This window comes from Rhinopithecus bieti, unplaced genomic scaffold (assembly GCF_001698545.2).
Source record: "Rhinopithecus bieti isolate Rb0 unplaced genomic scaffold, ASM169854v2 scaffold_17971, whole genome shotgun sequence".
In the NCBI taxonomy this organism is placed as follows: Eukaryota; Metazoa; Chordata; class Mammalia; order Primates; family Cercopithecidae; genus Rhinopithecus; species Rhinopithecus bieti.
In genome coordinates, this window is record NW_016809834.1 from 1,917,900 (window position 1) to 1,976,642 (window position 58,743).

Here is a 58,743-nt window from a genome sequence, read left to right on the forward strand (position 1 = left end):
CAGTATTGGGGTGGGAGTTACCCAATTTTCCAGGTGTTCTGTGTCTCAGTTCCCCTGGCTAGGAAAAGGGATTCCCTTCCCCCTTGCGCTTCCCACGTGAGGCAATTCCTTGCCCTGCTTCAGCTCTCGCTGGTTGGGCTGCAACAGCTGACCAGCACCGATTGTCTGGCACTCCCTAGTGAGATGACCCCAGTACCTCAGTTGAAAATGCAGAAATCACCGGTCTTCTGTGTCGCTTGCGCTGGGAGTTGGAGACTGGAGCTGTTCTTATTCGGCCATCTTGCTCCGCCCCTCTGAGAGAGCATTTACAAAAGAACTTTAAAGATGTTTAGTAAACCCTTATTAAATTGCATGTGAGAGTAATACATATCTACTTTAGTCGAAAATTTAATTAAAAGAAGATACGAGAGAAGAGTGGTTGAGAGCACAGACTTTGGAATTTGAGTAACTTAGGTTCAAATCCCAGCTCTGCTTTTTACCTGCTGTGTGACCTTGGGAACACCAATGGCCTCTCTGGGCCTCAGCTGCACTTCTCTGTAAAATGAGAATGCTAACATGTCTTATTAAATTGTAATCAGCTTTCAATGAGAAAATTCAAGACTAGACATTTAGTCTAGTGTATTTTTTCCATGCAAACATACTTTTTTCAAACATATTTTTATGTCCACTTGGGCTAATAAAACATTGCCAGGAGGGATCCTTAGATGACTTGCAACGGTGACTTCAAAGTATTTGAAAGTGTTTGATATGTCCTTTCCTTGAATAATTGTAATAGTTTATCTAGGAGTTCTATTTGTCAAGTTTGGGCTAAGTAACTTACATACATTATCTTTGACTTCTTGCAGGGGTTACAAAGACGTTATTCTTACTCCTATTTTATGGATAAGCAAGAGTGAGGCCAGCATGTTTAGTATTTTGTCTAAAGCTACAGCTCATGAGAGGTAACTAGGCAAGAACCTCTATGACTCTAAGCACGCTTTATCATGAGATAAAACTTTTTCTTTTTTGAGCTATTTCTGGGATGCAATGTTAGAAGAATTACATTTGTTAATCACCTGTAACATATGTCCCAGAACTGTGGAGTGGTCACTGCCCTCAAGGATTGTACATTCTAGTGGGGGAAGAGGACTTGTTTGAAAAGAGGCAACTGGATTGGCCTAATCTGATACTCTTCTTTTTGGGTGTTTAATAGCATTGCAGGACCACTATTCTCTTTCTTAGACTCAGTAACCCTGAGTGCATTATTTCTGAAGTGCCTTCTCAGACCTTATAAAGAAAAGAGTGTTATAGATCCAGGACCCAAATTGCCCCAATTCTCGTGTGTGAGAACATCGGCATTCTTGACAGTCTGCAGAGTCATAGGTATTTGAGAAGAGACCTGTGGAAAGAGCCAAGAGGGCATAGGCCCTGGTGCATAGGAAGCATCATCCATCAGTGTGGCAGTGAAGTCGAGAGCTACAAACCAGACGGATGCTGGAGTGGAGGGGAAGCAGGCTGGAGAGAGAGGGCAGTTTCTGTGGGAAACCTGCCTGTTGCATGCAGTGGCCCCGTATTGACATTTGAGCAAGTTTGTATCAGGATACAGCGTTGGGATAGGTAACAAATGATGAAAATATGATATATCTGTTAGGATAGCTTTTAGTTAGCTGCACGTAGAAAAATCAGCAAACAGACTGAAACAAGTAGGAGTTCTCCTTCTCCACTCACAGTCAGTATATGACAAGCCAAACCCACTCTGCTTCTCCATTTGTGCCTTTTGCTGACCCTTAAGGAGGGAACACATGTAATGGGGGCCAGGGATCTGCTCCGAGTGTTGGGAATGATGATCACTTCCCATCTTGTTCCCTGAGACTGGCCAGGACTCTTTGGTTGTCAGTATCAGAAACTCAACTCAAACTAATTTATAGATGTAAACAAGATTATATTGAATCACATAACAGAAACACCCATGGTCTAACGTGCTTTAAGCACAGTGAAACCCAGGTGGTTGGGCAAGGTCATCAGGCATCTGTCTTTCCTCTTCTGTAAACTCTGCTCTTCCCATGATTCATTCTCATGTGGCCTCTCCCAACATTGCAACAGAGTGGCCACTGCCAGCTCTAGGCTTGCAGGTAGTTTCAGCTCTGCTTGCTGAAACTTTAGATGAAAAAGAGGGCCTTTTTCTCAGTAGTCTCAGTACAATCCCCAGAGCAGCCTTTAATAGACCTGGCTTGAACCATGTGTGCATCTCCAAAATGAACTAACCACTGCCCTCTGGCTGGTGAGCCCAGGGGAATGGGCCACCGTCTACAGTGATAGGGTAGAATCTGTTTCATCCAAAGCTCACTAGTAGAGAGTTGGTGGATCCGCAAAACCAATGAAAAGGAGAAATTAATACTGGGCACGCAAAATCTACCCATGTGATAATCATGGTGCCTCCCTCACAGCTCACTTGTGGTAAGGATTGAATGGGAGAATGCACACAAAAAAGAGCTCTATGTACATCAGCTATTGTCTCCAGGAAACTCAGATTCAATGTATCCTCTCTCACCGTGTCCTCTTTCGTTCATCCCTAAATTCAGCCTACTTGAGTCATAATGTATTTTGAGTTTTTTATAATTGTTTGGTAACATATAATAAATAGTACTTTCTCATTAAAAAAATCAACATTTCTGGCTGTTCTTGAAAAGTTGAAACATCTGTCAATTATCAACTTCACCAAAGCAGAGTTGCCCACACTGCCCAGTCTGCACCCAACTGCCCAGTCTGCCCCCAACCTGACCCCAGGTGGCTTCTGAGATCCTCTTCCCAACTTTGTAGCCTCAGACTTAACTGCTCTTCTCTGGGATCCTCCTGCTTCCTGCCTGTTGTCTTCACTTCTGTGCCTTTGCCCAAAGATTTTCTTCCTCCCTATCAATCTCAATCTTATCCATGCCTTAGGACTAATTAAAATGCTAGGACTCCCTCAAGCCTTCTCTAAGCACCCTAGCTCTCTGAGAGCCCTTTCCTCTCCTCTGCTCTTCTAGATAAACACATCCCTTGGCAACCAGGACTGCACAGACTGTGAGTCCCCCAAATGGCTGTGAGTGCACGAGAGAGCCAACTGCACTGTAAAACAAACAGGGATATACAGAAAAAGGGCAGAGGCAGGCAGATTGTGCCACCCCTGCTATGAGAGAAGATAGATAGGAATTGACCTGGCAAAAAAAAAATTATTGAAAATGTATTTGTCATCTGTTTAGATATAAACTCTTACACTTTATTTATAATTCAAAATACAGGAACACACAAATGTGCTTTCTTACTTTAACAAGCCTTTAAAGAATTATATGAATAGCATTGTCTAGTTTCAAAAATAAAAATGTCAAGGTAGTGTGTAATTTACTCTGTGGCCACAAAGGAGACTTGTGAGCAGGAATTATGATACATCTACGAGAAGAAGGCTGAAAGTGATTCATTATGATTGAGAGATGAGGTGCTTCTACGTTTTATTTTAGTTCCCTCTTACAGTAAAATAGCATCTGGAGATGGTATTAAGACAGCTTAATATTGGAACAATTTAATCTTTGAAGGTCATGTTGTAGGAATGGCCAAGGGAAGTAAATAACATGTGATGTAAACACTTTTCTATGATACAGAGAGTAACATAGCATAGCTCCATCACTAAAAAACAGTGTAGCAATTTTGGGTAATAGCCTGGTGTGACATGAGGGCCCTGTCATTTTTTAACCCCAAATGCTAATTTAAAGACTCGTCCAGCTTATCTAGTCCTTAAAACTGTAATTATGAAGGACAAGTAGTAACGAGAAATATATATATCATATTATGGCATGTTTTAAAAATAATAAGGTCGTGTAATACATTGTTTTTACATATGTGGATGTCTATAAAGTAAATATTACAAAATAAAATAACTCCTGTATTAAGAAAGTCAGTGGATGTATAGATGTTTTAAATACATATTTTAAAAGTACTTAATATTATCACCTTATAAATTAAAAAAAGGATATCCATTAACTAGGAAGAAAATAATATTGTCTTCTTAATACCTGACTTAAGGAGAACTGGTATGCCTATTTCCAAATTCCATAAAACCAGGAGGGAGAAGAGGATGTTTTAAGTGCAAATTCCTTTGCAAACCTCTCATCTCAGCTTTGCCCAATGTTACTTGGTTCTTTACAGGTGTCACTCTGCCCTCTGGTGTTCAACAAGCTAAAATGTAATATCTCAAATGGTCACTATATTTTGTTTTTATATTTTCTGAGTAATGAAGACGATTTAAAGGGGGGAATAAAAAAGACAGTGTAGAATACCGCAAAGTCCTAGAAAGTTGTGGGTGTTCTATGGGTTGTCAACATTTTCTAATTTTTAAACTGCCTTTAAAATGTTACACATTTTGAGCTTTTGATGGGCAGGTTTAGAGACTTGAGGCACCTGCAAGCAGCAGAACTTGTTAGCTGGGCTCTGGGATACCCCAAGCAACTCGGAGGATCTGAAAATCACCGACAGCTTCCTTAAGTTCACTCTTCACTGATATGACGGGTCCTGAAGAAGCAACAGGAGCACCAAACTCAGGCGGGCAATCTTACAGGACGCCCTTCCCATTCTGCTTCAAATCTTTAAGCCAAAGAAAAACAGAAATAGAAATGCACTTTGAGCAAGATTTCACAATAAAACAGTGACCAAGTATAATTCAAATTTGGGCCAGATTCTGCTTTAGTGGGGCTTGAAGTATGTATAATCTGAAAAGTCCTTAAAAAAAAAAACACTCTAAAATACCTTATTTTACAATTCTATACAAATCATGAAGAGCCCCTCATCAGGGTCTTGGAATAGGCTCCTGGCCTTTAAGGAAGAACCCCTAAAAGCTTAAGTTTCCTAGCTTCAGGGAATTGACCACTGATCCAAAAGTATTGTTTTCACTACAGTTTCTGGACTTTTCCTTGAGCATTATAATTCTCAGACCTTTAATAAATTAGGGAAACATACAAATTCGATAATGTGGTAGCATTTTTGTGTTATTTATATCCTGTGACCATTGAGAATTGATAATGATCTTTGAACTATTCCAGTCAAATGAAAATAAATCAGTTTGTTTATTCAGAAACAACTTTAATGACTTAGGTTGTGCGTGGAAGAATTACAGAAGATCAGATGCTTCCAGGAGTTTAGAAAAGATAGTGATGGAAATAATACAGCTATCTTAAACTACTTTAAAAGGCTGAATCCTAACAACTGGTCTGCATGTACTGCTGACTCCCAGAAGAGGTTAGATTGTGTTCAGTGACCCCCTATGAAAACCTAGATGTTAATCTCAAAGATCAGAAGCCAGTCTGATGTGGTTTGGCTCTGTGTCCCTACCCAAATCTCACCTTGAATTGTAATGATCCCCACATGTCAAGGGTGTGACCAGATGTAGATAATTGAATCATGGGGGCAATTTCCTCCATGCCGTTCTGTTGATAGTGAGTTCTCAGGAGGTCTGGTGGTTTTACAAAGGGCTTCCCCCTTTACTCAGCACTCATTCTCTCTCCTGCCACTCTGTGAAGAGGTGCCTCCTACCATGATTGTAAGTTTCCTGAGGCCTCCCCAGCCATGCAGAACTGTGAGTCAATTAAACCTCTTTTCTTTATAAATTACCCAGTCTCAGGTATTTCTTCATAGCAACATGAAAACGGGCTAATACACAGTCTGTCCATGGGGGAGTCAGTTAGCTTATACTAAGAAGAGGTTTCTATTATCCTAAGCAGAAGATAATTTATTTCTTCTGATACTAATCACAGAAAATAACTTCCTTAGGTGAAACCTGAAATAGCTGCCTGATCACATGACATTAATTCTCTGGGTAGTACATAACACTTGAATAATCTTTGTCCATTTCTTTCTTTATAATCTTTGTCCTTTTTCTATTCCCTTCCACAGTATATAAAACCCATGGTGCGGTGCTTTCGCCTGCCTTGTGCCCCACATCAGGGCCACTGCATTTGGCCATGCAGACTGCGTGGCACATCACTGACACCCTTCACCTTGCGGTCATGCAAAGGATAGCTCTGGAGCTGTGCACGGCAGAGTCCCTGTTCAGAGTCTATGGCTGACCCTGGCACAGAATGGCCCCTCAGAAATCACACACTGAGTGAATGCAGAAGTAGTAGTCAGCCTATTTATTATTCTCATTTAAAATATAAGATGAAAAATTGAAAGAGTTTTGTGTCTCATAAATCAAAGTACATTTACTTGTGCGAATTAGTTTGTTTTGACCATTGAATTTTATTATTAAGTTGACTCTTTTAAGCCAGTTGAGTGCAGTCAAGTCTGTGAAAGTCAAACCAGTAAGGCAGGGAGACAGTCTCAGTGGCCGAATTGAAGTTAAAGTTCAGGTCTCTTGGTTAACTACATCACATGCTGTGTGTTCTACTTCCCTTGTCACCAAAGCCAATTCCTTCAGACTCCTTGTGAATTTCTGAGTCTGTGGGCTATGATCCAGCAGTAATCATGTGTGTGCTGTTTTGTTTTGTTTCAGCATTCAGCGAGCATGGCGAGAGTACCTGCAGCGGCAGGAGCCCCTGGAGAAGAGGAGCCCGTCCCCACCCTCCCTCTCCTCAGAGAAGCTGAGCAGCTCTGTCAGCATGAACACCTTCTCCGACAGCAGCACACCCGTGAGTGTCATGTTTCTTTTTCTATGTCCTGATTTGACATTCAACTGAAAGCCTAGACTTTGGTTCTAAGAGAGAAATCTTGGGATGTGAGCAGGTGCTTTGTGACAGTGAGGATCTACGTTGCTTATTTGCTACACAGGAACCCATGGTGAGAGTTTTGTCACCTCAGAATGAAGACACAATTCATAAGCACAAAGTGAACTTTATCAAGTCTGGAGAAAATAGATTGCATTTATGTGTTCTTCTTTCTCTATTACGGAGGTGTGTTTTTTCCTTTTCTTTATAATAGCATATTTCTTTTGGTATGTGCTGTGTGTTTCTTTTATTGTGTGGTGCTAATATGATATAAGATGAGATTGGTTATAAGGAGTAGAAAGAGAACTTTTACAGGAAGAATCGAAAGTGGTCACACACTCAGGGGTTGCAACTCAAATGCCTCCAGGGACCAGGTAAGTCACCCTCATGACTGAGGTGGCTGACCTGTGCCCCTGGCTACAGGGAGAACATAGGCCTCACCCAAAGGGCAGCGCACTTGGCTCCTGAGAATGTGTCATCCTGTGACAATACAGGCAAGCATGGCCAAATGTGATTTTCTTTCTTTAGTAGATGTCAGAAATCTGTATTTTTTAAGTGTTAGCATCCAGTAATAAAATTTAAAAGGTAAAGCAACCCTGCCTACAGACCACAATTGACCTACAGGCCACCAGTTTAAGAAATCTGAGATAGAGAGTTAAGGAATAAGGGAAACTGCTGGAAGTATTTATTTTCTAAAAACTCCAAAAGTGGGAAGAAATCAGTGATGAGGGATTTATTAACCAGGGTTTTGTGGATTTAAGCATTGTGATCATTTGTAACCAGTCACTGAAATGCTGACGAGTTAGAGAAATGAAGTAATTACACAAGTATATTACTTCCAAAATTTTCCTTTACTATTGGTTATCATGTTTATTATGTGGTAAAAGGTTTCCCAACACTCAAAACAATGTATTCTTTTTGGGATCAGGTAAAAGTTACTGTATTTGAAATGTTTTCAGATGATTGCATTGCATATTCTTTAGTAAATGGTTTTGCTTAGATATGGATTTAAAGAGAGAGAATAAGTTGAGTTTATAGCAATGCAAATAAAAGTGGCAGAAGATCTATTTTTAATTGACAGCAGAAATTGAACATTTAGTGAATCCTCACTTTTTAAAACAATTATTTGGGGGAATGGCTGATCCTAACTGACCTCACTATCACTAGAGGGCACTCGTGAACCACACTGGAAAACGCCAGGGCTTCTCGTTTGTGTCTAACTCATGGTTTGTGAATAAAAAATAAAGTGAGAATTGAGTGTTCAGGATGTCTTTGCTGTGAATGCCAATAGAAAGTGCAAATTAGATGACTTTAGGATTTTATTTGAATGATGGAAACTCAATATTAGAAATCACTTTGTGAGTTAAATGTTTGGATTCACTATTTTTGTACCTTCTCACAGACTAATTCAAGACAATTCTCAGTTGCTGCTGAATCCAGTGATATCTAAAAGTTTTAGTGTTGCTTTAGGGTGCTTAACCTTTTGGTTTTATTGGACTTCTATGAGAATATATGTTTGTTTTATATTTGTACTGCTGTACCGCTTCGATTCTAGCATAAGTGTTTTGTGTATAAATGCATGTTCTTCCCTGTTCATGAGTCATCAAGTTCATTTATATCTCTGCACAGCTTCACTAACAGTTCTACCTTATTTAATTTGGCTTAGCCTCCTGGTTCCTTGTTGGTTTTTAGTAGAAGATATTTCCTCCCTCAAATATTCCCAGCAATTTGGTCTCCCATAAGGTATATCAGACAGACTTGAGAGTACATCCTGTAGCCCCACCATATCATCATCCTTTAGCTCTGTGCTCATGGGATAAGGACGACTATATTCAGTGAATGGCAGTCTGGCTCACCCATGGCTGCCTATAAAAAGTGAGAATCAATGCCTGTAATCCTAGCACTTTGGGAGGCCGAGGTGGGAAGATCGCTTGAGGTCAGGAGTTTGAGACCAGCCTGTCTAACATAGTGAAACCCTGTCTCTACTAAAAATACAAAAATTAGCTGGGTGTGCTGGTGCGCACCTGTAATCCCACTTACTTGGAAGACTGAGGCAGGAGAATGAATGGCTTGAACCCAGGAGGCAGAGGTTGCAGTGAGCCGAGATCACACCACTGCACTCCAGCCTGGGTGACAGAGGGAAACTCCTTCTCAAAAAAAAAAAAAAAAAAAAAAGTTAGAATCAGAACAGATTTTCAAAAAGAATTAGCTGTCAGAAAGCAAGCAGGCCCTGCCCAGAATACAAATAGAAGTTATTGATTATAACAAATGACTTAAATATTGATAATGTCAGTGATGTGACACTAAATGTAAAAAATAAAATATGAAAATATAAGATGTTGGGATGTTTCCAAGTCTCTAGTTTGTCACTTAGGTAAAATATCCAAGTCATAATTTAAAAGAAAACTTTATGTGTAGCTGTTTGGAGTTTAGTGAGCTAAGCTTGTTTTATCTGCCATGATCATCAGTTTGCCAGGGACCTTTTTGGGAAGATTCATCCTTAGGTCTCTTGGGGGTTGCAGTTACCCGCGGACAAGTTGCCTGGTGGAAGGAAGGTGATTCTGCTCTACCTTGACCAGCCTGCCAGACCCACTGGGTTCATACACACTCTCAGGGAGCCCCAGATAGGAAGACTTGGTTTTCTCACCCTCCAGTGAATTGACCTCAAGTTTATGGAGGGAATAGGATGACCCCTGGCCTACACTGACTAAGCCTGTCATCAAGAAATGAGCTTCCTCTAACATCCATGAGTCCATTTGGAACTTCTGTGTTAAAAGCCTTCAGTCCAAGTCAAATGTTGTCAGTGAGCTGTGTTCCTGGGGAGTTCTTCAGGCCCTGCCTCTTGCTTGATCTTTTCCAGGTTATTGAACCTCAGTTCTCTTTCTCTGGGTTTAATCTATTGCTGTTGCTGCCTAGACAATTTTCTATCTTCTCAAATCTGATCAACTGCCTGTATTGTCCCAAGTCCCTGCCTTCCTGCTACTAACCTCTAGCACAACCTTAATGGAGGCCAACATGCCCTTACCTAACTTCTGGACGTTACCAGCTGTAATATACTGCATGAGGCTGCAGTGCAGAGGTTGCAGTAAGCCGATAATAAACTGCAATTATTGCCTATCTCAACTGTCTTACCCAGGCATGTACTACATGGGAAATCAGCTCACTAATCTGGTTGAGTTCCTGTGTGCAGCTGAAAACGATGCTTCTGCATGCTTCTGCTCTGATTGTTCTGGCTAAGCATAGTGTTTAATATAGTTCTTAGAACATTTCTGCCTTAAAATATATAACAACAGTAATGTTTAAGTATGAGTGCTCAAATTCATTATCTTAATAAGAGCTGAGCACTTGTTATGTGCCAGGCACTCTGCTATTATCTTGTTTAATCCTCTCAATGATCATACAAAGAAAGGCACTATTATTATCTCCATTTTACAGATGATGAAAATGAGACTTAAAGAGATAACTACCTTTTCTTGGGCCACCCACTGGGCTGGAGCTCCATGTTTTATTCTTCCACTATATTATTTTAAAAGAAGGCTGCATTTAGACATGGTCAAGCTGTAGGGGTAGCAATCAGTTCATGCATTTCTAAGACTGTTTTACAATTTGGTAGTCATAAACAGTGAATGAAACAATATTTTTAAAATCCTCATTTGATTTTATAAATTGCTTCATTCAATGCTCCTTGATTAAAACCTCAAACCTCAGCTGTTCAATGCCAAATTAAAGAGCAACAGGAGGGAAGATAATAGTAAGTTATGTTAGCAATTTGTGTATTAAGTGCCCTTATACCACAATGTATCATGTGGTAACAGAAAAATTTGTTTTAGAAATAGGAATTTTGAATAGCAACTGTTAGGGAATGGAGCTTGTGGATATCAAAATGATTTTTAAAAAGAGTAATCTTTTCTCCTTAAAAAATGTTAGTTATTGCACAAAGGACAACAGTAAGAAATGCCTTGTGTATTTTTTATTAATCAATTTCATATCATAAAATATTTACTGCTTTTCGTTTCCAGCTCCCAGAGATCTGTAGCTTGTCTAATAGGATTATCATGGAAAGAAACTACAGTATGGTATTTTCTAAACTCCGAGATTGATAACCTTTTCAGAAATTATTAGCATGCCCTTACAAATAAGTCCAGAAAAATCTTTGGGATTATTTAGAGACATTCTCAATCTCTTTTGGCTTAGAATTGTCTCCTCCTGCGTGGGCCTTGCTTTGTGGTCACGCCTACTCTCTCCCATTGGTTCCCATATTATTATGATCTGGCCTATAGGGGGCACTGTGGCTCATGGAATGAGGCGCTGCCTGGGTAAGAGGATGTGACTTAAAATAGCAGCTCTGCCACTATTTCGATGTGTCCAAGATATATCATTTGAGAGGACATTCTTCATCTGCAACTGGAAATAATATTCACCTCAGAAATGGATTGGGATGGCTGTGAAGGTTAAACGGCACTACGCGTGTAAACTACAGCACAGAACCTAGAACTCTGAAGGCTCTCACTAAATGTTAGTTGATTTTGAATCTGCTCTTGAAAACATTCAGTGAGTTTATTCAAAATGCTGTGGAAAAATTGTGGAGAGCAGAGATGGAATTTTTAACTTGACACTGATTGAGGGGCACAGTACTTGTTTGTGATTCCCCAAGTGAATCCATGAGAATCAACTCATGTCCCAGAATGAATAGGAATATATATATTGGAACTGTACATTACAAAGGTAATAAATTAAGCATTTATTTTAGTGCTGCTCTTACTAAAGATTGATTTTCCAGTTCTGAAAATGAACTGGGTCTTTTTGCATCTAAATGAGTAGACCTCCTCTGAGAGACCACCCCTACACTCAGAGTAAAAGCAAGCACAGACCGCTCTCCTTCCTTCCAAGACCCGATGAATAAGGAACAGGCAGATTCTTAGGACACTGGGGAAAGCAGAATTACGTGCCATTCCTGCAGCTGCCCAACTTCTACCAGCAGACCTTGCCTCACTCCTGGTCAAGAGGAATTATAGTCCTGAGCAGGGTCAAAACCAGCAATTTGGACCATCTGAAGACTCTGTTACCTCAAGTGTTCTAGAGTGAAGGCTGTGGGATGCACAGGTTAACAGCACTGCTTAAGTGTCCCGACTTTTAGCAAGAGTGTGGATATTCAACAGATGACCCACCAAACCTTTCCAAATATACTTCTAAAAGTCAGTCTTACCCTTGCTGTTGAACACAGCATATTCACCAACATTCGGACTGCTTCATTACCCTCAAGCTTTACTGCCTTTTTCAGATTTACAACCTCCAGGCTTTAAATACATCGAGAAAACTCTGGTGACTAATTAGGGAGAACGTCCTGTTACAAAGTCACACTTGGTTGGGGGAAAACTCAGCCCTAAAAGAGGATTTTTGGGACCCCTTCTAATACAATTTTGAGAGATTTAAAACTAGAGAATATAGGCCAGGCACGGTGGCTCATGCCTGTAATCCCAGCACTTTGGGAGGCCGAGTTGGGCAGATCACCTGAGGTCAGGAGGTCGAGACCAGCCTGACCAACGTAGTGAAACCCCATCTCTACTAAAAATACATAAATTAGCAGGGCGTGATGGTGTGCACCTGTAATCCCAGCTACCCAGGAGGCTGAGGCAGGAGAATCGCTGAAACCTGGGAGGCAGAGGCTGCAGTGAGCTGAGATTGTGCCACTGCACTCCAGCCTGGGTGACAGAGCAAGACTCTGTCTCAAAAACAACAACAAAAACAACAACAACACAAAACTATAGAGAATATAAGCTTTGTGCTACTTAACAATTTAATAACCTAGATTTTCCAGATCAGGGACAGGTTACAGTATTAAGCTCAGCTGTTATAAATTTAGGTCCCATGAATTCTAATGTTCTAGTATCCAAACATTATCTTTCATCCTTCCTTTCAGACCCCTAAATAGCACAAATTCTTTGTCTATTTGTTCCAAATTTTGGTTCTAAGAATATATTAACCATATATAAAAAGAGAAGTCTACTTAGTATTAGAAGTAGATACATTTCTCATTTTTCAAACCAGAGCGTGAGAGAGTATTTCATTTTCCAAAGTTTTATAAATTATATAATATATAAACATATATGACAGTATGCATATATTTTTATGTAAAATAGTATATTTATACCACAAACATCAACTCCCTTTTATGTCTCTAAATATTGACTGATAATAGAGATTCCTTTTCCCAAATTATTTTTTAACATTATGATTTGAGGGTAATTTTTCTTGATAGGTTTAAAAGTAAACATGTTGTTTTGATTTGGGGTTTAAATATTTTCAGAAGGACTGCTAATATTAAACATTGCGTGAGTTCAGAATGATATGCAAAATTGACAGTGAATTGATCACTGATTCATTCATCCATAGTAACATAATAAATCTTCCTTAGCAGTCTCCACACTTAATGACCTATGAGTATAGACGCAAAAACCTAGATGTCAAGTATGTCACCTTTGATAAAGATAGTTGAGAAATAACTTGTTTTCTTTGTAGTTTACCTCAAGTCCACTCTTGGCATTTGTCCTCACATAAACTCTGTCTTTATTCTACAGCTTAGGCGAGATAAATTGTTAGATCTCTAATTTAGACTCAGAGTGCACCTACATAATAAATCCAGTTTTATTATTACAAATAAACATTCCAAAGCACAGAAAGACAAGCATTGCATGTTCTCACATATTTGTGGAATCTAAAAATCTAAAACAATTGAACTAATGGGAAGAGAGAACAGAAGGATGGTTCCTAGAGCCTGGGAAAGGGAGTGGGAGCCTGGAGTGGGGCAACTGGGAATGGTTAATGTAATGGGTACAAAAAAAAGAATGAATGAATGAATAAGACATACTCTTTGATAGCACAACAGGGTGACTATAGTCAGTAATAACTTAATTGTACATTTTAAAATAACTGTAAGTATAATTGAATTGTTTGTAACACAAGGATAAATGCTTGGATGGATACCCCATTCTCCATGATTACTTAATGGATAATAATGTGATTATTTTACATCACATACCTGTATCAAAACATCTCATGTACCCCATAAATATATGCACCTAATATATAAAATATTAACAACAAACCAACATTCCACTCATTGAATGGGTATAAAAGATGGTTTAGGGTCCAAGGAGAAATTAGATGTGGTGAAACTGGAGTGTGATATATCATTGTGTTTCATTTCTTCTGGAAAGCTCATTAGCCTAAGGGTCTTTTGTAAATAAGACATCTTTGTGGATGGGGGATAATTATTCACATCCCTGGATTAGGTCTACATTCATTCACTCATTCCACAACTATTTGAATGTCTACTGTGTGCCAGACCTTTGCCAAGTACTGGGAATACAATGATCACCAAAAGAAACACAACCTCTGCCCTTGCAGAATTTATAAATTCCTCAGTCATGGTTGACAATTCTTGTGACAGAGCTGATAACTTACAGGCAATAATAACTATTAATTGATTAATTATATAGAAGGTTTAGGTGCTATTATTAACAAAAATCTTACTGCTGAAACATCTTCTAGAGCAGAATTTCTCTGAATGTGGCGCCTGAAATATTATTTTTATAGGACATTGGCAAATGTTAATTGGAAGAGAGGTAAAATGAGTCAATTTATTTACTTTACGACTTCTTTGAGACTTTTGAAGTTTATACACATTTTGATTCTGCAGGAAGGCTGTATTGTTTTCACATTTTCTATGCTTCTTTGAGCATGTAACCTGAAATGAGTCACATCTTACTGGACTTAACGGATCCATGGAACACATTTTGGGAAACATTATCCTAGAGTTACTAGGTGTTAAAGAAAAATTCCAATAACTCGAATTTTCCTCTAAGTGGCTCAATAATTCAATTAATGAGTTGAAGAATGCATTTCATAAAACTTCCAATGAAAGTTTTACACACAACATGTCCTTTTTGTAGGTCTGTATCTATACAGCTGTATTATGCAAATGAAAATTTTATTAAGTTAGTTCACAGATAAAACTTGTTGCATTAACTGGCTCATAGGGTTTATATAAAAAACAAATCTAGTCAACAAAACAATAGTACTAGAAGATGGAGTTTTAGAAAGTCAATAAATAACTCAGTTTCCCTTCTTGATTTAGAAATTTATTTTCAGAAATAAGAGATTTAGGTAGAGGGAGATCAAAATCTCAACTTTATTTCCTGTCAAAGCTGGATTTGAGGGTGTAACTCTGACTGTGGCAACATTTGACCTCTTGCTGTTGAACTTTGGAATGAGAGAAACTTAACCAGTCTCACCTACAGGGCAAGCCAGAGTGAATCCTTTGCAGGGAGCTGGATCCCACACAGAGACGGAGGGAGGATGATCCTGAGCTGTAGAAACCCAGTTCCTTTGCCTAATCCTCCAATCAGTGTAACTCCTTCCACCTTTGTAGAGAGGAGAAAAGGATGGAAATCAGAGGCTGGGAGTCTTTAGGAAAATGCTTTCTTACAGAAACCTGAGAAAATGAGAAGGGGGTGCCCAACACTGGATACTTCAGGGAGAAAAAATTGGGCTTTTTTTTTTTTTTATCATTTTAAGAATCACAAATACTTTTTATTCAGTTTGATTTTATATGATTTTATATATTCTAATATATTAATTAGTGTTTTCCAAATAATAATTACTTTTGGAACTTTTTTTTAAAGAAATGCAGATTCCAGAACCACAACAGATCTATCGTGTCAGAATATCTGAGAAGCAGCCTGGGACTTTTATTTATTTATTTTTTTTGAGACAGAGTCTCACTCTGTTGCCCAGACTGTAGTGTAGTGGTGTGATCTCAGCTCACTGCAACCTCCGCTTCCCGGGTTCAAGCGATTCTTCTGCCTCAGCTTCCTGAGAAGCTGGGATTACAGGCNTTTTTATATGATTTTATATATTATAATATATTAATTAGTGTTTTCCAAATAATAATTACTTTTGGAACTTTTTTTTAAAGAAATGCAGATTCCAGAACCACAACAGATCTATCGTGTCAGAATATCTGAGAAGCAGCCTGGGACTTTTATTTATTTATTTTTTTTGAGACAGAGTCTCACTCTGTTGCCCAGACTGTAGTGTAGTGGTGTGATCTCAGCTCACTGCAACCTCCGCTTCCCGGGTTCAAGCGATTCTTCTGCCTCAGCTTCCTGAGAAGCTGGGATTACAGGCACCCACCATCACGCCTGGCTAATTTTTGTATTATTAGTAGAGACAGGGTTTCACCATCTTGGCCAGGCTGGTCTTGAACTCCTGACCTCGTGATCCACCTGCCTTGGCCTCCCAAAGTGCTGGGATGACAGGGACTTTTAATTTTTAAAAATGCCCCAGATAATCTTCATCATTATTAAAGTGTAGAAAACACTAAGCTGTAGAAATTGAACAAAATTATCTAATTTATTTAGGAAACCTAAGTGGATCAGAACATTTAGGTAATCCATTTTTTTTTCTCAATTTTTATTTGGATATTTTAGCATTATATAGATATGCTGTGAGAAGCTGGTGAGACAATATTTTCCTGATGAGATGCCAGAACAATCACCGTTGCTTTAATAGAATTTGTTCAGTGGCACTGGTTGTGTGGAAAATTGTTTTCTCCTCAGATTTATGGTTCTTTCTCAAAAATATTACAGAATACTATGCTCTTCAAGGAAAGCTGCTTTTGTTTGATCTACTTGGCCTTAAGGGAAGAATACATTTAATAAGCACTGATTAGATTAGTTTCAAGTTATTCTTCACTTGGGCTATAAGAATTATTTAGTTGGCATGAAAAGGGATTAGATAATTTATTAACTGGCAGAAATGACAATTATGACTGAAAATCATAATTATGGCATGTGTCTAAATAGAAAGAGAAAAATATGTTGCAAAGAATGGTCATGGACATTGCTCATTTCAACATTCTTTAAAAGAATATGTGTACTATCAATTACCAGTTAGGTGTACAGATTAGTAACAATATAGCTAATTTTCTATTTTACTTTATTCAGAGCTGAAAACATCTAAAATAGTGAGTTAAAGAAAGTTTTCTTTAATCAACACTTGAAAATATACCCCAATCGTTTCAGAGATAGTAAGATGTTTTCTGTTTATGTAGCTTTTAATTTTATTACATGAACTGTTGTTAGAAGTTGAAGAGGTTGCCTTAATTTTTATTTTGCAATCTTTATGGATTGAATTAAAAAATAATTTTTGGACATGCTAAATATTCTGAGAGGTGTTTTAGAAGTAGATTCTGTATCCTTAGAGACCCTCTAGTTCCCACAGCAGCTTCTCCAGGGAAAAGCCCTTCTTCACTATATTCACCACAAATTAATTGCAGTTATTCATTTTTTAAAGCAGCACTAGAAGCTGATCTTAGCTTAAAGGAAGACTTATCTCACGTATGAGCAGCAAATTGATTTTCTCTTCATGGCACTGTATCGATGGGGTTAAGTATTTTCATAGAAGACCATGCTATCTAATGCAAGTAGATTTTCAAGAAAATCACTATGCTAAATACTTCAGTAGAAGGACTTTATCTACATACAGCAGCAACTGTGACCTGCTTTAGAGATGACATCATTGGGTGTCATGTGGCTCTTTATGTGTTTCAGCCTCAGAAAGAGATAATCTGTGAAAGCCACAGAGCCTGATTTCTGCTGTGATAATCTTCAGCAGACCGAGGCTGGGGCTAGAACGAGGCAGACCTGTTCATATGGTGTGTGCAGTGCCTTGTGGAATTCTTAACTCTATTTTATTGTATTATATTTAATCAAAAAGTAGATCAGATGATAGCATGAAGCAAATTGGCTGCTTTGGACTAATGGGATCTTCTTTTCTGCATTAAGATCAAGAACTTTTCTGGAATCCTCTGTTCTCCGAGTAGCCTTGTCTTCTCTGTGTGTTTCATCAATTTGAAGAACACTGGCAAAAATCAGCAAACTTCATCTCCCAAAAAGCTCTCGCTCTTTTTTGCCAGTACTTGAAGATTTCTGCTCCAAAATCTGCTTTGAGCTGCTTGAGCATGGTGGTTGATAACTGAAAGGCAAAAGCATCACCTATTTAGTGTGTGTTACAGAAATTTTTTAGATAACTTTACTAGCTAACCCAGGTGACCCTTTACGGATTTCTTCCAAAGCCAATTTGAATAAACAACTCTTCCCTCTCAAATGGGCAAGAGTAACTATTCAGCACCATGGAGAGGTCCGCGCAGCGTGCTGCAACGTGGGACTGTGACCAGGGCAAGCACTCCGACAGTGTAAGTTTTACAGATGTCTGCCATCTATTTTAGGTGTATCATATTTGTACATATGAAGAGAGAAAACTTCAAAGTCGAAGTGAGTCAGGTTAAATTTAAGCTATAAAAGCTGATGGCCTTCATTACATTTTTAAATTCAGAATTAAGCATTTAAAATGTATCAGAGTATTCATTTGAAAAAAATACTTTCTCATTGCATAATTAGTATGTGGATATTTGATGCTTTGAATTTTGAGAATCTAAGTTTGGGTGTTCTTTTTTTTTAGTACACCAAAACTAATCGCATTGCAGTGGACAAAACAATGGCTTTGGAAATAGCATTTTAATATACACATATAAATAGTTCCAAATGTACAATCTGTTGCCCTTTGTATGCACAAGCCTCATTTGGAAAGTAGTTCCTGATTTGTACAGTTTGAGAAGGTCAGTGTTAAACTTTTTCACTTTAGATTATACTTTCAGTTACCAAAAGAACGAATGTCTAGGTATTCTAATGTCAGTACATGGGAGGTATTTGATGACTTAAAAATTTCAAATTTATTGGTATGAAATGTATAGAGTGGCAGTTTATTATAAGTAGAAATAATAAGTAAATTTATAAAATTATATATGGGCCATTGAAATAGTACTTTCAGCATTATTGAAAATAATTAGTTTCAAAATGTTCAATTTAAATGTTCAAACAAGAAATAAAAAAATACGGTTTCTTCAAAAACATCTTTTAACTCCATCTTTAAGACTATCAAAGGTGTAGTTCTATGATATTATGATATGACACAACCAACAAAGAAATAATACTTTGAGTTACTACCCAGAATGACCCCAACAGATATTTTGATTAACTATTCAATTTTTTTTCTAAGAGAACATATTGTCATTAAAAAATAATTTTAACAAATCATTATTCTTTTCTCAGGAACTTAAATGTGTTTCGGAACATTTATTTATGCAGAATCATTTATTTTAAAACCTAATAAACATATATATTCATATTATTGTATTATAAAATGTATTTCCCTTAGTAGTTTTCTTCATTTTTAAAAACCAGTGGTAAATGCAATTTACTCAGCTCTACCTCTAATTCAAATATAATGGATTATTTCTGTTATGGATAATTTCCAAGTGAATTACTGTTGCTTCTTAACTCTTTGGTAATTTGGCATTTGATTTTGGGATAAATGGTACTTACATTTTGACAGTGTATGAAGTTCAGAATTTTAGAGAATGTAACAATTTTATGTAAAGGAGACCTTGGTATACATTTTTGTCATCTTTCCTCAATAGATCCACTGATGATTTCTGTAATTGATGTCAGTATTTAAAAGGCCTTAGTTTTTGAAAAGAATGAAAGGTAGATTTCTGATTTCAGTTTTTTTAAGTTTCATTTCCCCAAATTTTATTATTCTGCTTTGGTTAATAGGTAAGTAGGACTTTTCACACACTATTGCATGTACCTCTGTGATTTTAAACTTAAATTGTTCCCTTATGGTAAACTGTATCCATTTCCAGCCCCTGATGAACTTTGGACGAATCATTCTGGTTTATTAAATTATACATTCTAATCCAGAAGAATCCAAGATTCATGTCATAAAATGCATCTGCTTGCTCTGAAATGGTGTCCGGAGGAGATGTACCTGATTCAGAAATGTATTTGATCTTTGTCTCTGTCTCTCTGAATGATGTGATTCATTTATGATACTGTCAGAATGTAAAATTTTATATTTGCTGCTTTTTTGCAAACATTTTAGTGATATATTTATAACCACAGTTATCCAGCACAGACACTTTTCTGTAGTTGAGATATCATGGCCTATGTATGTATTTAACCAGAGATTGTTGCTGTATGACAAACTACAAACAGATGTTTGCTTCTGTTTTGATAGCCTTTCAATCATTACTGAAACAGTCACCTGAACAGTAGAAAAATGTTCAGAGCTAAACTATTAGCTATTCACGCTTCTTTTTCTTTCTTTCTTTCCTTTTAAATAACATTCTGGTGGTAGCAGATGTATGTGAACAATCTTAAATTTAGTTGAGTGACATTTTGCTTTTCTTGCCAATGTAAAAATATGCTCCCAGATCTCTTTACTGTGGTCCACCCACCCTTGCAAGGGATTTATAACCTTTGGCTACAAAGAATGTAGGGGCATATTTATTTATGAAAGCCACCCTAGTTAGGATGCTTTACAAGGTGGCTGAATATAGAGGCAGTTAATTGGCAGGTGTGGTTTTTACTGCTGATTTTAACCCTTTTTGGCACTAAGAAAGATTGGTTGATCTTGGAAATAGTTCTTACATCCAAGGTCTTCAGACTCATCTCTGTTGCATCAGTCTACATCACATATTCCTGTAGAAGCAGCTCCTCTAGCTACAGTCCCAACAGGAGCAGTTCCAGTAGGGAAGAGCCTGAAACTGGAATGTGTTGCAAGAAGATCCTAAATGGTAGCTTCTTAGAGGGACATAGGGATCCTTGGGGTTATTTCAGTGAGCAGGATGCTGATTGATTCCAAATGGGTTCTAGGCTTGTTTTAGTATGTTTCTAACACTCTAAGGGGCTCAGTGGACATTAGAGGCTCAAGAGAGGTACCCTAGAATCCCAGAGAATCACTATAGAATCATGATTCAGCATAAAACTTTCTATCAAGTGATTTTTGTCCTCAGTTACTATGTTTTACTGTTGTTCCTTTCTCTGTCCCAATTTTATTTGCAAGGCACATTCCTACTTTATATTTCTTGATGGACCTAACTAGATATGACCTGACTGATTTGAGATTTACATTAAGTATTACAAGAAATGATGGAATAATCTTACATTTTCCAGAGAACTGAAAAGAGCTTAGGGACTTTTCATGGAAGATATACACATAGCTGAAAGTCCGAGAATACTATCCAAATAGAAATGTCTGGATATGATGCTTTTCTCACTTTGACTAATCTTTCAAATTCCAGTCCCTCTGGATTTCACTCTCCCCCATAAGTAAACTTAAGGTGGAGCATGTAAAGAACAAGTACACGTCCAGGCAGCCAGTCCTAGGGTGAAGTCAGGCCACTTCCATCTTGCCTAATTTGTCCTGTAATTCTGACTCTCTTCTTGGATTTTTGACACCATTTCATCTATACTTCTGGAGTTGACACGCTACATCACACAGTCCCTGACTCCATTAATAAGACCCATCTTGATGCAATACACATTTTGAATCCAACATTCCGGATTGACCTAAGTAGCATGCTTCTCTAGAATGCTGTTTTAGTGCTTGATCTCTGACTCCTGTGCACAACAGTGGCAGGAAATAAAACTCCGCTTCTCCACCTTGGGTTTCATTTTGTGTGCTTTGAAACTGATGGAACTGTACTGTGTAGAATACAATGTTGGTATAGAAAGCATGTACATTGACTACCCATGACATAGTAAATATCCATTTTTAAAAACAGTCAAAGACAGACTCAGCGTAATGATGTCACAGTAGGTATGAAAGAATATAAAGCTTCGGTGCCTTAGAGCAATTCTTACAAATTTGCTTATGTTTAATTTTCGTTGAGATTCCTAGAAATATAAATACAAGCATTGTATCTGGACTTTTGAAGATTTTTTCTGATGTCTTGGTGGAGAAGATAAAGACTTGTGAATGGAATGATAATTTGGAGATAGCAACCAATTTACTGACCCCTGGGCAAGGGATTTCTATCAGAATATGTGACTTGTAAGGGACCTCAACACTGACCAATCAGTGGAAGATTTATGGAGAAATTTTTGAAAAATAATTACAGGCTGGTGCAGTGGCTCATGACTGTAATCCCAGCACTTTGGGAGGCCGAGGTGGGCAGATCACCTGAGGTCAGAAGTTCGAGACCAGCCTGGCCAAAGTGATGAAACCCTGTCCTTACTAAAAATACAAAAATTAGCTGAGTGTGGTGGCAGATGCCTGTAATCCCAGCTACAGACTGAGGCAGGCAAATCGCTTGAACCCACTAGGTGGAGGTTGCAATGAGCCGAGATCATGCCATTGCACTCTAGCCTGGACGATAAGAGTGAAACTCCGTCTCAAAAGAAAAAAAAAAAAAAACAAAAGAAGGACAGAGCTATTTTTCAATGGTATAGGAATAAAGCATTGAGCTTCTCATCACCAGAAATATGAGTCACACTGGATGACCCACATAAAAGATGCTATAGAAGGGGACTCCGTAATGGTGTGTGTGCATATGTAGCAGAAGGTCTATGTGATCCCTAAGGTCTTTTCCAACTTAGACATGGATAAGAGTCATCAGTGCAGTGTTGTCTCATTAAAAAAAGAAAACAATAATTTCTTCATTCAACAAATACGTATTGGGTACATACCCTTGTGATTAAAAGAACTGAGATGATTAATCCTCCCTGCGCTCCTTGAGAAACCACCCACTTGAAAAGGAGTAAGAAAGGGGAAAACTGGGAAATAAAACCCCAGGTGGGTTTTATTTTAAACCTCAGGAGTTGAAAAAATCCCAGGAGGGAGAGTAAGATGCATCACTTGGATCTATTTGAAAAGGGAAAACTAGGTTAAAGGAGAAAAAAGCAGAACTGGAGTTATAATTTATCTTTTCATTATCCCTAGCATAGAGATACTACAATGCATGAAAAGAAATGAAAATTTAGAATTTATTGATCCCTAATCAATTCTATGATTCTGTTTAGGACTGTCAAATCTCTAATGAGCTTTTTTGCTCTTTTGCCTGTATCCTTTCAACCTGTGTAGCTATATCTGCATCATATACCTTTAAAGATTCTGTTCCAATTGTCGTCTGTTCTTTTATAAATTGGGAGAAATCCTGAAGCTGTAGACCATCAATTCAAGGGGTCAACATCAAGTCAGCATAGCTACTGGCCCTGCTCTGAACTTGAATCTTTGCTTGATTAATTTATCATACTTGGTGAATCTAGGCTATGCTGTAACAAAGGGATCCCCCAAAGTATAATAGCTCCCAAACAGCAGTTTTTATTTCCTGATTAGGCATCAGTAGTGAAAGGCGAAGCAATACAGTGGTGTGAGCCTTCTTCATATAGTCATTCAGAGAACCCAGGATGGTGGGAGCTATGCCATCTTCAACACGTGGCTTTCAAGACCACCCTCCAGTTGTCTCCCTTCTAGCAAAATAGAAAGGAAAAAGGGCACATGTGGGAGGTTCTCGTGGGCCCATTCTGAAAGAGGCACACCTCACTCAGCTCACATTCTTTTGACTGAACCCAGTCACATGCTGATATGGTTGGTCTGTGTCCCCACCCAAATCTCACCTTGAATTGCAGCTCCTATAATCCCCACGTGTCATGAGAAGGACCCAATGGGGGGTAATTGAATCATGGGAGCAGGTTTTTCCGGTGCTGTTCTCATGATAGTGAACAAGTCTCATGAGATCTGATGGTTTTATACAGGGCAGTTTCCCTGCACACATGCTCTTGCCTGCCACCATGTAAGATGTGCCTTTGCTCCTCCTTCACCGTCTGCTATGATTGTGAGGCCTCCCCAGCCAGGTGAAACTGTTATTTCATTAAACCTCTTTTTCTTTATAAATTGCCCAGTCTCAGATATTTCTTCATAGCAGTATGAAAGTGGACTAATACACATGCCATACCTAACTGCAGGGGAGATTGGGAAATATCCTACAGGTTACATAGAAATAAGAAAATAAAATAGATTTTAGAGCACTTAGTACTTTCTGCCATACCTGGGCTTCTGTTCTACTATGGGAAGACTTCTTTCTCCAAACCCACAGTTCCTGTTGCTATAAACCTGGTATAGCCTGCTAGATATGCTTGATGTTAATTTTACTGCAGCCTCGACCATTGCTAATTTCAGTCTTCCAGGTTGCAAACTTGACCCTAGGTAATTTAAGCCGAAAAATAATTTATTAGAAACACAACAGATAGCTCACTAAATTGACAGGAGGGCTAGAGAATCAGGCTCAGAAAAAGAAGAACCCATGGAAAGGCACACACAAGAGACAACATTATTGGAATGCTGTTGGCCTCACAATACATTGGATGCAATGGCTATGCAGTTCAAAAATACCCCTCACTTTTCTGAGACACTTCTTCCAGATTCAAAGTCCTGAACTGGGCCATGCCATTGACTGGTTTAGATTATGCATTCAGGCCTGATTGCTAGAATTCAGGGAAGGGAATTACTTCTATAATGGGGGATAGAGTCCTGTTCCTTACTGTAATATGCAAAGCAGTGTATTCTGTAATTATGAGAGGGTCTCAGATAAACTAAAAAAAGCCAAAATCCAGTGTCCCTGATGTTGTAAGCTGCCCCTGATGTCACATTAGATCTACTAATGACCATGGTGATTCTCGTTGATCCCAGTTGGCCACATGCTTAGCCTGTGCTTTATTGCTATGCTTAGACTATGCCTTGTTGCCCCTCCTGGAATATGTGTTTTCACCACTTTCACTAGTTTATTACCCTAGCCTGCCTAGTAACCTCTATGAATCTTTCTTTGGCCCTTTGTGATGTTAGCTGAGCTTTTCAGGTCCTTTCCTACAACACTTGGCCTTGTTTGGAGAATTTAATTTAGACCTGGGACCTACATGGTAAGTCTGCAGGGCCCTCACTCAGACATTTGACTCATCTCCTGAGGGGTTTTCTCATCTGTAAAATGAATAAGTCGGCTCAATTCACATTAGTCTCAAAGGGACACCAAAGCTTAACAAGATCGTGCTTCGAGATATTTGGAACACAGGGTGGCATTATCACATTATTATTTTCACAAGCTGTTAACCTGAAGGGGAAAAATAAAGAGTGGAAATTTAATGCCAGAGAGGTTTTGGCACTTTGTCAACTCAGCATTAGCTTTGAGGGCTTTTGGAATTTTGCCTGAAATTTTCAACACCAAGCAGCTAAAAGCTGTGTTTTTGTAGGCTCGTGATATTCCTGTCCCCAGGGATGGCATTAAGCACTTGCGAAGCATGAACTGTGCCAGGCCTATCTTCCAGTGTCCCACAAACAAAAAAGCAATGCACACTCTAAATTGCTGTGTGAACCCACATTTTCCACTTGGAACAGCACCTCTGACTTGTGCCAGTAGAAAAAGGATGATGGGAAGGGAGTAATCCATGATTGCATGTGTTAAATACATTCCCTATGTGACATGTGGGGTAATCATGGCTGGGAGGCTTCTGTTTGGGTGCTCAGATGGACCCTGCTGAAGGTGATGGGACCTTTGTAGATCTTTCACAGTCTCCCACATCAGTCTTTTTTGAAAGAGAGCTATTGGTTATGCAAAAGTCACCTTTGCCAACTAAACCAAAGACTGGGCTAATTAGAAGCTAGGAAAGAGAAATACATCCTCTTGGAACTTCATTTTGGGATTTTGGAAGGAAGAGAAAGGCGGGAAAACCTGCTAGAATCTGGGGAAACATTTATTCATTCCCTGTAATTGATGTTTAAGCTATATGATCATAATTACCCTGAAAGGTTCTAAATGGTTTACTTTATTTGGACAAGAAAAATACATAGGATTCCACGTATGTGCCTAAAACACATATGCACATATATTTTTAAAATAATATGCCTCATATATTAAAAGATGATAAATTTTCAGTGTCAAGAGCTAAAAAGTATAGTTTTGAATGAATATGCTTATACTTCTTAATGTGTATACATTTTATATTTTCATGAAGACCAACAAATCTGTGCTTTGTCAGTGGAAGAAGGGAGCTATTTACATTTTAGAGCAAAGTACAATGATCACTAATTTATCAAAAACTGATAGGAAATGAGGTTTCTGTATAAATGAAATCTATCAATAATGGACGGTTACTTTTTTTTTCAGTAGAAACATTTTGAATGACATTGTTTCTAAACTACATTGTAATATTCTCTGTCTCATTTTATAGCAATGCTTTTTCATTTATCATTGTAATACATATCTATATTCATTTTAGAAAATATGAAATGTTAGAAAATATATCTCACCATTAATCGAACAAAGACCACTATTAACATTTCAGTGAATTTCCTTGGAGTTTCCTAAATGTGTATACACTAGGTATGAATATGAATATATATAAAATACCTCTTAAATATATTTTCAACATTTTTAACTGTGCTTTTAAAAACTCAACATTTTAATTTCTGTGTCATTAAAATTTCTCAAAGTTTTATAGTACAATGTGAATGAGTAAGATTAAATCACATAGACGTATAACTTATTGAATTATGCCACTATAGTTATCAATGTCAACATTGAGGGTGTTTATATATTTTCACATTTTTGTTTCCCTACAAGAGATTACTATAAGTATAAAAAAATTTATATAAAATTTTTAAGGATATTGATATATATTCTTACATTCCTAGAACTGTTGTGCTAGTTCTGTTAATTTAATAGATTGAAAGTGGCCTGTGTTTAAAACCTGAATTTCTTTTTAATTGTTGAGGTTTAACATTTTCACATTTTGTGGCCATGTTGACTTATTCTGTGAATTGTCTATTGTTTTACTGAGATTTTATGTGTTAAATGTTATTATACATTATTTTTTCCATTCATATATGTGGGATATATTTTCCTAGATTGCATATTTCAATCTTTAGAATTTTAAATATATTTTTGGAAACAAAACGAAGTATCCCATTCGCCTATATATTTTTGTGTTTTTTGAAAACTGGTTTCAACTTTATCATTTGTCTTAAGTTCATTGAAATTTTGGTGTATGGCATAATGAGAAATAATAGTCTTACTTTATTCCAAGTAGTTAACCCTTTACTTGAGCACCATTTACTGAGTCCTTTGCTCTCTGCTACAAACTAGTAGAGAACACCATTACTGAGTACTAGTACTAATACTGAACACCACTACTAGTTTGTAAGACAGAACAAAGGACTCAGTAAATGGTGCTCAGGAATCTTTACCATATGTTAAAAATAAATCCATTAGAATCTCTTTCTGAACTACCTTCCTGGTTTCACATGTCTATTCTAGTACCTGTATTTTACTGTCTTAAATATTACATTTATATGATGAATTTTAATATTTAGTAGAGAATTCTCCACTTCATATATTTTCATGTTCTTGGATGGTCAGACTCATTCCAGATAAACTTTACAATTGTATACTTACGAGATTATTTAGAGACTTTAATAGCAATTGCATCAAATCTGTAAACTAATATAAGAACTGATACCTTTGCAAATTTGTTCTTACCATCTAGGAACACTGTGTAGATAAATAAATATTGACATAAATATGCATAAGAACATGAATAGATATAGATATCAGAAAACATTTGAAATTTCATTTTATATGTTTTATGTTTTTTATTTTTTTTGAGATGGAGTCTTACTCTGTTGCTGAGGCTGGAGTGCAGTGGTATGATCTCAGCTCACTGCAACCTCTACTTCCTGGGTTCAAGTGATTCTCCTGCCTCAGCTTACTGAGTAGCTGGGATTACAGGCCCATGCCACCATGCCTGGCTAATTTTTGTATTTTCAGTAGAGATGAGGTTTCACCATGTTGGCCAGGATGGTCTCGAACTCCTGACCTCAGGTGATCTGCCGCCCCCCTTGGCCTCCCAAAGTGCTGGGATTACAGGCATGAACCACCGTGCCCGTCATATTTTTTTCACTTTACTTACTATGATTATTCCTATACAAATGGATTACGGATTATTTCCTTCTTTCCTTTTTTTTTTTTTTAAGACGGAGTTTCGCTCTTGTTGCCCAGGCTGGAGTGCAGTGGTGCAGTCTCGGCATGAGTCACCATGCCCGGCTATTTCTTTCCTTTTTTTCCACCTCTAACTGGTTATTACTAGAATATAGGAAGCAATGGCTTTTTGTCGTATTGATTTGTATATTTTCAACTTATTAAAATCTCTTAATAGCACTTCAGAATTTTTTTAGTTGATTCTTTCGAGGTTGTTAACCATGTAATTTTCTCAACTGCAAATAATACTAAATTGCCTCTTCCTTTCCAAAAGTCTTATTGTATTGATTAGAAAATTCAACCTAAGCAACATAGGTTGTCTTATTATCCATAGTGGATGCGATGAGTTATGGTCTGTTCTTGCATTGTGGTATTGCTGTTTGGTTTTAACGCGTAGTTCTTTATATGTTGCTTTTAATTTTTATTTTATGGTATGTTATTTAAGTTTTTACATCTCTGCTTATAAAATGAAATTCACCTGTAGTTTGTATTTCTCTCAAATTTGAATCAGGGCTATGCAAGCTTCATAAAATGAAAAGCTTCCTAGATTTTCCTTTGGTTTCTAATTTTATATAGCATAGTAATTACATGTTCCTTGAAAGTTTGAAAAAAGTTCTTAATAAAACTGTTCAGCCACAATGTCTTTTCTTTTACATATTTTAAAATAACATTTTCATTTCTTCCATGGTTATTAGATATTCAGGTTTTCTACAATATCATAAGTAAATTCTGGTACTTACTTTCCAAGATATATCAGTGAATATCTTGAGATTATCATATTTTGTTTAAAATTTTTCTCTGCATACTCCTTTATTACTTTTAATATTTATAATTTTGTTAATTGAAATTTTGTAACAATCAGCTATTGTGTTAATCAATTCTGTATTTTCTAATGTGAAATAGTAAGACAATAATTTCTTATTTTGTTAAATTGAAGCCATCAAAGACGGCCTTTACAATTTTTACTTTGGGGTATTTGCGTAGGAATTGTTTTTTAGTTTCATATACAAATATAATAATCCTACATTCCACTGATCCTTGAAAAGAGTTTCTGATCTTTCTTTTTAAGGTACAAAGAGTTCCTACGTTAATTAATTAGTCAAATATTCACATTCTTTATCCCTACTTTATTTTTTGTTTTCCTGGTAGATAATAGGGATTCCCTGATAGATAACAGATAGATATCTATTCCCTGATAGATAACAGATAACTGATAGATAACAGTTACAAAACTTATTCTCAACATTTCTGAGTTATTTTAACTGATCATTTCATAAGCAGTATGTAGCTGAATTTTGTTTTAAACATAAACACAAGTTGTTTTCACTAATCAAGAGCTCATTTTAATAACAAACGAACAAACTATTAAGTTTGATCTTCTCTTGTTTTTTGTTTCTCATATTTCATTGCTGTTTTTTCTCTTATCAATTATATTTTGTTTATCATCTCAAATTGGAATATAAACATTCAATTTTTACTCTGTTGGTAGTTAATTACAGATGTGTAATACTAATGTGTGTATCTGGTTTTAATAATAAAAACTAAAATTTCATGTTAATTTATCCTTCTGCAATATTTTGAGTGAATGTTCACTCATTCAGTAAACATTTGTTGAGGACCTACTCCTTGCTGGGCATTGACCTAGCATTGGGAATACAATAGAAACCAGGATAGATGCATTTCCTATTCTCTTTGATTTCTCCCTTATCTCATTATTCTCCTTTTCACTTCTCAGTTTGTTGTTTCTATATCTCTTTTATTTATATTTAATACTTGTCTTTCAAGAACTATTTTTTGACATATACATTGTTTTGTGATCTTTTAACAACAATTACTTAGATTTAGTGTATATTTTATTCATTGCGTTTATTCATGCATTTTTTTACTTTAAGTTCAGGGGTAAATGTGCAGGTTTGTTGTAATATAGGTAAATTGCATGTCATGGGGGTTTGGTATATAAACTATTTTGCCACCCAGGTAATAAGCACAGTACTTGATAAGTTAGTTTCTTGATGCTCATCCTCCTTCCTCCTTCCAGTTTCAAGTAGGCCCTGGTGCCTGTTGTTCCTTTCTTTGTGTCCATGTGTTCTCATCATTTAGCTCCCACTTATAAGTGAGAACATGTGGTGTTTGGTTTTCTGTTCCTGTGTTACTTCACTTAGGATAATGGCCTCTAGCTACATCCATGTTGCTGCAAAAGACATGATTTCATTCTTTTTTATGGCTGTTTAGTATTCCATGGTGTATATGTACCACATTTTCTTTATCCAGTCTACCATTGACAGGCATTTAGGTTGACTCTATGTTTTTGCTGTTGTGAATAGCGCTGTGATTAACATACATGTGCATGTATCTTTATGGCAGAATGATTTGTATACCTTTGAGTATATACCTAATAATAGGATTGTTGGGTAGAATGGTAATTCTGCTTAGAGTTCTTTGAGAAATGGCCAAACTGATTTCTGTAATGGCTGAACTAATGTATATTTCTACCAGCAGTGTGTAAGTGTTCCCTTTTCTCTGCAACCTTACCAGCACCTGTTATTTTCTGACTTTTTAATAATGATCATTCAGAGAGGTATGAGATGGTATCTTATTGTGGTTTTGATTTACATTGCTCTAATGATTAGTGATGCAGCATTTTTTCATATGCTTGTTGGCCACATATGTCTTCTTTTGAAAAGTGTCTGTTCATGTCCTTTGCCCACTTTTTAATGGGGTTCTTTTCTGCATGATGGTTTGTTTAAATTCTTTATAGATTCTGGATATTAGAATCAATCTTTGTTGGATGCATACTTTGCAGATATTTTCTCCCATTCTGTAGGTGGTCTGTTTTTACTCTGGTGATAGTTTCTTTTGCTGTGCCAAAGCTCTTTAGTTTAATTAGGTCTCATTTGTCAATTTTGTTTTGTTGCAATTGTTTTGGCATCTTCGTCACGAAATTTTTGCCAGGTCCTAGGTTCAGAATGATATCTCCTAGGTTATCTTCCCTTATTTTAATAGTTTTAAGTTTTATACTTAAATTTTTAGTCCATTTTGAATTGATTCTTATATATAGTATAAGGATTTTAAACTATTGTTTATACTATACTTTTCTACTCTTATATTTATTTTATTTCAATTTTGATACAGACAAAAATACTTTATATACTTGCATATCAGATAATGTGTTTTTTGGGCACTTGTGCCTGAATTTTAGCTGGGCTGGGTATCAAATTGTTGACTCTTAACGGTTCATTGAAGCATTCCATAATTATTGCTTTATTATCTTTTAGTAATTTGTGTTGAAGAACATTTTAATGACAATATAGTTTTATTTTTATATTATGATTGGAGAATAAACAACATTCTATTTTAAATGACTGTCTAGCACACGATAATTATAATAGCTAAAATTTGTACTGCATTGCTATATGTTAAGTGTTCTTCTAAGTATCTTACATATACTAACTCCTTTAAGTCCTTTTATCATCATAGCAATCCTATAAAATAGGAACTGTAATTATTCTCATTTTACAGGTGAAGAATCTGGGTCGCAGAGATGCTAAGTAACTGTTTCTGACTATTGGAGAGTAGCAAGTGAAGCTAAAAGGCAGCCAGCTCAGCATGCTGGATCTTAACTTCCATGCTCTGATGCCTGTACTATTAATAAACAAATGTTTTTCAAACTAAAATAAGAAAATAAAAGAAAATATTAAACTGTTTTCTGTAGGGTTCAAAACAGAGCTTCATGTATGATATCAATTTCTTGATATTTTTCTTGATTTCTTTCAGAACATAATATACTTGCTTGATAAAAGTAAGGAAAAGATGAGAAAGAGAAGAAGAAATGTATTGATGTGCCAGAGGTGACATATGGTGTCTGACTTGATCTTCTCAATACCTTTGAGATATACTACATGAAATAAAACTGTAAAATCATGTCATACAAGTTCAAGTCCAGTGTTATTCCCTCTGCACTGTGAGTCTGAAGGACAGTCTATGTGCAGGCTATAAAGAAGAAATCAAAGACAACCACACTCTCAGCTATACTCCTACACATGAATACAGTTACTTTTAGCAATATAATTTTTAAAAAATAAATAACATATTTCTAATTGAAAATGATGCCTAGCTAGTATCCCCTCATGCAACTGCTTCTAATTCTCCATTAGCATACCTATGAGGCCACAGTAAAAAATGAAAATGAATATTACCATCGAAATCACAGATGACTGACAACCTTTTGCTAGGATCTTAGAGGCATGTGCACTGACAATAGAATCAATGAAGGTGCCTGTAATCCCAGCACTTTGGGAGACCGAGGCAGATAGATCATCTGAGGTGGGGAGTTCAAGACCAGCCTGACCAACATGGGGAAAACCCATCTCCACTAAAAATACAATATTAGCTGGGCATGGTGGCACTTGCCTGTAATCCCAGCTACTCAGGAAGGCGGAGGCAAGAGAATCACTTGAACCTTGGAGGCGGAGGTTGCGTTGAGCCGAGATTGCGCCAGCCTGGGCAACAAGAGTGAAACTCGGTCTCAAAAAAAAAAAAAAAAAGAAAGAAAAGAAAAGGAAAGAAAGAAACAATCAACAAAGGTGGACAACATTGAGAACACATGCTTTAGCTCATGGACAAAGCAACCTCAAAATCTGAACTGGCAAGGCAAATGGGAATGTTCTGATTGTGGTGAAGGTAGTCAGATTTTTTTTGCTACCTCCCCATGCTCCACACACCACACCAGCTTTCTTTAGTCACATTAATAACTTTCTTCTCCTCTATCTTCCTTATGTCAGTAAGTCAACACTGAGCTGCTCAAGAGAAATGCTGGAATTCATTCTTCTCTCCTTCCTTTCTTTACCACCATTTCATCTTTTCCATTTACGTCTAATCAACCACCAAGTCTTGTTGAGTTTATCTTCAAGAATGTATCTTAAATATGTAACTTTTCCTCATCACCATTGCCAACACCCTGGCCTAAGCCACCATCATCTCTCACCTTCATCACTACCATAGCCTCCTACACTGAGTTTCCTGCCTGCTCTAATCCAGTCTCCATAAAGCACCCAGTGTGAACTTATTAAAACTTAAACTGCATTAATATTACCTGCTTATTTCAGTAGCATCAAATTTCCCTTTATGTAAAATCCAAATTCCTTGCCGTATCCTAACTCCAAAGTCCTATGTGATCTGGTCATTGTCTCTTCATATTGCCTCAGCCACAGCAGCCTATCAGTTCATCGAACACATAAAGCTCTTATTTATTTATTTATTTATTTATTTATTATTTCTTGCCTTAGAGGTTTGCATATCGCAGTCCTTGTGTTTGGAATGTTTTCCTTCTTCACCTGGCAACCTCTTCCTCATGATTTGAGTATTAAGTGGCAGCTCCTTGTAGAAGTTCTTCACAACTACCATTATTCTCTCAAACTGCATCCTAGTGTTTTTCCTTTATCTGGTTTATCACAATTTATCATTCCTTAATTAAATTATTGTACTTGTTTATATTGTTTGTCTTTCCATTAAAACCCTATGAGGGCAAGAACCATACCTAGTTTCTGTGAATGCTCAGGGTCTGCCAAAGGGTTGATACTCCATAAACATTTCTTTAACAAATGAATCAGAGGATCCACTAGATGCTGCAGTCCTCAGGAAACAACAGGAGAGGAAATAAATGCTGGTGGCAGGTTTCAACGTGGTGACACATTTCAACATGCTTACACGGGAAGGGTAAGAGAGAGGGAAAATCTTGGGAACATTCACAAATAGCACTGTGGTCTTTTTTATACTCCACTAGAGTAGAATGCCAGAGGACCAGCGGGTAAGAAAAGATCCTGCTGCACCCAATGAAGCTATACTAAGCAATTGCCTCCTAACAGCAAATATGGGGCATGAGTTTATGTTTGTCAAACAAACTTTTTATCTACAGACTAAGAAGATGACATTGGTAATGAGGAACTAAGTAATTATTTAGAATAGCCTTTCCATTGAAGACAACTAAAAAAAGGTGGATAAAACATAACACAATATGTTATGTTTATAAAAAGGAGCTATAAAAAGGAGTGAAGAATATCTTAATTTACTCATACAAAGTGATCTTTGGGATGTATTATTGAAAGAACAGAAGAAAGAGTCAGAAAGGTATATACATACGAAATAGAATATGAAAAGTATTCTACTTTTCGTGTAAGAACGGCAGGAAGGAGGTGGTAATAAGTGTCTGTACTTGCATGTTTTTGTTTGCCAAAAAAGAAACAACAAAAGGAAAACCTACCAAACTAACAAAACTAACAAAAAGTGTTTACCTATATGTGGACAGAGGAAGCATAGCAAAGTGGGCAGTGATGAAAATTAAACCTCTTTGAATATATCTGGTTTTAAAGTTTTGAACTTGGAACAAGGTAAATATATTCATAGAAGAAAACCAAATAAAAAACAAAATAAGACCATCTCTAAAAACAATCAATTAATGAAAACAAATGAATCTTGTTGTTTGTGCCATAACCACAAAAGAAAAAAAAAAATTATTTCAGGTGAATTTGAGACGTAATATTCTGTCTACGTGTAAAATATTTTAAAGGAAAAACATTCTTTAAAAAGAATATTATGTAAGGGGGGGGAATTACAAACTATAGGAAGATCTTTAACTTTACTCAATAGTGATATTGGTCATTACTATATTGTAATTATTTTACAGTGTTTTAATTTATAATTTACATAATGCAAGTAATTATCTTACTGTTGTGAGGAATTAAGATTTTTAGATATGAGAAAAGAAATTCAGTATAAAGCCAAAAAATTATGTAAAATTCTGCATTATTAAATATAAAATAGAAATATAAGCATAAAATTTTATTTTTATTTAAAAAATGTATATTCTTAGTTATTTTCCATGAAAAAGCATAAAAGAAACAACACAACAGAAATGAGTGCACCTAGTTTGTGGTCTCCAAATACTATTCCAGTCTGTAAAAACCAGAATTACTTAGAGGGGCGGCTGATTCCAGGTTTCAGACAAAAAATATACAAAATACACAAGGAAGATTCCAAAGACCAATAGAGTTGTGTGAAAGTACACAGAGGCTTTTCTGGCCAAAGATGAGACTATTTGGGCATAAAAAGATAATGAATGCAATTATTGGAAACAGAATATGTAAAAGCCTATGTGTTTATAGTAAAACTATAAAAAGAGAGAAATTATTGGACATGACGGTAATAAGTAGAACAACACTAATTACTCTAAAAATATGTGATTAATATGAAAAAATTAAGTGTATAGTAAGTTTCTCCAGCATGAACTATATTTTGGGCAACCAAATAAACTTAGCTAATAAGATAAATTTCTGCTTTACAAAGTTCCAGGCAATAAATATAGGAAAAGTGAAATGATTAGCAAATCACAATTTTGCAACCCCAATGAAATAACAGATTATAATCTAAGACAATCATGAATGGATGAAGCCACAAGATGAAAGGCTGATGGGAAATTATACCAAGGACACATCAGATTGTCATCACCTGAACCCACTTATTCATCAATCTCAGCGTCAGTAAGAGTGTATCTTCTTGCTGTAATTCAACCCAAAGTACACAGCATCACCACAGGACATATCTCTGTAAAAATAATAGAATCCAAATCTAATCAAGTCTTTGTGGCTAACTTCCACTATAGGAAATATGGCAGGTGAAGGATCAAGTTAAATGACAACTTAAAGAAGCCAACTGAAAAATTGAATGTGTCATATTCTGTGAGACAATTGACTCGGGTTCTTCAAAAAATCAATGGGATGAAAATAAAATTATTTTAAAAAAGAAGAAAGAGGAAGCTACTCTACATTAAATGAGATTTAAAGGATATAACAACCAAATACAGTATGTGGGCTTTGTTTGGCTTCTGACTCAAACAAACTGAGACAATTAGAAAAAGTTTAGTATTAGATAGTAACAAAATACCGTTAGTCCTTTTCTTACTTGTATTGATGACAACATAGGCCATAATAATTGAAGAAAACTTCCATGTTATTTTAGAGATAGATATTGAAATTCTAGAGGTAAAATAACCTGATATCTGGCATTTATTTTAAAAATAGTTGAGAAAGAAGAAGAGAAAGAAAAAGAGACAGGAGGAAGACAGGTAAAGAGAGAGGAGGGAAGGCAGAGAAAGAGATGTAAAGTGTAAGAAAATCTTAATAGCTAAAATCTGCGTAATGAATACATGAGGGCTCATTGCAACGTTCTATTTTATACATTTAATTTTTTTCAGAGAAATAAGAATGTTGAATTTATAGCTTGGTGAAGTAAACAGTTTTGGTTAGTTGGCTAGTTAAATGAGACAAATACTTTATTTTTCATTATAAGTGATATGTGTTCTTTGTGTTGCAAGTTATTTAATATAAAGACATTAGGACAACAATGCTTTAAAAGGGGGCATGAAATAACTATCAAGAAAGGGAGCAATTACTTTGCTGAGATCTAAGAGAGGAGGGGAACCCAGAAAGTAGAACTCAGCATTTGAGGTAGTACATCCCTCATAAGAATGTCATGAGGACTGAGAGGTTAGTGATTGTCAAGTGCTTGCAGCAATGACTGGAATGTGCATGCTAGTTAAATAACTAAAATAATTTTTAATATGTAATCAGTTTCTCTACTACATTATCCATATTTCAGTTTTGCTTTATTTTCAATTTCTTTTGATTGACATATCAATCAAAAGATTTCTGGATATTGGCATCATACTTTTTTGGTTTTGTTTTAGGGAATCATGGGATGTATATAGGGTTTCTTTTTTTTTTTTTTTTTTTTTTGAGACGGAGTCTTGCTCTGTCACCCAGCCTGGAGTGCAGTGGCACAATCTCGGCTCACTGCAACCTCCGCCTCCCAGGTTCACGCCATTCTCCTGCCTCAGCCTCCTGAGTAGCTAGGAACACAGGCGCCCACCACCACGCCTGGCTAATTTTTTTGTATTTTTAACAGAGACGGGGTTTCACCGTGTTAGCCAGGATGGTCTCGATCTCCTGACCTCGTGATCCACCCGCCTCGGCCTCCCGTATATTGGGTTTCTATTCTGAAAGCATTAGTCTTTCTTGGGCTGGGCAGATTTTTCTCATCCTGTTTATAGCTACCCCATTGTGTTTTTTCTGGAGTTGATTGTCAATACAGGGCATCTTCGCAATGACAATGTTATCTGATGGTCATCTCAACACCATATAATGATGTCCATAATCAACATTACTTTGTGTAGATTAAAAATAATAGCTGTTAAGCAACATTTCATCAGGGTCACATGATAACCAATAATTAAAACAATTTTTTTTCAGTTTGGTTGGTTGTTTTGATATTTGCACACATTACTTACGGTATGGATGCAATAGAGATATTAGAACAAATTCTAGCATTATCTTTGAAGTTCTTTGTTTGAATATTCACTATGTCCTCTAACAGTAAGAATGGCCCAAGATCTGCCCAGCCATGTTCCCATGTGGATATGGGTACAAAATCTGAAGGGAAAGCATCTATTTTCAAAAAGGGCTGGTCAAGCCAAGGAAAACTGTCCTTGAGGCATTTGTGAATGTATGCAGGCACCAAATTTGTTCCATTCATTCATCTTGAGGAGCATCAATGTTTGTATAGAGTGTTTGTATAGTGGTATAGAGGTGAGAAGGCGGTATGGAGGTCACAATTTTATTTCTTGCTCTGGTCTTCACCTGCTCTAATCTGTGGCCTGAAGCTACACCGCAATTCTGATAGGTCACTAGTAACAATGCCAAGTAGCAATCTGCCGGGAAGAATTATAAATGAACCAAAGAGCAGGTGGTTAATGCAGAAGGAATCTCAGACAAATAAGAGACGTAAGTCTTTCTTCTATACTTCCTTTCCTCTGTTTGTTGTCCTGATATCAAATTAGCTGCTGGAGCTTAAAAGCCTATTATTCTCAGGATGTCTTTCAGACAATTTAACTCAATAGTCATAGGGCGAAAAATAATTCTTTCTCTTGGAGGTGGAAGGGGAAGGGAAACAGAGCACACACAACTTCTTTCAGATAATGTTTTTCTTTCGAAGAAAATTAAAGTAACATAGGGGACTTCCAAGAACCAAGGGGCCCACAAATCAGTATTATATTCATGCTAGAAATCCAGGCCAGATACTACAGGGCAAGATGATTATGGTTCCCAATACTGTCCAAAGACAGTAATCTGTGAGTATCATGTCTTAGGTGCTGTGTGACTATCCATCTTGAGTGGATTGTCTGTGCTGGACAGTGTGGACAAGTTAACCACTCTAGGACTCTGCTTTTACACAGACATGATAAGGCGGTTGGATTAGTTGCTCATTTGGATCTTTGGGAACTGCTATTCTAGTATGATGTCTTTATGTGCTAGGGCAAGTGGCCTGATTCTGAAACTCACAAATATTTGTTTTAGCAGAAGAAGAAAAATGTGGATCATTTTCATCTTACTATTTAAGAGTAGCAGAATGTCTATGTGGTTCCAGCTCGGCCTCAATAGTAAATGACAAATACTAATATAATCAAGTTGATTTGGGGTTCTCAATAAGCTCTCACAAGCTGGAACTGCTAACGAGATGCTTTAAAAATATTCCCCTTTGTATAGTGAAACAACTTTGGAAATTGTAACTTGAGAGAATATGGGTATTTATGTATAGCCCACCTTTTGGCTGAGATTTGAGATGACATTTTTCTTTCAACAAAACTCTCAAGTGGCACACTATGATTTATAATTTTATTTGGCTATTGTCTGCATATGCTGCAGAAAGTTGAAAAATTATTCAAATCCTGCCAAGTGTATTTACAGTTATTTTTCTGCTACTCAGATTCCCTGCTTCAAAACATTTTAAAGTCTCCATATAGAATCAAGATTGGACTTTTCAGAGAAAGGAAAACGTAAATGAGAGAGACCAAGTTTTTGTCTTTTCTCAGAGAATGATGAAGTAGATTTTAGAGTCTTAAACTACATTGAAGGGCTGGGTTAGCAATAAATCTCTACTTGCAACTTGAATTAGTCAGTCTCCATCGATGTTTCAGACCTGTGTCTCATAAGAATTAGGAAACTCTTCATAAGCATCTTAGAGTGGATCAGAACCAGATCATTACCAGAAAAGGAAAGGTAGTTTTGTCCTGAGTCCTTACCTTATTACAATGTTGTTGTTTTTTTTTTAATCGACTGACCCAAATTTAGACTTTGCAGATAGAAATGACATGTATCCGACAGCACAGAAGCCGAAATGATTCAATGTAAAGGTCAAACCTCACATAAAAGAAGAGTCGAATGAGGAAGTTTACAACATTCCCCAGAATTGCTCTTCTCATTTAATTTAATAATCCCAGCACTTTGGGAAGCTGAGGTGGATGGATCACGACGAGGTCAGGAGTTCGAGACCAGCCTGGCCAATATGGTGAAACTCCATCTCTACTAAAAATAAAAAAAGCTAGCCAGGCATGGTGGTGTGCACCTGTAGTCCCAGCTACTCGGGAGGGTGAGGCAGGAGAATCACTTGAACCTGGGAGGTGGAGGTTGCAGTGAGCCGAGATCACACCAGTGCACTCCAGCCTGGGTGACAGAGCGAGACTCCATCTCACAAAAATCAATCAATCAATCAATCAATAATAAGATTTGCCCATCTTAAAATATTATCCTCAGCACTCTCTTCTCTCTTGCCTCCCTCACATTATTCCTCAGGCTCCTTCATTTTTTTTCTTTCTGCCTCCAGAAGCATCCTCTCTCATCCCTGCTTACATATCCACCTATAGAGTCCTTCCTCCCATCAAGCATGGCCTGCTTCCAGGTCCCATCTCTCAGCCTCTGAGAAACAGGGCTTTAACTCCTGCCAGCCCTTGTGGCATTTACTGTATAGATCTCTGTTCACGTTGCCTGTGCCCCGTGTTAGAACTATACATGCTTATGTGTTTTCTTCTAGACTGTAAACTTGAAGACAGATGTAGTTGATGTTGACCCTTGTATTTATTGCATGATATGCTACATAATGGATATTCCATAAATTTTTTGAATTAAATTCACTCGTATTTAGTCTTTCTTAATGTATAGTTAAAAATGTACACACGTATGTCAATGATACGGGAAAACAAAGTAAAATGAGGGTTAAATGTAAAGAGGAAACAAGAGTAGAAACTTCAGAGATTATCAATGTTCATTTTTTGCACTAGGATGCACAGTTAGGTTTCATTGCCTCAAACCTCAATTTCCAATAATAAATAATGTCATTCCTGAGAGAGGAGGAAAGAGGAAAACAACCAAAATTTGAGGATGCAGGGATTATGCTTGCTGCTTTTTTTTTTTTTGGAAGTAAAATATGTTTACTTGAAAAAGTATTTGAGCCAAAATTATTTCACATGTGAACAAAATAATAGAATTAAGACTATTCTCCATTTAGCAGAATTTGCTCTGAATATCCCAAGTACCCCAGAACCTATAGAGGGAGTACTTTTTAATTTTAATATGTTTAATTGACAAGAATTGCATATATTTAAGGTGTACAACATGGTGATTTGATATACATATATATTGTGTACCAATTACCACAGTCAAGTTAATTAACACATTACCACCCATAGTTATCATTTTGTGTATTTATATGTGTGTGTGGGAAGGACACTTAAAATCTGCTCTCTCAGGCTGGGTGTGGTGGCTCACACCTGTAATCCCAGCATTTTGGGAGGCTGAGGCGGGCGGATCACCAGAGGTCAGGAGTTCAAGACCAGCCTGGCCAACATGGTGAAACAACGTCTCTACTAAAGATAGGGAAGATTAGCTGGGTGTGGTGGGGGATACCTGTAATCCCAGCTACTCAGGAGGCTGGGGCAGAAAATTGCTTGAACCCAGGAGGCGGAGGTTGCAGTGAGCAACCACTGAGATCGCACCATTGCACTCCAGCCTGGGCAACAAGAGTGAAACTGTCTCAAAAAGAAAAAAAAAAATTATGCTCTCTCATCAGATTTCAAGTAAACAATGCAGTATTATTAACCATAGTTACTACGCTGTACATTAGATACCTATAATTTATTATCTTATAAACTAAATATTTATACTCTTTGACTAACATCTTCCTATTTCCTTCACTCCCTAGCCCCTGGCAACTATCATTCTATTCTCCGCTTAGATGGGTTTGATTTTTTTAGACATTGCATCTAAATGAGATCATGCCTTGTCTTTCTGTGTCCGGCTTATTTCACTTGGCATAATTGTTCTGCAGGTTGATCCATTGTTGTTGTAAGTGATATGACTTCCTTTTTTAAGGCTGAGTAATAGTCCATTGTGAGGGCGTATGTGTGTATTTGTGTGTGTATGTACATAATCACCTTTTCTTCATCCATTTATCCATTGATGGTCTCTTAGGTTGCTTCCATAGTGTGGCTGTTGTGAATAATGCTGCAGTGAACATGAGAGTGCAGATACCTCTTTGACACAGTGATTTCATTTGCTGTGGATATAAACCCAGAAGTGGGATTGATGGGTCATATGATAGTTCTTTTTTTAATTTTTCAAGGAACCTCCATACTATTTTCTATAATGGCTATACCAGTTTACATTTCTACTAACAGTTGCACTTGGTACTTTAAGACAGGCATTGCTATTCTCATTTTTCAGGGAGGTTGAGTCACTGCACAGCCTGTCACAGTCAATAGAGCTGAAATCAGAATCTGGACTCAGAAGTGTGGGATGCCAAAGGCCTAGCTCTTCTAATGTGCCATACTGCCTTCCTAAGCAATGATGATGGTAAAATGTTTTTTTAAAAAAATGATATACAGACACACCACTGTCAAAAAAAGCCCAGTTTTCTTTTACAACTTTGCTTCTATATTCCAGATGCCACTAATACACTGTCAATCAGAAAAGGGCAGGATTTGTAAGTTCCAATCAATTTAGGGTCACCCTGAGGTCTTTCAACTTCTATCTACCTAGAACCATCTTCCCCCTTAGTAACTGTACCCTTATCCTCTCACTCCACCAGGGCTTTGCTCAAATGGCATCTGTCAGGAAGACTTTCTCTGACCATCCTGTGTAAATCTGCAGCCCCGTCCCCGCCCACCAAGTTTTCTGGCTCAACATACTGTATTTGTCCTCAGAGTATGCATCCCCATCTGACACATCATGAGATATTTGTCTATTTGTGTGATGCCAGTCTTCTGCTCACTAGAATGTAAGCAAGCTCTATGAGGGTAGGAACTTTGCTCTGTTTGTTCACTGATGTATCCTCAGTGTCCAGAGAGTGCCTGGACACCCCCAGTATGTATTTATTGAATGGATGAACAAACACAGAAAAGACCATTCTACAGCTCACATAGCTGATTCATAATTAGTGCTCCTGGTAGTTCCTCTATGACTAGAAAATTTGGAATATTTTTCTTCCTCCAATTTACCTTCCTGGTGTCCAGAAAATTCCTGCCTTTGCTCACCTTACTGCTTCCCAAACTACTCCCCACAACTTCTCTCTTGCTTTTGCCATAGGTGACTTTTATCACAAATCACCCACATAGACCTACAGTTGTTATTAATTGTTGTGAAATTTCTTGCAGAAAATCATACGTGTCACCTACGGGCTCCCCAGCATCTTTGTAGTACTACACACAATTCAGCACACAACTTACAGATTAAAAATAAAAACTTGTATTGCTGATTTCTTCACATTACCAAACTTGACTACTTTGATAGCTTATGTTTGGAGCATTTATTAAGGTCCCTTTAAGTTAGATGCTGATGAAATAATATAATACGTGGACACTCTTATATTGCCTGCAGAGCTCTCAGTCCTAGTTTTGCGGATCAGATCTGCACCTGAAGCCGCTCAAACACTTCACACCCAAAGCCAAGTGCTGCAGAAGCCTCCGTGAAGAACAATGTAGAAGTGTTTGTAAAAGAGCAATAACATTGCAAGGCAAGCATCAGAAATAGTAAAGGGGACTGAAAACATAGAAAATAAAACAAAAGTTTCAAATTTTAAAAGTAAGCATTGTTGGCCCATGCCACATCTTTTCTGGAATTAAGCTAGATGGGCATTTTCTGAAAGTTCATTCTGGAGAGATGTTTGTTTTTGGCCCCAGTTCACCTACTCCAGCCCTCTTGCATCTCTGTAAAGCCTCTCCTCTCTGTACCTTTTGCTTCACCATTCAGTACATGAGTGTCTTCAACAAAAAGCTTTTTGTTGAAAGTTCTAGGATTTACCTTCTCATAATACAAATTCTCAAAGCTTTATAATGAGTCAGAAACTTTTCCAAGCCTTCTAACAGAAAGAGCATTAAATCATTATTTAATTTTAGAACATATGGTTTACTGAATTCTTAATGGATCTTATAAACAAGATTATTTGGCTGACTGAGAGTATGGGTGTGTGTACTTTGCTCTCTCAAAACTGTCGTATTGGTCTGCACAGGAAAATACACCCCTTATGTTTCAGTCATTCAAGGGCCCTTTACCTCTAACAGTCTGAGCTTCAACAGGGACTGTTCTATCCTCTTACCCATGTGAATGTGAATAGGAAACCTATACAGCTGCTGGTTTGAGTAATGGAATTTACAACAGCCCCAGCCTCTGTTCTATCAAATTAAGAAAAGGATACAGATGGCTCTTTGAATACAACAACAAAAAAAATCAAGGCAAAAGAGTGGAATTTGAAAGGACACTCAATAAAACCAAGGTGACAGCTCCCTGTAGGCATTTACTATACCAAAAAGAAAGGTTGTTTAGATTTGTTGCCAGAACATACAAAAAGAAAAATGTGTGTTCCTCATTTCCCTGGCTCTGAAGCTTATGTTTTCAACATCTGTGTTAGGGCTCCTGTTGCCATTGCGTTACTTTCCGGCTGTCTGGATGGGTTGCTCTGGTGTGGAACAAGGATCCTCACAACGATCCCACACTGTCTACAGGCCTCTCCTGATCTTTCACAATGTATTTCTGATGCCCACAAATGGCCATGGACTGGTTTCTTCCCTGATATAGCCTTGTCTACCATGTTGGGGAGTGAGGTCCCATACATTGGACCTCAAAGAAGGTTCAAACATACACTTAGGCATTCCTGTGATAATCGCCAAACCATAGGAGACTATAAATTGTCCTGTCTATGTCATTCCCTCATACTGCATAGCAAAGCAAGACCTTGGGGAGGTAGAGGTTAGAAGCAGGGACCTCAGAAGGTGACTGTGGAGTATCCTGTTTCCCTGAGGTAACTCTATTTGCCTCCTTTGTCTATAGCCTCTCACTTTAATCTCAATATTGTGACCCCCAGGGAAAGCTCCTTTTTTTTTTTTTTTTTTTTTTTTTTTACATAAGGTCTCACCCCATCACCCAGGCTGGAGTGCAGTGACATAATTGTAGCTCACTGCAGCCTCAAACTCCTGGACTCAAGGAATCCTCCTATCTTAGTCTACTAAATAGCTGGGACTACAGGCAAGTACCACCACACCCAGCTAATTTTTTAAAAGATTTTTTTTTTGTAGAGATGAGATCTCACTATGTTGCCCAGACTCGTCTGTAATTCCTGTTCTTAAGCAGAAATCTGCATTTTTAGCCAACACTTCAATGGGTTCTAAGGCAGAGACTTAAAGGAGACTGCCTGCTACGTTCGAAAAGCACCAGTCTACATAATAAAGCCGGGTCCCTTAGCGTGGTATTGGTGAATTTTTCCAGCTCCCTCTTCTGCTCCTCTCCTGCACCCACTTCACTTAACCCACAACTCCTTGCAATTAACATTTGGCCAAAACTGAACTCTTAACATTTTCTGAACACATGGAGTTACATCAAAATTCAGAGCTTTTGTGCTGACTACAATGGCCTATTTTCATCTTCAGGCCTTGCAAAGACCTGCTTATTCTGAAAGAGCCACTTTATCTGATAATGCTCCGTGGCTCCCTTCCTGCCTTTTATGGCCCCTCTGTCTTCTTTCTCAAACCATAATTCCTCCTCTCTCCCTCTGTGGGGTTAATTGGCTTACACTTCTCACTATCCTTATCATACTCAGTGGAAAAACCAAATCACCACCTCCTTAAAGTTTTTCCAGATTTTGTGAGATATGCTGTTTCTTAAATGTCCATGACATGTTTTCTTAATCTGCCTTATGTCACCTGTCAATTCTATCTTAAAGTTAATCGTACATGTTAATAACATGTACTGCTAATAATGTACTAATTATGTAATGTACTATTATGCAGTACTACTAATAAAATTAATAGTACATATTAATAGAACATAGTACATATATGTGTGTATACATATATATATATAGCACTTGATATGTGTCAGACCCTATTCTAAGCACTTTTCATAATTAAAACACTTAAGCCTCATATCAACTTTTGGAAGTAAGTGTCACTATTGCCCCCCATTTTGCAGGTGAGGAAATCAAAAACAGAAAGGCTAAGTGACTTACAAAGTCTTACCACTACTAAGTGGCTAGGCCATAGTTCAAACCTGGTTAGTCTGGCTCTAGAGACCATGCTCCTAACTGTTACTCTACATAGCTCCTCTGTACATTTGGAGTTTATGTACTTTTGACTTTTTTTTTCTTCCATCTTGGCATCCTGTGGCTCCTGGAACATGGTGGGCACTCTTCAAACACTTGAGTTAAACTACATGGGGTGATTTTTTTTAGGAGGTCATAGAATTCTCACGTTTGGGAACTGACATGATTTGGCTGTGTGTCCCCACCCAAATCTCATCTTGAATTGTAATCCCCACATGTCAGAAGAGGGGCCTAATGGGAGGTGATTAGATTTTGGGTGTGAATTTCCCCCTTGCTGTTCTCATGATAGTGAATGAGTTCTCATGAAATCTGATGGTTTAAAAGTGTGGCACTTCCCCCTTTCAATCTCTCTCTCCTGTTGCCATGTAAGATGTGCCTTGCTTCCCCTTCACCTTCTGCCATGTTTGTAAGTTTTCTGGGGCCTCCCCAGTCATGTGAAACTGTAAGTCAATTAAACCTCTTTGCTTTAAAATGACCCAGTCCCAGGTAAGTTTTTATAGCAATATTAGAATGGACTACTACAGGAACCCTTAGGGAAAAACTTCAGTATATCTGAGACTGAAATTTCTGGTGATGGTAAAGGGCAAAGCATAAATCCATATTGGAAGTTAGCATTTTCTCATGATTCTTCTTCTCTTGCATACCTTTCCAAGTAGTTTTCATTTTCATTTGTTTTACATTTTCTTAAGATATGTTCACACTTATATTTTAAACGATGGAAAGATAAAGATCACTTGCAAATGCCAACTGGGAAGAGTGTTTATTTTAAACAATGCTGTTCCGGTGCACCAGCTGCTGTTGCTATGCTTGCATATTGGTTGCTAGGGGTAGTGAGAGAATTAAGCCTGTGATGTCAAGATGACAAGTTGCTTCAACCCCATGTTCTATTGGCTAGGATTTTTCTGAGATGAGGAATTCTCAGTCCTGAGCAATTAGCAAAGTACTTGGCTTCAACTTGCAGAAATAACTCATATTGCAGAGATAACTCATTGTAATCTAGTAGTTTTCCAAGGGTAGAAGAAACTCAGAAAGTAAAGAAACTCAGATAGTGCCTGGGATTTTAGGATTCAGAATTTGGACAACAGTTTTAAAAGTTTACATCCCCCAAAGGATGATTAAACCGTTACAGAAAGTTAATATCAGTGGTGTGAAATGAGAAAAGGGAAACCTGCCTTTAATGACAAGGTATGTTATCTGTCCAAAAGGTGATTTATTTAAATATGTCAGTTGCCATATCAACACTGGAAAAGAGACTTCACTATTTTTGAAATTATCCCACTATGAAAGTAGGTTTGTAGATTCAGGTTTATACAGAAAATATTTGTGTGTGCATAATGTTGCCTGAAATTTATATTCAAACTGATTAAAAATTCCTTAAGCACCTGCTACAAGTAAAACGTTGTCTTAGGTGGGAATGCTGAGTGATCAACCATCCCAACTTCCTTGGGGCTGCCCCAGTTTTGGTATTGAAAAATCTCACATCCTGGGAAACCCCTCGGTCCTGGGCACACTGAGACCCGTGGTTACCATACAAAGAGAAAACCAAGTAAGACTAAACTTAGGTCTGAACACTTTCATTGTGGCTAGGAACACAAGTTGAACACCCTAATAATCAAGGAGCACAAACAATAAAAGCTTGCATTATTGAGTGCTTATGAGGTAAGTATTATACTATTATCTCCATTTTAAAGATGAGCAAACTGAGATACACAAGGGTAAAGAAGTTAGTTAGTGAAAGCACCAGAATATAAACCCAGAAAGTTTAGTTTTAGAGCACACACCATAATCAGCACTGTATGGAAAGTTCTCCAAGAGCAGAGACAGGCAGAGACAGGAGCACTGGGGAGGACATCGTGGAGGGGCTGAATGACTACATCTTGGCTTTAAAAAGTGAGCAAAAGTAAGAGAGTTAGAAAGGGGACGAAAATATCATTTATAAATGGGAAAATCACACAAGCAGTGGTCTGGAGTGAAGATCACACAGCATGGACTGGAGTGAAGAATGGGCTGAACCTTCTTTTTCCGGAGGCAGAAAGGAGTAAGTTTTAGGGAAAAGGATGGAGTCCGTTTCCCTAATAGGGGGGTACTGAGACAAATGAATGTAACAAGAGATAGAGAAAGAGAGAGAGAGAGAGAGAGAGAAAGAAAGAGAGAACAAAAGAAAAGAAAGAGGAAAGAAAAGAAAAGAATAGGGAGAGGGAAGGATGGAGGGAAGGAGGGAAGGGAGGGAGGGAGGAAGGGAGGGAGAAGCTTTCCTAGGAGAGATTTAACCTCTTGGGTCACGGACAAGGTCACCTACTGAGCGGTGGATTGAGAGATAGGGAAAGATATGAAGGTTTACAAGCTCCTTTCTTGAGCTGTTTTAGGAAATCCACAGGTGTCCAACAAGAGGATTCCTGAGCAGTAGGAGGGAGTTGAAATTGCACAGTAATAATTTTTAATTCAAAAATAACACAGCCATATTATAAGAAACTCTGGAAAATAAAAGGAGAAATCTGCCATAAAGTATGCTATAATTTTAGATTTTTACCATATGTTTGTTTCTTTCACACCTAAAATCATAGTGTACTTATAGATCCAAATCATGCATTTGTTTTTTACTTAATTTATTACCATAAGTATTTCCCATGTTATTGCATAGTCTTTATAACCATCATTTTAACAACCAGTTAATACATTATGTGTGGTGTTAAGATTCAGAATTTGGACAAGAGTTTTAAAACTTTATAGCTCTCCAAGGATGATTAAACCATTCTAGAAGGTTAATATCTATCTATCTAAGGTATCTATCCTGGGTATAGTCCACTATTTCCTTAATCATTATACTTCATTAATATTTCTAATGTTTTCCTTCCATAAATGAAGCTAGAATGACATCTTCATGCTTATATTTTTTCCCACAATTTAACTGGCTCTCATATGGGTCTTATAACTTGTCTTTTCTTAGCTTCCATGTGGCTGTGAAGCAATAAGATTCATTTTTCACATAAACATACACATGCTAACATATCCAAGCGTGTGTTGTCTCCTTTAAAGAAGCAAAAAGTGTTTCCTTGGAGAAGCATTTACTTATCTTGCTGGCATTTTTAATGACTTTGAATGTTTGGATCTGTTTTCTTCTTTGTCATTCCTTCAGATATATATTTGCCACCTGGAATATTGGCCTATGTCTTGTCTATATCCTCAATTCTCATTATTTAGCCACATCACTTCCTGCCTTAGAGGACTTAGCATTAAATAACACTGAGTTCGACCAAAACCTTTGTTCCCACCCAGACTTTCACCTCAGAAATCCCTGCCTCTGTTCCCAGCTTCTGACAACAGCCCATACACACCCTCATGTCTCTCTCAAACTGGGATCCCTCCCTGCTGCTGATGGAGCTCATAGACATCTCTTGTTCCCATTTTTTCAAATCTTTAAACCAGCTCTTAACTTCCCAGCTTTTCCCTCTCATGCCTGTGACTTCCTTCATCCCCTCTTCCAGCAGCCCCCTCTCCTGCCTCACCTTTCTACTGCCCTGTCCTACCAATGCTAACCCTGGGCCAGTTCACCTGCATGCAGTCTCCTCCCCCACACCTGGCCCAAAGCCCTGCTGGGTCCAGTAGCAGGGGATACCTCACAAATTGGCCTCCCATCCAAGCTGTGTCCTCAGGCTTCTCAGCAGCCTTTCCCTCTCAGGGACTTCTCCAGTCTCCCATGTCCCTGACTACCTGTATTCTTCAACTCTTGGTTCTTGAACAGTAACTCCTTTGTTATGTCAGAGGAAACAGAGGCCGACAGGTGTGAACTTCCTGATCTTCCCACTCCATGCCTGTAAATTTGTCTTTCTTTAAATCCTGCCTTTCTTTCTCCTTCTTTTTCTCATAGAAAGTATTGTTCCTCTTTTTGTCTAAAGCTAATCCTTTTACTTTCCACTGATATCATCCCATTCAGATTCCTCTGAGACCATGTCCCATCAATAATAAGTTCTCTTTCATTTCCACTGGTTCCCTCTTTCAACATGGAGATACACTTAAGACTCTCCCATCTAAAGGGTGAAAGGAAGACAGGGTTATAGTAAGTGCCTACTACATGTTGGTTACTTGAAAATATATTATCTTATATAATCCTCATAACAGGTTTATGAGTTAGGCATTATTATCTTTATTCTTTGATTTAGATAAGAAAACTCAGATTCAAGGAGGTTAAATGGACCAAAGTTTTAAGTTAGTAAGTGGCAGAGCCAGAATTGAAACTGACTTGGTCTAAATGGCAAAACCATGAATGCTGCCTCAATTAGCCCACTCCAATTTCACTTGTCTTTCCCCTCACAATCATATTTCTTAATAGAGTAACAAATCACTTAAGTTCTACTTCAACCTGATTTGCTAATGAGTTGTCTCTGTGGGATTGTTTAAGATGTATGTACACGTTGAATATGCAACCAGGAACTTCTTACCCAACCTAGATAACACTTTGATTGGTCAGCAAGGCAGAAAGAAACCTTGCTGACCATGGTTTCTTTGGCTACCCACTTGACTTGTGGATATTAATCACCATCTGCAGTAACTTCCACAGGAAGGGTAATACTATATACATGAATAATAACAGTCTGTGGTATGATGATGAATGTTTAACAACTGCTCTCTGAAGAAAGATCTTTAATTAGTAGTGTTTGCCAATTTCTATAGTGAAATACTCCCACCATGAGGAGTATTTAATAATGCCCATGTTTAATAACTTTCTTGCAAAATCCTAAAAATTTAACAATCACAAGCCTTTCTGAGCTGGTTCCAGTACACCATTGTATTAGCTAACAGTTATTGAGCACGTGTTAAGTGTTTTCAGCATTCTAAATGCCAAGAAGTATTATCCCACTTAATCCTGCAATACATTTTTATCCATTTCACAGATGAAGAAACTGAGAGATTAAGTAACCTGGCCAAGGTCATGCCATCATGTGTGGGATCTAGAAGTATACTGAGCACCTAAAAGTGCTATTTTCCTTTATGAAAAAATATACAAACACCTCACTACTTTAGCCTTCTTTATTTCTAATAATGTTTTAAGGATCTGGTTCAAATTTTGACATCATATGATTTAAGGAGAAGATGTATATTTAAAATAAATATGTAATTTTCTACCTTAGCTCTGAGAATTAAGTACCAGGAAGGCAGGGGTCTGATCTTCTGATGATTCTGTATATCTAACATTTAGCTTAGTGTACAGCAGGTAGCAAAACTCATAAAAGTGCTGAAACAATGTAATATGGTAATTCTTATCCCTTCCTTGAAAGTCTCCTAAAACCTTTATAAGGTATGTAAATGTATTTCAAATAAAGATTTTATATTTATATCCCTTGACAAAATAATACTACTCTTGGGATTTAATCCTTAGGAACTAGTTCAATAGAAGGAAGAGAAAAAACAAATTATACAAAGAGAAAAAATGTTCGTTGCAGTGCTAGCTACAGAAGCAGATAAATGAGATATAAGTAAATATCCCAAAGTAGGGAAAAGGTTAAATTACAATACATTTCTTCATGTAACTTTCAGGTAGCCAATAAAACTGATAAGAATTTCATTTACAAGATGAAAAAAATTAAAGCAGGACATAAAAGTTTATTCACAACTTGATTGGGAACATGTTACTCAAGGGCCAAGAGTACAGGGTTTAGATTTGGACCCGTACTCGATTCCAGGATCTTTTAACTTGTCATGCCACCTAGGGCAAGTTGCTTAACTTTCCTAAGTCTCATTCTCTCCTTTAAAATGAGGACAACACTCTCAGAGTCATTGCGGGGACTAAATGAGCAAGTATGGACAGTGCCTAGAACAGCATCAGGCACACAGATCTATTACATATGCATAGGAGCAAGGGCTGGTAGGGAATATGGACAAAGAAAAAAATAATTGATGCCTTTGGGTAGAAAAACTGTGGCTTAATTTAAAAATTTTTGATAGTTTCCTTTGCTGTGCAAAAGCTCTTTAGTTTGATAAGGTTCCACTTGTCTATTTTTGTTTTTGTTGCAATTGCTTCTGAGGACTTAGCCAAAAATTCTTTGCCAAAGCCAGTGTTAAGAAGAGTACTTCCTAGGTTGTCTGTCTTCCAGGATTTTTATAGTTCGAGGTCTTGCATTTAAGTTTTTTATTTATTTTGAGTTAATTTTTGTATATGGTGAAAGTTAGGGGTCTAGCTTCAATCTTCTGCATATAGCCAGCCAGTTAACCCAGCACCATTTATTGATTAGGGATTCCTTTCTCCATTGCTTGTTTTTGTTGGCTTTGTTAAAGATCAGATGGTGTGGGTGTGTAGGTTTGTTTCTGAGTTTCCTCTTCTATTCCACTAACCTATGTGTCTGTTTTTGTACCAGTACCAAGCTGTTTGGTTACGGTGGCTTTACAGTATATATATTTTGATGTCAGGTAGTGTGATGCCTCCAGTTTTGTTCTTTTTGTTTAGGATTGCTTTGGTTATTTAGGCTCTTTTTTTTTTTTTTTTTTTCTCATATGAATTTTAGAATAGCTTTTATTCTGTGAAGAGTGACTTTGGGAGTTTGGTAGGAATAGCATTGAATCTGTAAATTTCTTTCAGCAGTATGGCCATTTTTTTCTGATTTTGATTCTTTCAGTCCATGAGCATGGCATATTTTTCCATTTATTTGTGTCATTTACAGCCTTCAGAATGGGAGAAGACACTCACAAACTATGCATCAGAAAAAGGCCTAATATCCAGAATCAATAGGGAACTTAAATCAACAAGCAAAAATCAAAACCCCATCAACATATGGATAAAGGACATGAACAGACACTTCTCAAAAGAAGACATACAAGTGGCCAACAAACATATGAAAAAACGCTCAGCATTGCTAATCATCGGAGAAATGCAAATCAAAACCACAAAGAGATACCATCTTAGACTAGTCAGAATAGCCATTATTAAACAGATGCTGGTGAGACTATGGAGAAAAGGGAATGCTTATACACTGTTGGTTGGAATGTAAATTAGTTTAGCCACTGTGGGAAGCAGTCTGGAGATTTCTAAAAGAACTTAAAACAGGGCTACCATTTGACCCAGCAATCCCATTACTGGGTATATACCCAAAAGTAAATAAATCATTCTACCGAAAAGACATATGCACTTGTATGTTTATTGCTATGCTATTTACACTAGCAAAGACATGGAATCAACCCAGGTACCCAGCAATGGTAGAATGGATAAAGAAAATGTGGTACATATATACCCCGGAATACTCTACAGCCATAAAAACGAATAAAATCATGTCTTTTGCAGCAACATGAATGGAGCTGGAGGCGATAATCCTAAGCAATTCATGCAAGAACAGAAAGCAGTTACATACACCATGTCTTCACTTATAAGCAGGAGGTAAACATTGAACACACATAGACATAAATATGGGAATGGTAGAGACTGTGGACTATGAGAGGGTAGCAGGGGGATGGGTTCAAAAACTACCTATCGAGGGCTATGCTCACTATCAGAGTGATGGGATTGCAATATTCCCATGTGACAAATCTGCACATGTACCCTCTTTATCTAAAATAAAAGTTAAAATTTAAAAAACAATTATAGTGGAAAAAATGACATAAATATACTTCCAAATATTTAAACAGGAAAAAAAAGTATTACATGACATATGCAATAAATAACAACTAATGGAAAAATAAAATCATATTTAAAATACTAAGGTTGGCCACGTTTAAAATAAATTAAGTTTATCTCTTATTTAGACTCCTGTCGCTCCAAACACGTGAAGTCAGCCAAATGGACCATGATGATTTCTCTCAGGGTAGTCCTGTGCAGGACTGCTGCTTCTGTGGTTCCTGCTGCTCATGAACTATTGAGACTCTGCCACCGTTCACTGGTTCACACAATTTCTGCAGACAAATGTGGAGTTAGACTCATTTTCATGCTATGTGGGTATGCAGAGTCATGCCCATCTGATGATAACAATGCTGTTGCCTGGTCCTTTGGATTCCTGCTCACGTGTGGAAGGTATCTTGTAACCTTCCAGGTTATCAGATCATACACTACTGTTTTCCTTCTTACTCCTTGTTCGTCTTTCTCTTATCAGACTAAAATTGGTAAAGATGAATTAAAGATGCCTGCATTATTTATCCCTTGACCTGCAAACAACCAATAACTTCTTGGATGTTTCAAAACCTATACTTCAGTTCTAATAAACTTTATTTGGGTGAAGACTTTGCAGGGTCCACAGTGCAATATTTGAATCACAATTTTACTGAGAGGAAAATTATTGAGTGTTTAATATATCTGAAGTCATTATGATAGAGTTCCATGTAGCAAGAATCAATAATAATTATCTTGGTTTAAATTATTTTCATTCTTTAGGGAAAGCCTCAAGACTCAAAGAAATTTTTAGAGAGAATGGTTTTCTGAGTCTTCAACTCAAGCAAATATAAAATCCAGGGTTCAGTGTAAGCTCAGGGCTTGTCACTACCTGCTCAAATGTGAGAGCTGGTGCTTCAGGCATGCCCAAGTCTGCCAAGAGGCATGCGTCCTCTTATTAGAGGGGGCATTTAATTAAACCAACACAGTCTTTCTGCCTGACCAGGGCAACTACCGATGAGAATAAAATTGATGGGAGATGAACAGTTAACAGCAGGAGATACATGGGAACAAGAAATACAAGAGCCACAGTCAAACTGAAGAATATTGCTGTAGTATATTATATTTGACATTTACTGCATCCCTTACTTCTCTCTCGCAGCCATGTTACTTCATTATTTTAAATTTTAAAAGCTTTGTTTTTAAAAAAAAAAATGACAAAGATCTGTTCTTTATTCCTCATTAGGGTGCATATTTAATTGTGTTCCTCTCTTCATTGTATTTGAATGTTGCCATTCAACCAGAGGAAGGCTGGTAAAAATCAAATAAATGACTGTGCCTGGCTTTTCCAAAGTATTTAAAATTCTATCGTTGTTTCCATAAGCCACAGACGGTGGGTTATTTTTCATGGACAGACAGTGCATTCTTCTCTTGGGGTTTTTATGGACAGACTGTATAAAATGATAACACAATGAATGGGGTACCAGCTCTACTATATCAAGGGCTTAAATCAGCTATTTCAGACAGAAACTCAATGTGGTAGAGCACGTTTCAAATAGGTTTGCAGGTACAGAGTATCATACAAAATTTCAGCAACTTTTGTGATTAATTTTCATGAAAGGTTAATGACATTTTTACAATAAATTAGAGCTAAGGTGAGGGAGATTTCGGTAATATAGGTTCAGGTGGTGAACTGAATAAAATTGATAAGATTTGCATGCCAGAATTAAAATAGAGATATGATCCATCTTCAGAATGACAAGGGTTTGGATGATTGTGGAAGATATAGCAAAGGTGAATCTTCTGCTTACCTATTCATAGTCCTTCCCATGTCACATGATAGTTTTTATGGTTTTATAATGCCAGCTTTACTAGAGCACATTCCCCCATTTCCATGCTCTCCTTTCCTAAAGGGAAGTTCTTCACTGCAATTGTTTAAATGAAGCTATTTTAAGGTTAATTTATAATTAACCCTAAGTGAATCATAGTCATTAGAGCTTCCTTTTTGTTGTTTCTGTTTTAAATCTGTTTTGGAAAAAATGTTCTAAATGAAAGTGATTTCTTAAAGCTATCTCTAAGGAGTATGAAGAAACGTCTATTTGCAATTAATGATGCAGAAAATCAAGAATTACCCCCAGTTCACCAATGAAGAATATTTTGCATCGGTTTGAAATTCTCTTTAATGGAAAAATTCAAATGGAATTAATTTTATGCATAATCTTTGATACAAACTTAAATTCCTAGCTACCCAGGTGATACGTGATTCAGGTCACTTTTCCAGTTGTATTTCTCTTGAGAATCCTAAGTTTTTGTGTAGAATTTCTTCATTCAAAATGATTGTGGCTAATTATAATTATTAAATTTAATAATCAAATGCAACACTCAATATTTCAATAATATGTTATATAATATACACCAAAATATTTGTTCTAAATCATTGAAAGAATTTCTGTATTCTATGAGCTTCTTGTGTAATCTTTTTCTAATTATTGTGATTTATACATTGTAAAGAAATAATATTGTGCAATGCACTGGAAAGTACCACATTTTGACTATCTAAAAAATAATACGGAAAATGCAACTTCAAATAGTCATAAATTATAATACTCTTCATGATAAATCTGTTTTATTTATTTTCTCATTTATGTCTCATTCACTCCCAAGGAGATAAGGTGGCTTATAGTTAGAGCGACCATATAATTTATCTTCCAAACTTTTGAGAGTGAAAGTTTAATTTAATCATCATGCTGGGGCAAAAGACATAAGCTAGCACTATCTCAGGAAAGCTAGAAGATACAGTCATACCAAAAATCTCAAATACAATAAAACCATAGCCTAGACAACATAACATAAAAGGGCAAAGAAGTTATAAGAAGGAGTATTGTACGTTGTGTCTGGAAAGACATTCAAGCATGCTTGCCTGGTTTTGATCTTTCCAGACACAACATACAGTATATCACTTAGCAGGTTATGAGCCAGGGATCTCCTATGTTACTATTTAGTCATAAGGAATCCTGTATTACTTAGGGTAGGCTAGCTACTATAATAAGGAACTCTACAATCTCAGTGGCATAAGACAATAAATGTTCATTTCTCATTCACATCAATGTTCATCACAGACTGGGGAGAAAGTAGTGATTGATGGACCATAGCTCAGTAACTTAGGCAGACAAGGAAGGGTTCCCTTCTTTTGAACTTGGCACAAGGAAGGAAACCTTAGGTTATAAACATTCAGCAAAAAAATGGCAGAAGAGAGAGGGTGTGGAGGATTGCATGGAAATTTTGTGCCAATTTCGCAAGTGACATGCATCACCTCCTCCCACATATTAGGTCCAAAACTCAATTTTATAATCCCATCTAACTGCAAGGGGAACTGAGAACCACGTTCTGACTGTCTACTCAGGATGAAGTGGAAATGGGTTTGGTGAGCACCTATCGATCCTTCTCTCCCCCATTTTGGTCACCAAGCACTCATTTCACACTTCATCCTTTAGGTAGAATGAGGAATTCTGAACCCCTGCATGGACTTCAGAGTCTAGAATCTCTCTCTGAGAGGTGCCTGGTCCAATTTAACAGCTTCAGAGGTGGTTCCTTATCATCTGCTGACCTATGAATTAAAAAGGCAAATTATCACCTCTTACCCTCCTCTGTACCTTCAGCAAACCATAGCGGAACAAGGATAAACACTGTGACTGGCATTTTTCAACGGGGAAAACAGATAATCAATAGTCAGCTAGAAAGCATTTTTCTTACCTTTACTTTTGCAGATCCTTGCATTATTCTTTAATTTCAATCACAAATGTCATCTCCTTTTCTTTTTGCTATTATTCATCTTGAGAAATCACCAAAGCATTTGTATCATATTAAGAACCTATTAAATCTGTTTGGTCTCTTGTAGCTCAGATTAGCAACTATGTAGCTACTTAGTTAAATCCTCTATAGTCCTTATTATTTAAAGCATATAATGGAGTTAACAACAACAACAAAAAAGCTTCTTTATCGGTGATTTATAAGGATTATGGAAGAAGATATATGAGCTCCAGAAGAGTTGAGGAAATTACTTCTGAAGCAAGATACACAGGAAAGAAAGAAATAGTACAAAAGCAAAGTTATTTGGCTTCATGACATTTAAATTATTGTTAACTGGCCTATATCTGTCTGTGCCTCCCTGAACTTGGGCACTTTCTCTTTCTTTTTCTGTTTAGTGCTAAGGACCATAATGACAGCCACTACATTTTGTTGGCACAAATGCCACTGCTGTAGAGAACTGAGAAAATATGTGAAACTGATAATATTTATTGAAGATTTTAAGTCCTGAAATAAGAACAGAAGTAGTTACATGCAAACATTTTAAATTTCAAACTAATTTTAGATTCACAAAAAAGTTGCACTCCTAGTACAGAGTTTCTGTATACCCTGCATCCAGTTTCTCCTCATGTTAACATCTAACATAGCCAGGTACAGTTATCAAAGTAAGAAATTTAAACTGGCCTAATATAACTGACCAAACCACAGACTTCATTTAGATCATTATTTTTGCCACTAATTTTTTTTTTCTTTTCTGGCATCTGATCCAGGATCCCACATTATATTTTGCTGGCATGTCTCCTTAATCTCCTCTAATCTGCAACTGGTCCTCATTATGGCCTTGTTTTCTATTACCTTAACTCCTTTGAAGAATACTATCAGGTATTTTGTAGAATGTCCCACAATTTTGGTTTGTCTGATGTTTTCTCAAGGTTAGACTGAGGTTATGAATTTGGGAGAATACCACAGAGGTAAAGTGCCTGCTTTGCTGTGTCATATAAGGAATCACATGATATTACCCTGACTTTTCACTAGTGATATTATCTTTGTTCACTTGTATAAATGATATCTGTCAGGTTTCTTTATGGTAAAGGTACCATTTTTCTTTTTCTAATTAATAGATATTTTCAGGGAGATACTTTGGGTCAGTGCTTGCATTTTATCTTTCGCTGCAGACACCTGCTTTTCCCTGGATTCTAAGTAGTTGATGGCCCTACAACCTCAACACTCTGATGGGTAGAAGTTTGTAAACTTACTGTTTGTCAGTAATTTTGTTGTAAGCTTGAGAATAGCACTGTTTCCATCTCTAAGCAGAAACTGGAAATCCAGTATTTGGAGTTCAAATAAGTGCTCTTTGTATTAAGTGTTATTGTTAGTTGTCAGGAGATCAATACTCCTTTTCATTCTAGAAGATCAGTCTTAGTCAAATTTCATCATCCCATTTTTTTCTGCTAGTGATGTACTTTGGAATCAGTATGTGATTGACTTGTTGCCAATGAGATGAGGGGAAGCATGCTCCTGTTCTCCTAAGGAAAAATTATTTTCTCTTAATAGGGGAAAATAAATAAAAGATATTTCACCTTCTACCTCTGGACATAGGTATGTCTGGATATATTGCTTAAAACTCTGGCTACCATTTTGTTTCCAATATGAAAATGAGGCCAACACTGAAAATAGCAAAACAAAAGCTGGAAAGAACCTGGATCCTTGATCATATTACTAAGCTGTTGTTCCAATCAACCATGTAACTGAGCCTACCTATGGATTTCTAGTTATGAGCAATAGTAGATTTCTTTATTGTTTAAGCCAATTTGAATCTTGGTGTTTCAGTTACTTGGATCCCAATGGCTTGTAACTGATATCACCACTTTAAGGAAAGTATGATTTTTGTGCAAATATATTACAGCCTATTTCTCTGTTCTATTGTTAATGGGCATTTGGATTGTTTCCAGTTTTATTGTTTAGGAGCAGTGCTGCTGTGAACATTCTAATAGATGTCTTTTGTTGGAATGTCCACATTTCTTTTGCATGTACATACAGCCAAGAATGAAATTGCTCAGTTATAAACAATGTTCATGTTAGGTTTTAGTCGCTATTGCCAAAAGCTTTTCTAAAGGGTTTATATTAATTAACACTCATACCAGAAATGTATGAGAGTTATAGTTGTTCCATGTCCTTGTCAACACTTGGTACTATCAGTCTTTTTGTTTAGGGTTTCTTCTTTTTTTTTTTTTTTTTTTTGATAAAGA

At 37.1% G+C, this 58,743-nt stretch overlaps 1 protein-coding gene and 1 long non-coding RNA gene across 2 annotated transcripts in view; one reads left to right on the plus strand and one right to left on the minus strand.

Moving 5' to 3' along the window:
* The window catches only part of IQCJ (IQ motif containing J), a 189,765-nt gene extending 182,068 nt beyond the window's left edge, over positions 1-7,697 (plus strand). The window contains exon 4 of the mRNA XM_017890524.1: positions 6,500-7,697. Within this exon, the coding sequence (XP_017746013.1) occupies positions 6,500-6,683 (184 nt within the window). The 3' untranslated portion in view covers positions 6,684-7,697. The remainder of the gene's footprint in view (positions 1-6,499) is intronic.
* Positions 7,698-17,337: 9,640 nt separating this feature from the next.
* LOC108541094 (uncharacterized) lies at positions 17,338-48,821 on the minus strand. Its single transcript, XR_001888859.1, has 3 exons — positions 48,734-48,821; positions 23,665-23,818; positions 17,338-17,747 (listed from the first exon to the last, which is right to left on the minus strand). It is a non-coding gene; the product is annotated as an uncharacterized LOC108541094 (long non-coding RNA).
* Positions 48,822-58,743: the final 9,922 nt, after the last annotated feature.